The sequence below is a fragment of the Oncorhynchus tshawytscha genome, linkage group LG30 (assembly GCF_018296145.1).
Source record: "Oncorhynchus tshawytscha isolate Ot180627B linkage group LG30, Otsh_v2.0, whole genome shotgun sequence".
Taxonomy (NCBI): Eukaryota; Metazoa; Chordata; class Actinopteri; order Salmoniformes; family Salmonidae; genus Oncorhynchus; species Oncorhynchus tshawytscha.
Window position 1 is genome coordinate 19,904,311 of NC_056458.1, and position 70,902 is coordinate 19,975,212.

Genomic DNA, 70,902 nt, shown 5'->3' on the forward strand with positions numbered 1-70,902 from the left:
CTTGTCTGTACTGTGTGTATTCCATCAGGGACCATGTTGGAAACGGGTTATCCTCTGAGTTGTACTCAGTGCATATTTTTTTCCCAATCAATCATGAATCATAGCCTCTTTCTGACGTCTAAACCACAGCTTCTCTCTTCTGACAGCCAACTCTGCATATAGTGCCTTCAGAAAGTATTCATACCCCTTGACTTATTCCTTTTTGTTTTATTACAGCCTAAATTCAAAATGGATTAAACATGTTTTTTTCTCACCCATATACACACAATCCCCCATAATGACAAAGTGAAAACATTCTTTTTTTCTTTTTTTTTTGCAGATTTATTGAAAATTAAATACAGAAATATCTAATTTACATAAGTATTCACAGCACTTTGCTATGACACTCCAAATTGAGCTCTGATGCATCCAATTTCCTTTGATCATCACTTGAGATGTTCACAACAACTTGATAGGAGTCTACCAGTGGCCAATTCCATTATTTGGACATGATTTAGAAAGAAACTCACCTGTCTATACAATGTCCCACAGTTCACAGTGCATGTCAGAGCAGAAACTATACCATGATGTCCAAGGAACTGTCCGTAGATCACCATGATATAATTGTGATTAGGCATATATCTGGGGAAGGGTATAAAACAATTTTGAGAGAGTTGAAAGGTTCCAAGAGCACTGTGGTCTCCATAATTGGGAAATTGAAAAAATATGTAACTACCCAGACTCTGCCTAGAGCTGGCCATCTGACCAAACTGAGCAACCGGGTAAGAAGGACCTTGCTCCGGGTGGTGACCAAGAAACCAATGACGCCTCTGAAAGAACTACAGAGTTCCTTGGCTGAGATTGGAGAACCTGCCAGAAGTACAACAGTCTCTACAGCACTTCACCAGTCTGGGTTTTATAGGAGTGGCCAGATGGAAGCCACTCCTGAGAAAAAGGCAAATGACAGCAAGCCTGGAGTTTGCGAAAAGTCACGTGAAAGGCTCAGAGCATAAGGCAAAAGATTCTGTGGTCTGTTGAGACAAAAAATGTACTCTTTGGTCTGAATGCAAAGCGCTTTGGATGAATATTCAGCTCATCATCCATCTAACACCATCCCTACCGTGAAGCATGGTGGTGGAAGCATCATGCTATGGAGATGATTTTCAGTGGCAGGGACTGTGAGACTGGTAAGGATAGAGAGAACAATGAATGGAGCCAAATACAGGCAAATCCTTGATGAGAACCTGCTTCAGAGTGCAAACGACCTTAGACTGGGGCAAAGATTTATGTTCCAACCGGACAATGTATTCATGTTCCAACCCCAAGCATTCAGCCAAAGCAACGCTGGAATAGTTTCAGAACAAGAATGTGAAAGTCCTTGAGTGGCCCAGCCAAAGCCCAGTCTTGAATCCCATTGAACATTTGTGGAAAACCTTGAAGATTGCTGTTCACCGCCGCTCCCCATCTAACTTAACAGAGTGAGAAAATCCCCAAATCGATATGTGCAAAGCTTATACAGACATACCCAAGACGACTCAAAGTTGGTTAACTAAAGAGAGAGACCGGTTAACTAAGAGAGAGACCGGTTAACTAAAGAGAGAGATCGGTCAACTAAAGAGAGAGATCAGTTGACTAAAGAAAGAGACCAGTTAACTAAAGAGAGAGATCGGTTAACTAAAGAGAGAGACCAGTTAACTAAAGAGATAGACCGGTGTCAATATGGACATGAGTGCTCATTTCCAGTGCTCTGCTATGCTGCTCTTCATCAGGGAAGGAGGTATTTCAACTCCAATTGGTATTACATCTCTACTGAGACTAAATCCTGGGAGGACAGTAGAAAAAACTAAGGGGAGAGGAGCAAACCCAGTTATCATAAACAGCAAATAAGAGAATGTGAGAGTGAAAGAAGAGAAATAAAGGGGTGGGGTGGGGGAGGAACTGGAATTAGTCTAGTACTGTTGATGGCAGTATGCCGATATTTTTTTCATGCTAATATATTCTTCTGCCAATATGCTAGGAAATTATCAATGGATTCCAAAAGAAGAGATAATGGATTGGTCAGACTGACAAAGATAAGGAATTGGCCACGAAATGGGTGGATGGCACACCATTGACCATATGGTAACACAATTATTTTAGTGTCACATTTGCCTACTGAAGAATACGTACAAAAATCCATGAATGGACATTGACATTCTGAGTGTAGTGTGTGTTTATAGGTTCTGGTGAGACTAGTAATGAGGACTACTGAGATGGAAACTGCTTTCTCTGGTGGTCCGTTAAAGAGATGGAATGATGCATCTGAGTAATCTCCTGGATCTGTGAGAAAGTAGATTGCCTGTAAGCCTAACTCTTACACCAAACCCACAAGAAGTCATTAGTAAAAAATATAAAAAATCGTTATCAATTAACGATATACAGTGCCTTCGGGAAGTATTCAGATCCCTTGACGTTTTCCATGTTTTGTTAGGTTAAAGCCTTATTCTAAAATTTATTAAATTGTTTTTTCCCTCATCAATCTACACACAATAGAAATATTTGCTAATTTATTAAAAATAAAACACAGAAATATCCCTTTGAAAAACCCTTTTTGGTTTCAAGTATAACCATTTTGAGTTCCGTGTAGAACCCTTTCCAAGGGAACACCAACAACCCCCAACCAGATGGAACCCCAACAAGTTCTACCTGGAACCAAAAAGGGTTCTCCTATGGGGACAGCCGAAGAACCCTTTAGGAACCCTTTTCCTACGAGTATACTGAATGCTAACACAGCATATTATGGTCTGACACATTTATTAACAGTATTATATGCTAATAATGATATTTCCCTCTAACTATCATGTATGCATTTCTTACAAATGCCATTTAATGTTGAATGAGCTATTACTATTATCTCTTACTGACAAATAACAGCAGATTCACTTTTCTTTCATGATACTTTCCTGTTGTGCTTTTATCATGAACCATATTTACAGTATATATGGAATTCACTGTCACGCCTCATTATCAAGTAGAACGTCTGAACCATTTGTTGTTTCATGGCTTGCGGAAGACTTTAAATAGATAAAGATATCCTTTTCACTTGAGTTCACTGATTGGTAGTGTTCCTTCACTACCTGTGTGTCTGAAGCCTGGCACGTGGCGATAACAAACTGGTGGTGCATGGGCATACATTTGGACTCAACCGACTTCTTGAAAGGACAGTTCCATGTCTACCAGTGTCCATGTCTAAAACAGAGATGTAGTGATAGAGATCTGCAGGTTGGTGCAGGACAAAGACCAACATACACCTAAAGTATTATTGTAGAGAACACGCATCAGTAAATCATTTTACACAGTATCATATCATATAGAAGCCATACAGAATTTATCTGCTTATATTATTGGAAATTGGCCAATGATCAGAGCCAATTATTAGATTTGAGGTTCTTGTGCATTTTTAAATAAATAATGTGATGTTCATGTAAATGGGTTCCAGTCAAGCTATATACAGTATTAAAAACGACAGTGCCCAGATTAAGGGATGAACAGAGTTTATGAGACAATACCATATTTCAACAGACAGATATTGGCAGATGTTGCTCCAGTCTATTAATAAACAAATCAGAATTAAAATGTACATTCTTAAAAGACATACATTGAGTTGTGCAGACTTTGTGCAATACTGTATACATGTATATTTCTTATAGACCCTGCGTCGCCACTAGCGTTTTACACTGTGCACATCATCAATTATTAGTGTTTCGACCTTGCGTCTCTCTTGAAAACTGCAAGTAGCTCTGATGTGTTTCAGCCTTTCACTGATCTGCTATAAGAGGGCTACAGAATACAGCATAAAAATGTTTTATTGTGTACCAACATACTGTACATAAGCAAAGATTTCAAGCTTACTGATCTGAAGCGTTATTACCTCAAAACAGAAAACACAGTTGTTTTTTAAAAGACCAGCCCTTCATTTGACATCTATGACTGATTTCTTCACTTAGGTTGTCAGAGCTATGTGGTTCAGTTACTATCCCCAGGTGGCGTTATGACACGAACAGTTTTTCTTCTTCTTACAAAAAAATTTAACAAATGACTTGGTTAAATATAGGGAATACTTTAGTTGAAGGCGTATACATAACTGTGTCATTATGCCTACATAACTGTGTCATTATGCCTACATAACTGTGTCATTATGCCTACATAACTGTGTCATTATGCCTACATAAGTGTGTCATCATGACACTTGACATTACCAGTCATGACACTTGACATTTTGCTCCATTTGTTAAATGCACAAAGGCATTAAGAAGTGGAGATTGGAGCATTAAGTACATAGCTGGTCATATGGATTAAGTCCATGAATTCTAATAAATGTTTGGTCATTTGGTGTTATAATGACAGTATGTTTACCCCCTCTAAATCAAGAGAATTTACCTTTGCGTACGCCTGTCTCAAGAACAGTACACTCTGGCAAGGTTTACTAATTTGCCAAATTAAATTTAAAAAATGTTTTATTCTACTTCAGAGTGAAATCTCTAACACAGGAATATGTTAACTTTCTCTACTCAATCAAGCAAATTGACTTTGATTTTTAAACACTGTGAGTGGCCGTAACATCAGGAATTTCTTAATCTCTCCCACTACTATATAGAATGCATTATGTATCTACTGATCTGTGGAGGATGGTTGATGATTACTTTTTCAAAAACTCTTGGCTTGGCTTGTGTCAAGCATACACCAATGTTCACGGAAATTTTGCATCAGCAAATAAAGAGGTTTACATAGAGAAAATGTCATAGCAGCAAGGTATAGGTATCATTAAGGTACACTAACACAGTATCTGAGACAAGAAAAACACAAAATCACAAAAACACCAGCCATGAGGTCAAGAGCTTTACGTTTCCTTGTTTCTGTGTGTTTAGTAGGCATTATAGTATTTCTGTGTTTAGTAGATATTGTAGTATTTATGTGTGTTTAGTAAGTATTATAGTATTAACCTGTTTTGTTTCATCAAGTGATGTTGGGATTTCTCTGATAAGAATGTAGATGGCGTGAACCATAGAATTAGAATGAATAGAATTAGGATGAATAGAATTAGAATGAATAGAATTAGGATGAATAGAATTAGGAGAGCCTCTCACTTCCACAGTGGAAAATAAGAGAAACAGCTACTAGTGTTGAACTAATAAATACGGTTTGTACTGCAATGAAAGGCTCAATTCCAGAGGAAATAGTTACAATGAAAACAATTGGTAATAAGCCTACTAATAAATTATCAGTTTAGGTACCATTTGTTTTTAAAGCCTGTAATCCAGAATGGCATGGTGGTACCTACAATAACCACCTACAATAGTCAGTTTGTTGTTTTACTGTAATTGACAGTTTCTCAACAGTTTCTAGTCGACATTGTAACAGATGACATAACACATATATCATGATATATTCAAGTCTTACCAATAAGATAACTGTGTCCAATCAACAAGCTGCAGTTAGACTGTTGCTTGTGTCATAACACTTTAATACCAATGAGTGCCAGAATTTGCATCCTGGGTCAAATGGAACAGTCTGTATTGAGTATATTGTGAAATCAATTAATTTTCTAAATACTGGTTTTGGGGATAAGGCTTAACAAGGTTTTTATTTATTTTTTATTTTTACAGATTTGGTTATGACTAATAACACACACAGACCACTTTAAGCAATTATGTTTGATTTGGAAGGTCCATGGTATGGGGCATTTAGGAATCAGATAAAAACACATCTGTAAACATAATTAAAAAGTAGCCAATTTGAAACAGAGTTGACCAAATTTCATTCATACTATGCTGGCTATTGAGGTTTCATATTGTAGGTGTACAGTACTAACTAAACCAACATATTTGTGTTCATTCACTTTCTTATCAATATATGTTTATAATTAATCATCCAATATGACTGAAGCAAGCAAAACATTTTGTGGATGTATGGTTGTATTTAGCTTTGAAGTCATAGCTCAAGAGTCACAGCTAAAACGTGTGTAGCCTGGATACCAGTCTGATCAGCTCCAGAGTTGCTAAATAAACTAGCATTCAGGTTAGCAAGTTCTTTGTTATCATCCAAGGTTTGTTAACCAGTTCAAGTAAATGTAGCGAAGGCCTATCATTCGCTACAGGACTGTTCTTATAATAATTCACTTGCCTGACAGGATCTAACTACGAATAGAAAAAACTGTCTGTAGTAAACCCGTATGATCAATTAAATGAAAAACACATTTATAAATACACAACAACTGTACCTAGGTCCAGCACTCTTTTCCCTTGTAAAATGTAAAATGTAACTAGATATTGGTGTATATACACTATCCTTTGTTAGTGACTCCTAATTTGCATTTGTTTTCATTTAAATGAAATAAACAGTAATATCGTAATTGACTGGTATTGTTTCCCCATTTCATTTGTGTAGATTAACGTAAATGTTTTCATCTTAACCCACTTCATTCCATAGAATGAGCATAGGATTTATTGGTGGACTGTACTTAAAGATATCTACAATTTAATGATCTCCTCTGACTGACAATAATTTTCTATTGGTTTATCTCAGAAAGACAGAAAACAGGGAGGGAGAAGTAGTTTATGATACAGTTGAAGTCGGAAGATTACATACACCTTAGCCAAATACATTTAAACTCCGTTTTTTACCATTCCTGACATTTAATCCTAGTAAAAATTCAGTCTTAGGTCAGTTAGGTTCACCACTTTATTTTAAGAATGTGAAATGTCAGAATAATAGTAGAGAGAATGATTTATTTCAGCTTTTATTTCTTTCATCACATTCCCAGTGGGTCAGAAGTTTACATACACTCAATTAGTATTTGGTAGCATTGCCTTTAAATTGTTTAACTTGGGTCAAACGTTTCGGGTAGCCTTCCAAAAGCTTCCCACAATAAGTTTGGTGAATTTTGGCCCATTCCTCCTGACAGAGTTGGCGTAACTGAGTCAGTTTTGTAGGCCTCCTTGCTCGCACACACTTTTTCAGTTCTGCCCACAAATTTTCCATGGGATTGAGGTCAGGGCTTTATGATGGCCACTCCAATACCTTGACTTTGTTGTCCTTAAGCCATTTTGCCACAACTTTGGAAGTATGCTTGGAGTCATTGTCCATTTGGAAGACACAATATCCCATATTGAGATGTTGCTTAATATATCCACATAATTTTTCTTCCTCATGATGCCATCTATTATGTGAAGTGCACCAGTCCCTCCTGCAGCAAAGCACCCCCACAACATGATTCTGCCACCCCCGTGCTTCACGGTTGGGATGGTATTCTTCGGCTTGCAAGCCTCCCTCTTTTTCCTCCAAACATAACGATGGTCATTATGGCCAAACAGTTCTATTTTTGTTTCATCAGACCATAGGACATTTCTCCAAAAAGTATGATCTTCGTCCCCATGTGCAGTTGCAAACCGTAGACTGGCTTTTTTATGTCAGTTTTGGAGCAGTGGCTTCTCCCGTGCTGAGCGGCCTTACGGGTTATGTCGATATAGGACCCATTTTACTGTGGATATAGATACTTTTGTACCTGTTTCCTCCAGCATCTTCAAAAGGTCATTTTCTGTTGTTCTGGGATTGATTTGCACTTTTCACACCAAAGTACGTTCTTCTCTAGGAGACAGAACGCTTCTCCCTCCTGAGCGGTATGTCGGCTTCATAGTCCCATGTTGTTTATACTTGCATGCTATTGTTTGTACAGATTAACATGATACCTTCAGGCATTTGGAAATTGCTCCCAAGGATAAACCAGACTTGTGGAGGTCTACAATTTATTTTAGACTGATTTATTTTATTTTCCCATGACATCAAGCAAAGAGGCACTGAGTTTGAAGGTAGGCCTTGAAGTACATCCACAGGTACACCTCCAATTGACTAATTATGTCAATTAGCCTATCAGACACTTCTAAAGCTATGATATCATTTTCTGTTATTTTCCAAGCTGTTTAAAGGCACAGTCAACTTAGTGTATGTAAACATCTGACTGACTGGAATTGTGATACAGTGAATTATAAGTGAAATAATCTGTCTGTAAACATCATGCACAAAGTAGATGTCCTAACCGACTTGCCAAAACTATAGTTTGTTAACAATACATTTGTGGAATGTTTGAAAAACAAGTTTTAATTACTCCAAACTAAGTGTATGTAAACTTATGACTTCAACTGTATATTTTGGGGTTCACCTAATGTTGATGTTACTACTGTATTTTCACAAGTGAAACCATTACAGTCCCTGTCGAATATATTCTAATAATATGATAAAAACAGCAATGGGGTTCTAATGCTTCTTAATTTGTCTCAGATCAAATAGCAGTCAAAAGAAGCATGAATTATTTCTGGCTTGGGCTTTTCTCTGCTATGTCATTAAAACATATCTTCTTATCACCATACTTTATGTGGGGATAGTTTAAGATCTACCATGATATTAGCATTTTACACAGACCTTCCCTTCAGATGGAATTATTGCACTGCCAAATTCATTTAAAAACTGGTGAACCTCTCAAGACCACGAAGAACGTGAAGGCATTCAAATAGAAGGTGCACTATACTGTCATGCCATGACACAGGTCTGGCACCACAAGGAGGTTAAGTTGGGCATTGCCTCCTTGAATAGACTCTTGGATGTGATGGAGTTTTAATCAGTTGGCAACCCTATTTCACCTTTATTCCTGGCATGGCATGAGCCTGTACATGATTCATCCAAAAGTTCAGAAGAGAATCATGTGTTGATCAATTCAATTATTAACACAAGTAGGTAATACCAGCATTCCATCATGACAACATGACTCAGAGATAGCGATGAGGTGGGTTTGAAATGTCAATATGCTGAGTATACACAGACGTGTTGGAAGTGTTTAAGGTGCTGCTGACCTGACAGAAATAAGCTGATGATGAATGTGAACAATCATAGAATTAATAAGCAACCGTTTCTTTTCTCCTTTCACTCTCTCTCAAACAAAGAGAATAAATAAAAAAGTATATTGCTTCAGAAAAAAGCTTTTTCAAAATATTGTGAGACATTTCATTCACCACTGCTTGGGTTGTTTTAGACAGAGCATTACATAGTCAGTCATAGGTATATTATATATATACTGAGAGATGCTGTGAATCCAAGAAATAAATGATCAATGAGTCGTGACTGTGACAAATGCCTGTGACCACACAGTGGCGCTGGTTAATCTCCCCTATCCTCCAACCTACCAGCAAGGGCCACAATGCAATGCAAGTATTGATGTATTTTGCCTGGGGGAGGGGGAGGGGCTGAAAGATCAGACAGTCACAGTTAACATTAGGACCCAAGCCTCAGGATGTCACAGAGAGAGACAGAGAGATATAGAGAGAGAAAAAGAGAGAAGATATGCACAGAAATGTACACATCTCCCTCCGTCTCCCTTGTTCAGCACTGTCTGGTGTCGTAGGGTAAAGTTAGGGGATGGGGGGGCTTTAGATGGTTGGATGCCAGTCCACTCCTCCACTCAGCGGGGATCATTTGCTCTTCCCTGACGTGCTGGAGCCCCCTGCCCCCCCCTCTGCCCTCTCACCCCTCTCCGACGTGTCTGCTTTCTCTGAGCCTTCTCCCGTCTTCTTGGACCCCTCTCCCTTCTCAGACCTCTCTTTCTCTGACCTCTCCTCCTCCTCCACCTCTCCTCCCATCTCAGACCTCTCTGACCTGGCGTCTGCGTCGCCCTCTGACTTCTCCTTCCTCTCCGAGCGGTCGGGATCTGTGGACGAGGTGGTGGGCTTGTCCCACTTGGCGATCTCCTCATGTTCAGTTATACTGGTGGTGATGTTAGTGACCCAAGCCTTCAGGTCCTCCTGCAAAAGTGCACCCAGATACATGATATTGTCAGGGTTTCCACAAAACCAAGAAGCAGGACCAGTGAGTTAACCAATCAAATGGGTTTTTTAAAGCCCTTTTTTACATCAGCAGTTGTCACAAAGTGCTTTACGGTTACCTGGCCTAGACCCCAAAGAATAAGCAAAGCCAAGCGAAAGTACAGTGGTCAGGAAAAACTCCCTAGAAGGAAAGAACCTACTGTAGGAAGAAACCTAGAGAGGAACTCTGCTCTGAGGGGTGGCCTATCTAGCTCTCTAATGGGAACAAAACATTGATGTTAAGACATGAAATGAAACGGTCAATTTCATCACAGGCATTCTTACCTCATCCTTTGCATGGAAAATATAGTCATTGCCATCATTTTTCCTGTTGGAGAAGAAAGGAGAGAGACATTGTTACTGGAAGTACCAAGAGTATCCTCTGGTCACTCAAATGTTTTAAGGTGAAGAAAATTATTATATGCTAAAATAAGGAATAAGGTGGAGTAAAAAAATATCCTCTTCATCAAGCCATACTTGATAACGAAGACATTTTTCTTCTTCTTGTATCCTATGGTGCTATCACATATACAGACGCTCAGGTCGAGTGGGGTTTCTTCATTGTAAGGTGTGGTGGTGCTCTTGGCGTCCTTGTAGAAAGTGATCCCTCCCTTTGTCAACACGCAATACAAATTCACCCAGGACTTACTGCAAAACAAGAACAGCTTGTTGGGCAACAGCTTATGCACGTTTCTACTTTCTTCCAAAGTGAACTCATAGTGTGTCAATATGTGTGTCATAGTGTGTCAATGAAGTACTGTATATACACATATTCTGTAGTGATCTAGCTACATTAACCTTTTAACTTTTGTCTGCGTGGTGTGTGGTGTGTGTAACTGTGAGTAGGTGGACGCCCACCTGCTGGGACTCTTCTGGTGCCCCTCAAAGTCGTGTTTGCGGTACAGGAAGCCTTCATTATGGGCAGTGTGTGAGGGTGGCAGAAGTTGTGCCGGGCTCTGGGCCGGAGCCGAGCGAGAGCGTCGCTTCTCCTCAGGCTCTTTGGGGCGGGGTCTCCTGCGGGGTTTGGGGCGGTCTCGGGCTCGCGGGCGCTCGTAGGTCACGGGTGCTGAGAGGCTGCTGGTGGGGCGGTACATCTCCCCTCGAGCCTGGAACAGACAGGAGAGAGGTATGTCATTCAGAAATCCAAAAATCAGGCCTGTGTGGCCTAACAAACGATCTTCATTATACAAAAACAAAATACGAAATACTGTTAAATACTGTACATGTGAAATAACTTACTTGTGCTGCCTCTCTCTCCTGGGCCTGCTCCACAATCTCAGCCATGGTGGTGGCTCTCTTCTCTCTGCAATGACACAGTTTCTGCCATGAGTCACCCAAATGGGGAATATAATCAATACTCTACCTTCCAAATCAATGGTTTTGGATCATGGTGGACAGTGCTGACCAGACAAATTGTAATAACTGTTTTTGTAATGACCTTGTTAAATTTCCACAAACAAACAGCACTGTGAAGAACTGCTGAGGTTATGACCAGGCAGTCCTGGACTCACATTGAGCGCTTGTCGGAGCCTTCCTTGGCTGACTCCATGTCGCTGGAGTCGTCCTGCCTCGGTGTCCTCGCCTTCCCACTGCCCTCCTGCTCGCTGGACGACTGCCTCTCCAGACGCCGCCTATAGCGCTCCTGGCGCACAATCATTGGCAGCTCGTTGAGCCGCGCCTGAATCTCCTGTTCGCTGGAGGTCTGCCGTCCCAGCTTGTACTCCCTCTCCCGCCGCAGGTGGTCCATCTGGGGGTCGGAGCGGCTGCCGCGAGGGTCTCTCTGGAGCCTGCCGTGGAGGAGATCCAGGCCAGACTCTGGCCCGATCATGTCCACCATGGGGATGTCCCCAAACTGTTCCCTCTGCGCCCTGCTGGCCTCCAGGAGGGGGTTGACAGCTTTGTGCATGTGGTTGATCCTGGGCTGCATGCAGTCAGCTTTCAGATGCTGCCACGCATATGCCATTTTGGGGTCCATGACCCCACCACTTTGAGGCAGATAGCTAGAACTACCCATACCCCCAACACTTTGCGCAAGGTAGCCTGAACTACCCATACTCCCACTACCTTGGTGTTGTGCAAGGTAGCCAGTACTTCCCATACCCCCACTACTTTGATTTTTCCCAAGGTAGCCTGAGCTACCAATCCCAACACTGTTTTGATTTTGTGCAAGGTAGCCTGAGCTACCCATACCACCACTACTTTGATTTTGCGGCAAGTAGCCTGAACTACCTATACCCCCACTACTTTGATTTTGCGGCAGGTAGCCTGAACTACACATACCCCCACTACTTTGATTTTGCGGCAGGTAGCCTGGACTACCCATACCCCCACTACTTTGATTTTGTGGCAGGTAGCCTGGACTACCCATACTCCCACTACTTAGATTTTGCGGCAAGTAGCCTGGACTACCCATACTCCCACTGCTTTGATTTTGAGGTAGGTAGCCTGGACCACACATACCCCCACTACTTTGGTTTTGAGGTAGGTAGCCTGGACTAACCATACCCCCACTGTTTTGATGGTTCAGTCCAAGGTAGCCAGAACTATCCACTGGCGGGGAGCCAGTCTGATGGTTCCCTCCAAGGTAACTAGAGCTGCTGTCCACTCCTCCACTGCCCGGATGGTTCAGTCCAGGGTAGTTGGAACTCTCCAATCCCCCGCTGCTGCTCTGATTGTCCAGTCCATGGTAACCAGAGCCATTTATGACTGGAGCGTAGCTGGCTATGGTAGAACCCAGCCTTTGGGCTGCAGAGGAGGCAGAGGCAGACGCAGACATCTCCAGACTGGTCTGCTTGGGCCTGGGCTCAATATGCACCTGGACCGTCTGTCTCAGCAGAGTTGAGGTAGCAAGAGGAATGGTCGGAGTGAGACAGGATGATGGGAACATCCTCCGACTGGAGAGTGGCATTGGGGAAGGCTTGCTGCTCTGTTCTTCTCTCAGCTTCTCTGCCTGAGAGGAGAGATTTAAGTGAACTGCAACCTCAAATGTAATAGTAAAACAACTAGCAAGTTTACTGCACATATACTGCAAAGACTTGTCTTATAAATTATTGAATCAAATATCTAATTAAACCCTTGTTTAACAAAATCCTAATGGATATGTTAGACAACAGACATAAGTAAATACTTAAGTAGACTGTCTGTATCTATCTAAAGAAAGGCTTACATTGGAGAGCTGTCTCAGTGAGCTGAAGCGCTCCTTCCAGGTGGCTGCAGCATTGCGGAAGGCCTCGTGGCGGAGGATGAGTTGCTCCACCTCATCAGTCTGGACCTGGGCGTCTCCTCCAGCCCCCCCAGCCACCCTAGAAGAGGAGCTGGGGCTAATCAGGGGCTCCTTGGCCTTCAGCCAGGCCTCCGCCTTCACCGTCTCCTGGGCATACTGGAACTGATCCTTCTCTGAAGGAAAGAAGACGAGATAGGCATGCCTCACCCCATATTCCTTATTATAACAAAGTCTTTGAACATTCACGAACCTCATATACTGTACACATTTATGCTGCATGGGCATGAATGGGTCTTCCATTGACATAAATTAATGATTTACATGAAAGTCTGAGTTTGGCGTGGTTATCTCAACTCTGAATCGGCTAGGTCTTGTGTTGATGTTGTATCAGATGTATTTGATGGCTGTACTGTTCTGTAAAGTGTAACCTACACACTTATAAAATATGTTTCTTCAGGTCCCCTGTGGGACAGTTGAGCTAATGTAGGCTAATGCAATTAGCTGAGGTTGTAAGTAACAAGAACATTTCCCAGGACATAGACATATCTGATATAACTCCACTGTCCAATTTACAGTAGCTATTATAGTGAAATAATACCATGCTATTGTTTGAGGAGAGTGCACAGTTTTGAACATGAAAAGTTATTAATAAACACATTAGGCACATTTGGGCAGTCTTGATACAACATTTTGAACAGAAATGCAATGGTTCATTGAATCAGTCTAAAACTTTGCACATACACTGCTAAATTGCACCTGGGCTGGAATAATACATTATGGCCTTTGGCTTGTATTTCAAAGATAATGGTACAAAAAAATACAAAAATATTGTTGGTTTTTTCTTTGGATTATCTTTTACAATATCTATTGTGTTATATTCTCCTACATTCCTGTCACATTTTCACAACCTTCAAAGTGTTTCTTTTCAAATGGTACCAAGAAAATGCATATCCTTGCTTCAGGGCCTGAGCTTACAGGCAGTTAGATTTGGGCTTGTTATTTTAGGCGAAATTTTAAATAATAAAAAAAAGGGCCGGATCTATTTTGATGGTTCTATTTTGAACCATAATGACTCATCTTTTAGGGATAATTAAAATGTAGGGGCGGTGGCTCATTTGAATATTTTGGTGCTTTGTTTGCGCTAAGCTCTTTCTGTGCAACCATGAGTGAGAACGTCATTCCAGTTTATCTAATCTGTTGTGTTATGTCATGTTTTACGTCAATGCTTGTTAAATATGACTATGGCCAGTTATGGTGTCTTGTGACTAAATCAGTGGTTCCTAATTCTTTCCTTAGGGTCCCCCAGCTGTTCTATAGCTAGCAAATGTGATTCAACTTGTTAATTAACTCAATAATAAACACCAAGGGAATAGCACTGCTATTTGCAGAGTTAGCTCCAGGTAAATGCACTGGTTATTTGTAGAACCTTAGGAAATGACCTTATGAGCATGGTTCTTTATAGAAACTTCAAAAAATGGTTCTATATAGCACCAAAAAGGGTCCATTATGGTAACAAGCCAAATAACCCTTATTTGGTACTATATATAACTATTTATTTTAGTGTGTAGTCTAGTCACGTTTAAACTATTGTTGAAGCCCACACACACAAACATAAATATTCATAGTGAAAGCCATATTGTTCACAAAAACTGTGTAGTGTGAAGATGCCTGCTCTGAGGCACAATCTAAAACCAGTACTCTCAAGCACAAGCCCTTCCATCCTTCCATATAAAGAATTCTGCAGTGCTGCCTGAAAGCTGTTTGTGCTCCCTCCACGGCACCTGCCAGTGTAGTGAGTCACTCACTGCGCTGTAGCTTCTCCTGCTGTTTGTCCCATCTCTCAGAGAGATCCTTCTGCTTAGCCAGGAGAGCATCCAACTTCTCCTTTATCTGTGTCAAGAGGGAGAGAGAGACGGTTGGGGAGCGTTCAAGATCACAACAAATGGAATGCAACGACAATATATTAAAACATTTGAAGTCAGTCTTGACAGGGAATTATATTCATCATCATGTGAGGTTTGAGTGATACACCTCCATTGAAGACAAACCTACACAATATTCATTGCTCTTTTTAGTTATTCATTTTTTGCAGTTTTGCAGCAGGTTTTAACTAACACAGCATGAGTGAATTGTGGTTTTGCTGCACAAAGTGTGATGTGAAGTGTGGTTTTGCTGCCTAACCAGCTTGCACATTCGGTTCCTTGGAAGTTGTGGGAACGTATGATTTTAGTTTCACATTAGTTGTGGGAACGAAGCCATAAGTTTCCAGACCGGTAAAACAGAATGCTTTTTAAACATTCTGAGAACAGAAGTGAACGTTTTGCCTGTTCTGGGAACATTTATGTTTAGGTTGCAGGGAGGTTCTGAAAATGTTTTACTTTGGTTCCTTAAGTTTTCCTGGGAGGTTATATTAACGCTTTGAGAACGTTATTCGGAGTGTTTTTAATAACTTCCTTAAAACGTTCACTGAATGTTTCAAGAAGACTTTTAATAACACTGCTAGCTTATTTTGGGTTAACATTTTTGAACTCCAAGCACAGATAAGACACATGGAAATTAATTTACTTATCCTTTAACCATGCGAACACATTTATTTTTTATTGTTCCACGGCATCAAGTGAGATTCAAACCAATAATCTTCTGTTCTCTATCCATGGAATTAGTTCATTGCGCCACCAGGATAGAGCTAGCATAACATGTTTTTTGTTGTTGTTATTGTTGTTGTGTTTTACACCTTTTTTTCTCACAACTTTCATGATACACATTTGCGATCCAATTACTCCCCTAACCCGGACAACGCTGGGCCAAGTGTGCGCCGCCCTATTTGACTCCCGGTCATGGCCGGTTGTGACACAGCCTGGGATGCACAGCGATGTAGTGCCTTAGGCTACTGCGCCACTTGGAAGGCTGTGCAATGTTTGTTTTTTTACGTCTACTCAAACAGGGTGCAGCCAACACACCTGAACACACTTAATAAAGATGCACTATGGGAGAAATCCGAAAAGTTACACATTACAGCTTTAACATGACATGAGTTTTATCGATGCTTAAAACAGAATGTATATGTTTTTATCTAACATTCTTAGAACTTCATCTGAGCATTACTAACATTTTCTTGTGGTTTTTATGTCAAGTTTTCTTAACGTTCTTGGGACAATTTGAGAACATGACTTTAATTAAAATCATGAGGAAACCGGTAGGAAACGTTATGCTGAAGTACTGAAATTCCCACAAAAGAAAGTTGTTCTCTGAACTATTTGAGAACATTCCCAATGTCAAACCAGTTGGAGAACGTTCCATTCCCAAACTGTAAATTAAATGTAACCATGTTTGAACTTTTAGGAAATATTCTGTTAAAATAATGAAATACCAAGAAAAAAATGTTTTTGTGAAGTTCCTTAAATGTGCTGAGAATGTTCCAAAGCCAAGCAACTATCCTGCACCATTCCCTGAAAGTTGTGGGATGGTTGTATGCAACAAAAAAACAGGACAACCACGCTGTCACCAAGCTCTAGGAAACATATGGTTCTTAGAACATTTTGTGCTAGGTGGGTACAGTGCGTAATGAGGTTTTGATACATAAAGTGTGATGTGAAGTGTGGTTTGGATCCATACAGTGTGATGTGTGGTTTTGCTGCATACAGATTCAGTGTAATGTGGTTTTGCTGTATACTTATGTAGGTGAGGTTATATGTGATGCTGACCTCCTCGGAGGCTGGGTTGCCTGCGGCCAGCAGGATCTTTCCTAGCTCCACACATTGCTGTATTGTCTTCCTACGGCCATCCATCTTGGCTTTCAGCTCACCATGCTGTTTCATCATCACCTCTGCAGAAGACGAGTCCCTGGCGGAAGCCACCCCATAGGACAGCGTCAGACAGGAGGAAAGCACAAAATGCAAATGTCAGAAAAGAAGAGTGAAGAGAGGGACCTATTACCATTTTCCCTATATTATACTTTCCAGTATGGTTCTAGCAACTGTATTGTAGATACATACTGTAACCAGGCCTGCAAAGTACAGGTCGGCTCAGCTCAACTAGTGTGAAAAGAGTATGTGTGAAATGTTAGCCAGGTGCTTGACTAGTGAGTTCTGACAAACCAGCTAAAGAAAGTAGAGTTAAGTACGTGATGCATCCTTAAATATAAATGAGGACTACTTAAATACTGTAAACAAAAACAACATCTATTTCCCTCATTTCCCACAACCAAATTAAACTGAATGGCAGATATTAAAAGAAATTAGGTCAAGGTGACAAAGCATTTTATTTTTAAACAAAGTACAGCTTTATTGCATAACATGAATGGGTCTATCTACAGTATGTGCAAGCCAAGAAGGTATTAGCTCAACTAAGGGTGCCTGAAAAGGTTACTAAAATAGAAGATAACATACATATACTGAACAAAATATATAAAAAGAAACATGTAAAGTGTTTCATGAGCTGAAATAAAAGATGCCAGAAATGTACCATATGAACAAAAAGCTTATTTTTGTGCACAAATGTGTTTATGTCCCTGTTAGTGAGCATTTCTCCTTTGCCAAGATAATCCATCCACCTGACAGCTGTGGCATATCAAGAAGCTGATTAAACAGCATGATCATTACAGAAGTGCACCATGTGCTGGGGACAATAAAAGTCCACTCTAAAATGTACAGTTTTATCACACAACACAATGCCAGAGATGTCTCAAGTTTTGAGGGAGCGTGCAATTGGCATCTGACTGCAGGAATGTCCACCAGAGCTGTGCCAGATAATTTCACGTCCATTTCTCTACTATAAGCCGCCTCAAATGTAATTTTTGAGAATTTGGCAGTACGTCCAACTGGCCTCCCTAACACAGTCCATGTGTAACCACACCAGCCCAGGACCTCCACATCCGGCTTCCTCACCTGCGGGATGGTCTGAGACCAGCCACCCGGAGAGCTGAGGAGTATACCTGTCTGTAATAAAGCCCTTTGCGGGGAAAAACTAATTCTGATTGGCTGGGCCTAGCTCCCCAGTAGTTGGGCCTGGCTCCAAAGTGGGTGGGCCTATGCCCTCCTAGGCACAACCATGGCTGCGCCCAAGCCTATTCATGTGAAATCCATAGATTAGTGCCTAATTATTTTTTTTCAATTGACTGATTTCCTTATATGAACTGTAACTCGCTGAAATTGTTGCATGTTGCTTTTATATTTTTGTTTAGTATATACATTACAGATGCATTTCCTTTTTATCCTTAAACTAAGAAGAGCCGATTTATCAAGTCAAGTATCAGAGTTATGAGATTATCAAAATGGCTGACAATTAGCATTTAGTTCAGGTTAGGAGACTTTCCATTACTTACCTGGGGTCGTCCCCTCCAATCTGTCCCATGATGCCCTCCATCCACATGAGCTGCTCGCGCACCACCGAGAAGAACTGCACCTTGTCTGTCACCGAGGTGACCTGCACACGACTGGCCTCACAGGAAACCAGTAACTCCTTCCATGCTGACATCACTTCCTGCTCTTTGCTCATGATGGCCTCAGCCTTCTCTCCGGCATAGATGGTCCTCAGCTGGGCCGCATTTTCCTGCAGCTGCCTTACCTGGAATACAACATAGGACATGCCTCTGTCATTTCAAATCATCAACTAATCATGGTTGGTCTTCAGTTTAGAATACAACCAGGTTAATCAGGTGTGCTAGCTAGGGTTGTGGCAAAAGTATGACTCCAGTCATACGGTACACAATATCTTTCATCTTTGCCACTGTGTCCATATTGGTATTCTATTTACTGCGCTATGTATCTTGGGGTTAACATCTTTAACATCCTCATGCCCTCCAGGAGCATTACTTATTTGAGTGAATGGTGTTAGAGGAGAGCCAAAGTGCATTGACGGTCCTCTAAGGTCAGAGGGGGACATTTCACCAAATCACCTCGTCTACACTCACTTGTGGACCCCAGGAAGAGTAGCTGCTGCTATCACAACAGCTAATAGTGATCCTAATCAAATACCAATACCTGTGAGACGAGCAGCTGGAGGGCGTGCTCGAAGGAGAGCATGAGCCTCTGCAGGGTGGCAGGGTTGGCGATGCTGGCTTGGCACGCCCTCACCTCTGGCAACTGCCTCATCTTCCCCGCAGTCTGAGCCAAGACCTGCAGCACAGCACAACACAGGACAGACACAAATACAACACCCGGGATATTCACAAATCTTCACAAGTGTCTACACTGTCTACCAGCACCTCCAACCACTATGATGTTTGATGTAATCTAATATAAATCCAGCCGAACCGTACTAGTGTTTCTCCCACCAATGTGCAGGAAGGTCAGGTCTCCCAGCCTAGCTATGTTTCCCTCTGCTTATTTAAAATAATCTTGGGGAACCTAGAAAATAATCTTGGAGAAACACTGAGCTGTACCTCTTTGCAGTCGGTGAAGAACTTGTGCAGCTGGTGTGATGCTGCCAGCATCTGTCTTCGGGTCTCCATGAGCTCCAGTAGGTCAGCCCATGACTCGTTCAGTCCATCCTTCCACTCAGCTATGGTGGCCGCGTCCGTGTGGCCACAGTCTATCATCTCATTCACCATCTTATTCACCTGCTCCATCCTCTGCTGGCCTGTGCTGTTGGTCTCTGAGCAGAACTTGGTGAATTTTTCCTGTAGCATCTGTGAGAGAGAGAGGCCAGAATAAGCTTGGGACCAGAGTTATAGAGGTCAGGTATCGTATTTCACATTTCCATTTCATTTGTCATTTCTATTGCACTTTATTTTGTATCATTCAGTTGTGTTTTCATGGTGCATTTTGCTGAAACACTCAAATACTCACAACAATTATGTTTACTGAATAAACACATGACAATGTAATTCGCCAGGGACTGATTGTGACCATCCATCGTCAATTGATTGATTGATTAATTGCCTGATTGATTGATAGACTGACCGTGACATGCTCCAGGTCTTGACCCAGCTCAGTGGAGCTGGCAACGGCCTCCCTCTCAGTGATCCACTTCTCTAACTCCTCCACCTCTCTGTTGAGCTGGTACATCCAGTACTGCTGCTCCAGCTTGGTTTTCCTGTGCTCCACCATGTCCTTCAGAGACACATACAGACGGTCTATGTGGGACTGCTGCTTGGTGATCCCCTCACTGTCAAAGAGAGAGAGGGGGGATATTGAGAGGGAAACTGACACAGTAGACAGTAAAATAACGGATCATTCACTGAAATGTAGTAGCCGATACAAACTGAGGCCGTTTTATTTTCTGTGTGGTCTATGGTAAAATTCCACCAGTGAATTAGCTGTTGTTTGTGGGTATGAGTTGGAGTATCATTGAAGGATGTGTTTAGATGTAGTTTGAGCCTGGGTGTGACTGTCAGTGTGTCTGCCCGTGCCTATCTGGGTGCCCCAGCTCCAGCTGTCGCTGACACTGCTGGGAGAGCATGCCCACTGTCTCAGCGTAGTTCTCCACTGTCGCCTCCAAGGCCAGGTGCTCCTTCAGCAGCTGCAGGGTGCTCTCCTCGTCCTACACAACAGTGACCTCATATTAGGGACAAAATCCAAACATTCAACCAGACATGTACATTTTTTGTAAAAAAAAAAAACAGGCACATTAGGCAAATCATGGTAAAGTTCCTCCGGGAGCACTGTGGACTACTAACCAACGGGCCAGTCTCATACCCACCCTGCCAGTTCAATCTCATGATACCATGCCTCCCATGCGTACCGTGCCCTTCTCCTCATTGATGAGGTGCAGTTTCTGGCCTGCCAGCCAGGACTCCACCTTGGCTGCCTCGCTGTAGTACTGCTGGGCCAGCAGCACCACATCCAGCATCACAGACCTCCTCTCCGCCTCCAGCCTCAGCACCTCCCACACCTGACGCACATGCCCCGCTCCCTCACGCACAAAGTCAACCTCAGGGGTCCGCAGAGAGGCGATGATCCCCGCCCGGTCCAACACCTCTTCCACCCGTGCTTGGCGCCCCTGCAGATCCCTCTGCAGTGTCTGACGGGCCAATAAGAACCAGGGGTCATGTTTAGCTGGGTAAAAATGCCTCAAAACAGAGTGAAATTGGGAGGCATTATCTGAATTTGTCCAATAAGAGCTCACATTTTCGCTTTCCTTTCTAAAAATGTGTGGCGGTGTGTCCTGTTGTGTGGGGACTGTAGTTAGGTCTGAGATGAGCAGGGATAGTCATTGAGTTTATACTGTGCTATGAAGAGATAGTGTTGTGTGCTCATATAGAGGTCATCTGTCTCTCACCTGGTTGATCTTGACATGCTGCTGAACACTCTGCAGGTTGTTGCCGTAATCCTTAGAGGAGGCCAGAGGAAGCCGCTCCTGGATCCACAGCTATAACAAATCAGCAAATTGTGGTCAGAGACCGTCTGTACATACCTATCTCAGTGAGAGGAGACCCTGATGGTTTTATGCGAGACATCGTCAACCTTTGACCACAGAATCATAATAACTATTTTGAAAAGCATATTAGAGACCTTAAGAGGCTATAGGACAGAAAATAACAGAATAGATGGAGAGAGGGAGCGAGGGAAAGATGCCACGGAGAGAGGGAAGTATATTTTGCATGTGGTGGCGTCACCGGCTGGAGCGCCCTTATGTACAGTACCAGTCAAACGTTTAGACACACCTACTCATTCAAGGGTTTTTCTTTATTTTTTACATTGTAGAATAATAGTGAAGACATCAAAACTATGAAATAACACATATGGAATCATGTAGTAACCAAAAAAGTGTTGAACAAATCAAAATATATTTTATATTTGAGATTCTTCAAAGTAGCCATCCTTTGCCTTGATGACAGCTTTGCACACTCTTGGCATTCTCTCAACCAGCTTCACCTGGAAGGCTTTTCCAACAGTCTTGAAGGAGTTCCCACATATGCTGGGCACTTGTTGGCTGCTTTTCCTTCACTCTTTGGTCAAACTCATCCCAAACCATCTCAATTGGGTTGAGATGAGCTGTTCTTGCCATAATATGGACTGGATCTTTTACCACATTGGGCTATCTTCTGTATACCACCCCTGCCTTGTCACAACACAACTGATTGGCTCAAACACATTTAGAAGGAAATCAATTCCACAAATGAACTTTTAACAAGACACACCTGTTAATTGAAATGTATTCCAGGTGACTACCTCATGAAGATGGTTGAGAGAATGCCAAGAGTGTGCAAAGCTGTCATCAAGGCAAAGGGTGGCTATTTTGAAGAATCTCAAACAGAAAATATGTTATGATTTTTTTAACACATTTTTGGTTACTACATGATTCCATATGTGTTATTTCATAGTTTTGATGTCTTCACTATTATTCTACAATGTAGAAAATAGTTTTTAAAAAATAAAGAAAAACCCTTGAATGAGTAGGTGTGTCCAAACTTTTGACTCGTACGGAATGCATTTAAAAAATAGTCAAATAACTTAAATCAAATCAATCAACATAGGGAAAGAAAGGCTAGAGGCACCAGGGAGTAATGAAGTGTGTCAGTCACTCACTATCTCTTCCTCCAGGTCCTGAGCGACCTGGTGCATCTCTTTGGAGGCCAGCAGGATGCGTCGTCTCTCCTTCAGGGGCTCGATGAGACGCACGATGCGGGTCTCCACTACGGCTGGCTGCTCGCCCCCTTCTCCCTCGCCACCCTTCACCAGGCTGCCTCGCTGGGGGAGGCACACCCCCTGGAGGGACCCTAGTTCCCCTACATCCTTGTACAAGTTCCCCATCTGAGACTGAGGGAGGCCAGCCAGGGGGAAAGAGGAGGTCACGTTAGGAATAGATGATGAGTGTGCCCAAACACACAGCACATGTGCTTGAACAGCACTTTGAGCTATTTTCTTGTGTGTGTTGTGCTTCAATGTAATGCATTCTAATGGATTAGCTGGCTTTAAGAACAAACTATGCCGTGCATTCTTTCATGTCGACAACCAGCCTAGTGTCTGATGGCAGGGAACTTGGCATGTAAAAGTCAACAACAACGGCTTCTATAGCATTAACAGACATTTGGATTGGAAATATTACATGAATTAATATAAAATGAGTTCAAATGTGTTGTCACAAAAAAACTGCCATAGCAAAAATCCTGAAAAGCAACCTATAACAGTAAATAGACACCTGAAATTTCTGCAGCTGCTCGTTGAAGGTGGGTAGGTGATGAGCCTGCTCCAGCTGGGGGGGCTGTTTCTCCAGGCCAGAGAGCTGGTGGTCCAGGTCTGAGTAGCTCTTCACCACCGGCTCTGGCTTGTTGTTCTCAAACAGAGCCCGGGCCTTGGCCTTGGTGGTGCTCTCCAGGTCCGTCCAGCACTCCCTGATCTCCTCCAGCTTCTGCTGCACCACCGAACGCAGCTCCGGCTTCTCATCGATCAGCTCCTGGCCCTCCTGAAGGCACATAGAGGGGAAGAGGAGAGAGAACAGTGGTTACATATATACCCTACCAAAGTTATTTTCTTAGTTTAGCTTATCCAAAGTATGGCCACTTACATGGCCAACAATTCATTTAATTTGTATATAGTTAAATATAAGTTGAGGAAGTTCAGGTGACATGCTGTATTATCATATACCATTGTCGTAACTGTAAAGCTGCTCTGCTGCTGATACTGTGATAAACTCAAACTCTTACATTAAATCAAGCAATGAACAGTTATATTTCTCAACTGAGAGATGTAATGCTTCCCTCCAACATGTACACTAGTATAATGTCAGCTTTCCCTTGGAGGGATGTTACTCACTAGCTGTGCTGATTGTTTCCTCATTCAGTACAGTGTGCTGAAAAAGCTCTCAAATACAGGCTACACAATCTCCATACAATATTACTATTTTGTGCATAATGCCAGAAATGATTAAACCCAGGCCAAATAAGATCAGTTCTTACTAACAAAGCAAAGTGTGCAATGTGCAAGATGACTGCAGCAGATTGAAGCATAGACAATGTTTCATGTCTCTCTGCCTATGCATAAGTGACTTGACCGTCCGTCATATCAAACTAATGTTTGTCATGGCCATTTCATTTGTTTTACTTAACCTTCATTTAACTAGGCTTGTCAGTTAAGAACAAATTCTTATTTTACAATGACGGCCTACCCCGGCCAAACCCTCCCCTAACCCGGACGACACTGGGCCAATTGTGCGTCGCCCTATGGGACTCCCGATCATGGCCGGTTGTGATTCAGCCAGGGCTTGAACCAGGGTCTGTAGTGAAACCTTTAGCACTGAGATGAAGTGCCTTAGACCGCTGCGTCACTCGGGAGCAGAGGTTGCACAAAGCTAGGACAATTTTTGCAATCAGGCTGATTTCAGGTTGCTTTCACATGAATTCCATGGAAATCATCTGTGTCTACACACAAGTCTACAGTGCCTCAATAAATGGCTAGGGGTCCCAGAGATCCAAAGCATCATCTTTTGAAGACACCACAGAAAACCTCAGCACTGTCTCTGTTTAAAGGTCATGACTCCTAACTAAAAGGTTGTTTCGGGAAAGGAAGACAAACACCCTTTAATTGACCACCAATGTTGTGTCCCCAAATGTCCCATAATCTTTTGTTCAAACTCTGGGCTATAACAAGTGTGTGGTTCATTTCTGATCTTCGTCTCTGAATCCATGTTAACTCATGAGCAAAGCCACAATAGCCCTGGCAATGCCAAAAGGCTGGTGCCTTGAATGGCTTTAACGCGCACAGAGACAGGTGTATAACAAAACCTAGCCCCGGGCTGACCTAAAAAAAAGAATGCATGGAAAGCCCTAATACACCCCTGGTCTGTCTGTCTAAGCACAACAGTTCCCTGCATTCACTCGAGGGTTTCTTCTTCTAAATCTTGGGCTTTGTGCATGATGTGAGCTGTACGAGGAGATAGATGTGGAGAGAGATCAAAGCTTTTCCTGTGTGTGTGTGTGTGTGTGTGTGTGTGTGTGTGTGTGTGTGTGTGTGTGTGTGTGTGTGTGTGTGTGTCTGTGTCTGTCTGTCTGTCTGTGTCTGTCTGTCTGTCTGTCTGTCTGTCTGTCTGTCTGTCTGTCTGTCTGTCTGTCTGTCTGTCTGTCTGTCTGTCTGTCTGTCTGTCTGTCTGTCTGTCTGTCTGTCTGTCTGTCTGTCTGTCTGTCTGTCTGTCTGTCTGTCTGTCTGTCTGTCTGTCTGTCTGTCTGTCTGTCTGTCTGTCTGTCTGTCTGTCTGTCTGTCTGTCTGTCTGTCTGTCTGTCTGTCTGTCTGTCTGTCTGTCTGTCTGTCTGTCTGTCTGTCTGTCTGTCTGTCTGTCTGTCTGTCTGTCTGTCTGTCTGTCTGTGTGTGTATATATATATATATATATATATATATATATATACACACACACACACACATCATATATATATGAGGCTCTCTGTGGCTCCACTCCAGCTCTCCTGAAATAGATTCTGCATTGCACAGTCTCCTCCCATGCTCCGACTGAGAGGAACAGGAGGTGTTTCCTATGACAAGCGTTCATATCAGACGTTTCCTCATCATCTATAGTATCAAGGACCACTGAATGTCAGTCAGCCGTATGGAGCCAGAGGAAATTGTGCAGTAAAAATGACATACAGTCCTGTACTGTATACACACGTAGTAGATCTTCATAACCATAAGTGCAGTAGAGACCTGCTTAGTGCAATGTTAGTTTTCAAGAAGAGAAGCCTGAATAGAATTGGTCCTTTATTCTAAATACCCTGCTAAATTAGAATAACGGGTGTGGCTATCAACTATACCTTGCAGGGACATACATAATAACCCAGAATATAACATATTTCATTCTGTAAATATTGCTGTATGTTTCTCTCCTATATCTTTCTCAGAGATAGCTGGACCTATCCTTTGGCTTTCATAATGCAGTGCTGCATTCCTCCTCTTGGCACCGTCTCTATGCTTAACTGCTGCCAGCGCTCTATCCCTCGCTCTCTCTCTCCCTCTCCCTCCCTCTCTCTCTCTTTTTCTCTGCCACTCTCTCCTCCTCGCATAATGCAGAGCCAGCAGAAAGCAGGCTAGATCTCTCTCCTCTCCCTTGGCTTCACTGACACACAGGGAGAGAGAAGGAAGAAGAGAAATCAGTGTGGGCGGAGGAGAGGAGATGGAGAGGAGAAAGGAGAAAGGAGGACAGAGAGAAAGAAGAAAAGAGGAGAGGGAGGTATGAGTGAGAGGAGAAAGAGGAAGAGAAAAGGAGAGGGGGGATGTGCAGGGCACACACACCTATGTAAATACATTGTATACTGAGAAGCACAATAACAAACGCATACGCACACATATTCATAAAATACACAGACATAAAATACTGTACAAACATTCATGCACTATACAGTGCATTCGGAAAGTATTCAGACCACTGGACTTTTTCAACATTTTGTTACGTAACAGCCTTATTCTAAAATGGATTAAATTTTTTCTTTCCCCTCATCAATCTACACACAATACCCCACAATGACAAAGCAAAAACAGGTTTTTAGAAATTTTTGCAAATGTACACAATCTCCCCCCCTGAAAAATTGCATTTACATAAGTATTCAGACCCTTTACTCAGTACTTTGTTGAAGCACCTTTGGAAGCGATTACAGCCTCGAGTCTTCTTGGGTATGATGCTACAAGCTTGGCAAATCTGTATTTGGGGAATTTCTCCCATTCTTCTCTGCAGATCCTCTCAAGCTCTGTCAGGTTGGATGGGGAGCGTAGCTGCACAGCTATTTTCAGGTCTCTTCAGAGATGTTCGATCGGATTCAAGTCCGGGCTCTGGCTTGGCCACTCAAGGACATTCACAGACTTGTCCCGAAGCCACTCCTATGTTGTCTTGGCTGTGTGCTTAGGGTCGTTGTCCTGTTGGAAGGTGAACCTTTGCCCCAGTCTGAGGTCCTGAGTGCTCTGGAGCAGGTTTTCATCAAGGATCTCTTTGTACTTAACTCTGTTCATCTTTCCCTCGATCCCGACTAGTAGCCCAGTCCCTGAAAAACATCCACACAGCATAATGCTGCCGCCACCATGCTTCACCGTAGGAATGGTGTCAGGTTTCATCCAGAAGTGATGCTTGGCATTCAAGCCAAAAATTTCAATCTTGGTTTCATCAGACCAGTGAATCTTGCTTCTCGCGGTCTGAGAGTCCTTTAGGTGCCTTTTGGCAAACTCCAAGCGGTCTGTAATTTGCCTTTTACTGAGGAGTAGCATCTGTCTGGCCACTCTACCATAAAGGCCTGATTGGTGGAGTGCTGCAGAGATGGCTGTCCTTCTGGAAGGTTCTCCGATCTCTACAGAGGAACTCTGGAGCTCTGTCAGAGTGGCCATCAGGTTTTTGGTCACGTTCCTGACCAAGGCTCTTCTCCCCCGATTGCTCTGTATAGCCATGCGGCCACCTCAAGGAAGAGTCTTGGCAGTTCCAAACTACTTCAATTTAAGAATGATGGAGGCCACTATGTTCTTGGGGACCTTAAATGCTGCAGAAATGTTTTAGTACCCTTCCCCAGATCTATGGAGTATTGTGTGTAGACTGCTGAGGACTTTTTGTTGTTTAATCCATTTTAAAGTAAGACAGTAACGTAACAAAATGTGGAAAAAGTCAAGGGGTCTGAATACTTTCATAATGCACCGTACGTGTAGCCTATGAAAATCAATAGGCACTCACACTCTCTCAAACATGGCATTCACATGGATACACACACTCGTGCGTGCACACACATACAGACACACACCCACAATGCCATCAGAGGCCTGGTTTGAATCATTTGCTGTTAATTACTCTATTGGCAGGTATATTGTGATGCTAAACTAATCCATGACATCACCATAACAATACTTTACATACAGCTAGCTAGGTGCAGCTACATGGTTTCTCAAGTGGGTGTGCAGATAGATTCTAGCTACTACTCTGGGCAACCAAAACAACGTGTAACTGACGCAGTTCTAGATTCTGACTAAAAGGCTAGTGCATGGTTCATTTTTTGCTCGCAAAACCAACACCTTAAAAACAGCAAAAACAGACCTCAACTATTATATGTTCACCAGACCGAATCCAAGGACCAACTGGATGTGATGTGATCCTGTCGTATGCTTTTGTTTGACAGTATCAAGTGTTCCAGAGGGATAGGTGTTTTTGTGTTTACACAGTGTTTTTCTATGTTTACAGAGCATTTGACATTGGCAAAGCATTGTCACAAGGTCAGCCTTAAGTAAACCCCAGAGTCCTCTCTTTGTTACAGACAAGCATCCCCACGGGACTGAAGAGGCCTCTACTGAGACAGCCCCAATTCAGAGCTCTGAGCTCAGGCCCAGTCCCAGCTCAGAGCTCCAAACTGGGACTCAGGCCCATCTGCTGAGTAAGTACTGAGGGAGAGCAGAGGAATTGGCCCGGGGCGGGAATCCTTCCAAAAGGACAGAGAGTTCTCAAATCGCAGCAGAACGCAGCATAATCTTTTCTCCCCGGTCTCTCAGGTAACGAGAGAGGGAGAGGAGGAAGGATAGGTGGGGGCCGATTAAGTGATGTTCTCGAGAGTAGCAAGACACGAGGGTCTCTGAAACACATCTTGCGTGGGGCTAGCATAGACATAGAGCCCTTGAGAAACCTAGTCAGCCTTGTGGAGACAGTCACCACAGACAGAACAGACATCTTCTGTGTCCATTCTTTTAATATACTTTTTTACTGTATCTATCTGGTATCTGGTATGAAAGGTTATATAAATACGCTGATGATTCTGAAGCAGAGCAGGTATCCTTTTTCATTCCGTTTTCACTTTGAGCTAGCTGTCATTCTAGCTCAAGAGAGGGCCTCTCTGTGACACCAGTAGACATTTCACAGCCATTTGTAGATGTACTGCATGTACATAATGAACAATGCATACTTAATTGTAAGATGCTTTTATCCAAGATACTATATCTATCACAGGTATTAAATGTATGTCACTAACATCGAATACTGATTATGACTGAGCTATTTTATGCATGTACATATTATACTGTATCTACTCTACCAACAGACACAACAGCACCATGTACATCCTCACTCCTAAAAATCAACCATTTGAGAACCAGCTCCAATCCTTACTCTACAAGGCAAATAGGTTTGTCTGTTCTCCAAATATATGTATATCTAAACGTTCCATGACCTTGTGTCCTACTGAACATGGCCCTGGTCTTTCCAAAGATTTCTCAGTGTTGGAGAGATCGCGATTTACCAATGTTTGGTACTGCTGCTCTCTGACTACTTTTATTATTAGTTGGATTGATCAGTTATTTCATGCACTTATTATAATATAATCCAATTTCATTTTACAGCCACATCAAGAATAAACAAAGACATATGCTTATAAAAAGGCCTACTACCTGGACCCTCTAGAAAACCCATTTGCCTTTGACTGCAGGGCAGAACATTGAGCATCATTGAGCAGCATCAGGCTCATGAAGGGGGGCATACTATTGCATCATACACTGCATGACACATTTCATGCATGGACAAGCAAGATGGCCATGTGAGCATTCAGATACGTATGGTATGGTGAGAGGCTCTCAAATCCTCAATAAGACATTCATTCATCACCTCACGTTTAATCTCTGCTATAACATATAACCTCTCAGTAATAATATATATTTAATATATATATAATATATATATATAATTATATATAATATATATAATATATCATTTTGATTTACACTACCGGTCAAAAGTTTTAGAACACCTACTCATTCAATCTTATAATAATAGTGAAGACATCAAAACTATGAAATAACACATGGAATCATCTAGTAACCAAAAAAGTGTTAAACAAATTAAAATATATTTTATATTTGAGATTCTTCAAATAGCCACCCTTTGCCTTGATGACAGCTTTGCACACTCTTGGCATCCTCTCAACCAAGCTTCACCTGGAATGCTTTTCCAACAGTCTTGAATGAGTTCCCACATATGCTGAGCACTTGTTGGCTGCTTTTCCTTCACTCTGTGGTCCGACTCATCCCAAACCATTGGGGGATTGTGGAGGCCAGGTCATCTGATGCAGCACTCCATCAGTCTCCTTCTTGGTAAAATAGCCCTTACACAGTCTGGAGGTGTGTGTTGGGTCATTGTCCTGTTGAAAAACAAATCAGAGTCGCACTAAGCCCAAACCAGATGGGATGGCGTATTGCTGCAGAATGCTGTGGTAGCCATGCTGGTTAAGTGTGCCTTGAATTCTAAAAATATCACAGACAGTGTCACCAGCAAAGCACCCCCACACCATAACACCTCCTCCTCCATGCTTCACGGTGGGAAATACACATGCGGAGATCATCAGTTCACCCACACCGCATCTCACAAAGACGCAGTGGTTGGAACCAAAAACTGGACTCCAGACCAAAGGACAAATTTCCACCCGTCTAATGTCCATTGCTCATGTTTCTTGGCCCAAGCAAGCTCCTCTTATTATTGGTGTCCTTTAGTGGCGGTTTCTTTACAGCAATTCGACCATGAAGGCCTGATTCACACAGTCTCCTCTGAACAGTTGTTGAGATGTGTCTGTTACTTGAACTCTGTGAAGCATTTATTTGGGCTGCAATCTGAGGAGCAGTTAACTCTAATGAACTTTTCCTCTGCAGCAGAGGTAACTCTGGGTCTTCCTTTCCTGTGGCGGTCCTCATGAGAGCCAGTTTCATCATAGTGCTTGATGGTTTTTGCGACTGCACTTGAAGAAATGTTCAAAGTTCTTGACATTTTCTGTATTGACTGACCTTCATGTCTTAAAGTAATGATGGACTGTCGTTTCTCTTAGCACATTTGAGCTGTTCTTGCCATAATATGGACTTGGTCTTTTACCAAATAGGGCTATGTTCTGTATACCAGCTCTACCTTGTCACAACACAACAGATTGGCTCAAACGCATTAAGAAGTAAAGAAATTCCACAAATTAACTTCTAAGAAGGCACACCTGTTTATTGAAATGCATTCCAGGTGACTCCCTCATGAAACTGGTTGAGAGAATGCCAAGCATGTGCAAAGCTGTCATCAAGGCAAATTGTGGCTGTTTGAAGAATCTCAAATATAAAATATATTTTTATTTGTTTAACACTTTTTTGGTTATTACATGATTCTATATCTGTTATTTCATAGTTTTGATGTCTTCAACATTATTCTACAATGTAGAAAATAGTCAAAATAAAGACAAACCCTTGAATGAGTCGGTATTCTAAAACTTTTGACTGGTAGTGTATATAACATTTGTTATCAATATTCCCTTTTGATATAAAACTTCTGCATTGGGATATATATCAACAAAGCCATTTTCATAAATTAGAGGTGTTTCAGTTTATCATGCCATAATACTCTATGAAATGTGAGAGCAAAAAGATCAATTGAAATGAAATCCATTGAAATGACAATCGTGAAGGTATTCCAACTGAGGTTAAAGTCACGTTCTTGCAGGAAAGCACAGGACATTGCAAAAAAAGGTAAGAGTGCTCGGAAATGCATGAAAATAGCATTCACTTTGATACAATTTTAAGGCTAAGACATCCAGCAGACATTTAAGGCTTTCAAAATGGTGTTATCCACAATAATTAGTTTGCTAGTTAGCTAGGTCCTATGTTGATTTCACATCCAATCTATTTTTATTTCGTTTTTTTATTTTACCTTTATTTTAGCAAGGAGTCACCATTGAGACAAGCGTCTCTTTTTAAAGGGAGCCCTGAATATACAATTTCATGGAACAAAAAAATTGAATACAATATAAAACAAGTAAAATACAGCACGACACAAATTGCATTGACAAACATTGGAATCTCCAGAGTTAACCAACCCTATGAACGAGTTTGATAACTTGTCATTTTAAATCTTAATAGTGAAGTTAGATAAGTCGGAAGCTTGTGGAGCAGGGCTTTGTAAACAAAAAGAGCGTAATGATGTGCTCTACGTGACTTCAAAGAGGTCCAACCAACCTTTTGGTAAAGAATACAGTGATGAGTAATAAAACTGTCTCCTGTGATAAAACAAAGGGCACTATGAGAAACGGCATCCAGGGGTTTAAGAGTAGAGGCAGTTGCATTTGATAAATAGTATCACCCTCATCAAGAACAGGTAGATAGGTTCACTGCACAATCTGCTTCCTGCTGACTAGAGAGAGACTGTTTTGTAAAAAAAAAAGGCCCACTTTAAATCTTAGTTTCTTAACAAGCTCATCCGTATGTTTTTTTAAACAATAAGTCATTGTCAATCCAAATACCAAGTTATTTTGTATGCAGTGACTTGTTCGATTACATTTATCTCTTGATTTGCCTAAATAAACAATAGTGGTCAAGAGAGCATTCAAAAGGGCATGTGGGCTAGATAAGCTAATTCTCACAGTATAGCCTGGCCCTAAATGTAATTACTTGGGGTGAAGACTTTTACAAAATAAATGTTTCTACATACAGTACACCTTTTCCTGGAATGGGTAGACTTATTCTAAATCGAGCCTAGTCCCTGTAGATCTGAAAGGATTGTGTATGGCAATATTATGTCAATTGCCTCACCTGGCCTTCTGATTGGCTGAGTGCCTTAGGTTTATGGGCTAGGGGTTGATGTGGAATTCCGAGTCAAATCAACTAATTAAAACGTGGAGCACCCACATGAGCCTCCCACCAGGCTTCTCTGCAGCAGTGTGGTTGAAGAACACTTGGATCGGGGTCAGTAGGGCACACAGTAACACCAAGGCTGGTTCTTATTGGACAAGTTCAAGCAGTACCTCCCACTTTTGAAAATATTCTCTCTATTGAACCCAACCCAGGTATGGGTTGTCTTCACTGATAAAACAGCACCAGAGAACTGGGATGTCAGCATTTACTGTAGGCCTCTCTAGTTACCATACAAACAATTGCATGTTGGACAGTACTACGCTATTAATACAGGCTTGTTGGGATATTCATAAAATAAGGCCATGAATGGATTGTATGTTGACAATAGCACACAGGTTTGATAGATTGCCCACTAACTGTCATGATGTTCACGTTTCTTACAATTATTGATAATACATGTTTTGAGGAAGAAGCACACTGGTAAAATATAATCCAATGTTAGTATGTAGCTATAGCATGGGCAGATGAAAAGGCAATGGGAAAAATACATTGCCCAGGGTTTACTGCTTCAGTTATGCAGAAAGCATAACAACAATGCTTCCACATGTATAACCTTGAACTTGAAATTCAGGATGTCCTTAAGAGAAGCATATAACAATATTTGCCTACAGTTTACTCATGGCTGCGTAATCAAAACGGAGTAATGACAACCCCCCCCAATATTCCTAGTGTGTCTTGCCGCCGTGACCATCCCTTTTACACACACACATACACACACACACACTATCCTCCCCAAGCACAAACCCTCTCTCAATCATGTGCTCACACTACCCTCCCCCTGCACCTTCCACTCACCTGATCTGGCTGACCTTCCCCCACCTCCCTTTCCCCTCTCCATTCACCTGTTCTCTCTGACTTCCCCCTGCCACCCTCTCCATTCACCTGTTCTCTCTGACTTACACCACCACCCTCTCCATTCACCTGGTCTCTCTGACCTCCCCCACCAGCCTCTCCACTCACCTGCTCTCACTGACTTCCCCCACCACCCTCTCCAATCACCTGCTCTCTCTGACCTCCCCCACCAGCCTCTCCACTCACCTGCTCTCACTGACTTCCCCCACCAGCCTCTCCACTCACCTGCTCTCTCTGACCTCCTCCCCCACCACCCTCTCCCCTGCACTCTCCAATCACCTGCTCTCTCTGACCTCCCCCACCACCCTCTCCCCTCCCCTCTCCATCCACCTGCTCTCTCTGACCTCCCCCACCACCCTCTCCCCTCCCCTTTCCACTCACCTGCTCTATCTTGGCCAGCCATTCTTTGTTGCGGGCCAGCTCGGCCATGAAGGCCTGGTGCTTCAGCCACTTCCTGTGAAGCTTCTGGGCCTCATCCCGCGCCGTGTCTCGTCCCGCACCCATAAGCATCTTTTCCTTTACCTGCTGTCCCCAATCACTCAGCTAGGGGAGACAAAAATAGCCACCATCAGGGGCCCGAGCCTGAGCCAGCCCCTCTTCCTCTCTTCTCTCCTCCTTTCCCACAGGACGTCCTGCCTATCTGCGTGGCTCCTCTACGCCAGAGACACCCACTCCACTCTGTAGGGTCCCGGGTACCTTCACTGTCACAACCCACCCCAATCCAGCCCCTCCAGACGCCCTTTCTGGAGAAAAAAAATAAAGATAAGCACCTCAGCAGCAGCAGTAATGGTAGCTCAAGCCCTTCTGATTTGCTCGCCCCTGGGTCCTCATGCCATACTACTTCACGGCTCCTGCAGTCCTTCCTGGTGCTGCAGTGCCTGCTAGCCGGTCTCAGTGAAGGCAAAAACAACCAAGCAAATACAGGAAAAGAGCCAACAACCCAACAGAGCCGACAAAGAGCGTCACAAACATCCAACACTCCTTTTTCGTTTTTTGGGGGATGTTTTTTCGTTCCTTGTCTCCTGAGCTCGATTAGAATCCAGTCGTTAATGAAGGTGATGATGATCTAGCATAACCAGCACGACTCCATCAGACAGGACAAACCTGAGGGTCCTGTGATCAGCGTTGGCAATCTCGTACGGTCCGTGGTCCTGCCTAATGTTGCCGTAGTTGGGAGGAGGAAGAGGAGGATGAAGATGTGGAATGGGAGGAGCAGAGTGAATGGAGATGGATGCAGAGGCAGTGCAGTCAGAGGGGGGCAGATAACATAAGCTGTCCACTCTTGAAATGCACCGTTGCCACTGCTGCAGAGTAGAGATGTAGCTACTGTACGTACGGGGGTTGGGTTGTGTAAGACACTGCTACATTATATCCTCTTCCTAGTTCTCCTTCCTCAAGTCTCCACACAGATCAGACGTGGCTGGTGCATACTGCTGCAGTCCCTGCCTCTCAGCTACGCTCCGCTGTGTGAGAACGTGTGTGTGTGTGTGTGTGTGTGTGTGTGGTGTGTGTGTGTGCACGTATGTGTGCAATCACAACCAGCACTGCAGTGCCGGGGAAGAGGGAGGGAGGGAGGGAGGGAGGGGGAGGGAGGGAGGGAGGGAGGGAGGGAGGGAGGGAGGGAGGGAGGGAGGGAGGGAGGGAGGGAGGGAGGGAGGGAGGAGGGAGGGAGGGAGGGAGCGAGGGAGGGAGGGAGGGAGGGAGGGAGGGAGGGAGGGAAAGCAAGGAGAAATGGAGAGGTAGAGAGATATAGCGGGAGAGGGAGAGATAGAACAAAGCAAGATATATTGAGCTATTGGAAAAGAGAAAGAGAGAGAGAGAGAGGAGAAGGAAAGAGAGAAAACGAGAGAGAGCCTGCGTCATCCTTTAGTGTCACCAGGGACATTTTTCTGCACTAGAAATGACTGCACTCAGAGCAAAGCAGAGCGGGAGCAGGAGGTTTAAGAGGGAGGGGGAGGTGTTGTCATTTGGAAACAGCTGAATGAGAGGGGAGGAGGATGCAGGAACACATGGCCCACAGTGCAGCTGGCTGCTTCGGATGCCGTTCACTCTCACCCATTTAAAGGGACCAGCATGTATTTGGTTCACCAGCAGCAAATAGGGCTACCTCATTGGGTAGCTACAGTAACACAATTTCAGGGGTTAGAAGTGGAAGACTTTATAGCACAGACATAACCTGTAAGCAATTCTAGACCTCTGAAATAAATGTTTTAATCCATGAATATTTGTTCCACATAAATCAGAAACAGTGATATTGACAATGAACATTCAATGACAGTTTATGTCATGTATATGGATTAGGTATGAGTAAATATACTTGAATAACAATTGAACATGCTGCTGAACGTATAGTAAGATAAAGACTATACACAAGGAATGATCAAATGTTACTCTTGTAGAGAGTACATAAGAAACAGATAAGCAATTCAGGGTAACACTTTCCCCCGGGTACTTTAGGGTAGAATGGTTTCATATTGCCATATAAACATATTTATAGCACCTATGAATTAAGATGCAGTCTATAGAACATTATGGAGCTGTATAGTAAAGTAACAAGGCACAAGATGCTATGATATATTATGAATAAATCACAGATCACCTTCCTGCTTTATTATAAAGTTCCCTAATGCTGACAGCATCTACAATATCATGTGCTATGAATCTATGTTAACGATTTACATTGAATGTGTACCATTAAGCATACATTACACATCTATACACACATCATAAACATTGCATTATAGCTACATAGAGCATTATGAAAATGTAATTAATATTTTTATAGTAGTATAAAAATGTTGTGTTCCAAAAACACTGTGAATGTTCTGATTGGAGAGTGAGCAGAGTGGAGGAGTTAGCTGGGCTTGATAAGGTGATGCCATAATATCAACAAAGACATTTTAAATAAGACGGTCTATGTAGCTATGATGCAATGTTGCCATGTTTTTTATGTTTATAGATATGCAATGTAACCTACAGGGCCTTCAGAAAGTATTCAGACCCCTTGACTTTTTCCACATTTTGTTACATTACAGCCTTATTCAAAAATGTATTAAAATATATATTTTTCCTCAACAATCTACACACAATACCCCATAATGACAAAGCAAAAACAGTTTTTTTTGGTGCTAATTTATAAAAAATAAAAAAACGTAAATATTATATTTACATAAGTATACAGACCCTTTACTCAGTACTTTGCTGAAGCACCTTTGGCAGCGATTACCACCTTGACTCTTCTTGGGTATGATGATACAAGTTTGGCATACCTGTATTTGGGAAGTTTCTCCCATTCTTCTCTACAGATACTCTCAAGCTCTGTCAGATTGAATTGGGAGCGTTGCTACACAGCTATTTTCAGGTGTCTCCAGAGATGTTTGATCGGGTTAAAGTCCGGGGTCTGGCTGGGCCACTCAAGGACATTCAGAGCCTTGTCCCGAAGCCACTCCTGTGTCTTGGCTGTGTACTTAGGGTCGTTGTCCTGTTGGAAGGTGAACCTTCGCCCCAGTCTGAGGTCCTGAGCAGGTTTTCTTCAAGGATCTCTCTGAACTTTGCTCCGTTCATCTTTCCCCCGATCCTGACTAGTCTCCCAGTCCCTGCCTCTGAAAAACATCCCCATAAGGCTCTAATGTAACAAAATGTGGAAAAAGTCAAGGGGTCAATACTTTCCGAAGGCACTGTATGATTTGTAATATAGCCTAGAATGAATGTACATATTTTTTTATTCAAGGCATACAATACAGTAAGTTTTATATTATTCAATTCTCAGAAACAGGCCTTCAGCACCATTGCATTTTGCAATCCTAGTGCATCCTTTCTACGAGTTTCAGTAATGTTTTCAAATGACTCGTACATGATACACATATTATATGAAAAATAATAACAATTTGTCCATTGTCAATTTCTTTAGGTTAAATAAAAAGTTGAAGGTGAACTCTAAACAAAGACTCAAGCTGAGTAGATCATTAGGTTCACTAAATCATATAACCTTGGCTTCTACTTACTGTATTTACCAATGGACCAAAGCCATGTTTAGTCTTGTTTTTTCCTTTTAACTGAAAAACAGAAATAAAGAGTCACTTTCTTATGTCATAATCATAATAGTTTTCGCTGGAATGGGAACTTCAACAATTCTAAGTCATGTTTCCCTGACAGTAACAGCCAAAGGCAACATGGCCTACACAGGAGTGACCTGGAAAGTAAAGCTGCAATTATCAATAACTGTCAATAATGGCCTTGGTTAGTCGGCTAAATACTTGATTTGTTTTGCTAAAGATATACAAACATGTTCCTAATCCTTCTTCTGTTGAGTGTGACAAGTATTGAGCGATTTCAGTGCCAACAGAAATGTTTTGGAATTCCATAATTTTGAATTTGTATTAGGATGTAGAATTAGAATTTAATATTTTAGAATTTGTAATGCACAAATTGAATACTTGAATTCAGAAATTGAACTTGTATTTCATGATTTGAAACTGAATTGAATAAATATTGCATTCATTTTTACAATTTTATTTCCAATTGAATTGAATATTCAAATTCAATATTTATATATTCAGTTTCAATATGGTAGATATTGCATTCGTTGTCTGAGTATCAAGTTACAAACTATAATTTCATAAGTTTCTCAAAGTTTCATATATTCAACTTCTCAGATTCAGTATCTAAATTAAGATTGAAAACCAGAGACAACATCCTGATAGAATCAAACACTGTCTGTGGTCAACAGCAGCTTCTGGCGGTTTCTGAAGCCAATGTGGCATGTTTGAATACATTTTCTATACATGAATTTGGCTCTAGCATTTGAACCGTTTCAGATAGAAGTTATTATGACTGTTTATGACCCATTCCTAAAAGCTAAGACTGTAACATGGATGTCCCTTCAATTCCCCTCTATGATGATTACAGGCTGCACAGGACACGTTAAAAGGGAGTGTGATAAAAACCTCAATTTGGCCCCCGTAAGAACATAGTTGAATAGCCCTGTCATTGCACTTCTAAGGATAGCCTTTCCACTCCCTATTTAATCTTGCTCTTGTGATCTACTGGGTTCGAACTGGGTCTCCTGCCTGTCACAAGACTGTGTTAGCCCTTTTTTTATTCACCTTCTCCTCCTCATATGCTGCCCTAGCTTTCAGGTCTCAACTTTTCTCTCAAAATTTTCATGTGGTTTTGGCACAGAGGAAAAAATAGACAGTGACTTTGTTCATATTGTTATTCATTCATATCCTGGAAAAGTGGTTGTCTCTCCATTGACGTCACACTTTGTTGGTCCCATTAGTTCCCAGCATGAGAATTATTAAAGTGTCAATAAGCCCGTCATTCAAAGTATTATAGTAATGGGAATGGAAAAATTATGTAGGTCTACTAGTGTTAAATTGTATGAAATCCATGAGTGATGATTCCTTGGAACATTTTATTTACAAAACAAAAACCTTTAGGCCTACATCAATAGTTGTCACGAGTGCTTCACCCAAGGGTCTAGGGTTTCATTCTAAAACAGGGGTGGGCAAACTTTTTGGCTTGAGGGCTACATCGGGATTTTGAAATTCAACGGAGGGATACATTTTTGGGGGGACCAATTGTTTGTTAAATTTGCGGGGGCCTCCCGAGTGGTACAGCGGTCAAAGGCACCATTGAGGCATCACTACAGACCCGGGTTCGATTCCAGGCTGTGTCACAGCTGGCAGTGACTGGGAGACCCATGAGGCAGTGCACAATTGACCCAGTGTCATCCGGGGTAGGAGAGGGCTTGGCAGGCCGAGATTTCCTTGTCCCATCGCGCCTCTAGCGACTCCTGTGGCGGGCCAGGCGCATGCACGCTGACACGGTTGCCAGGTGTATGGTGTTTCTTCTGACACTTGGTGCGGCTGGCTTTCGGGTTAAGCGGGCATTGTCAAGAAGCAGGGTGGCTTGGCTGGGTCGTGTTTCAGAGGACGCACAGCACTCAACCTTCACCTCTCCCGAGTCCGTACGGGCATTGCAGCAATGGGACAAGACTATAACTACCAATTGGATACCATGAAACTGGGGAGACATTTTTTGTAAATGTCTTGCGGACCGGATTGAAGTGTCCCCCGGTCTAGAATCATGGTTTAGACTGCTCCTACAGTTTTGCTTCGGTACTACAGTTCAACTGACTCCCGGCCCAGAAAGAAATTCCCATAGATGGCCACAAATCAGATTTGAAAATTCCTAATAAGACACCTTTATGTACAGAATATCCATTGAATTATTCCAATAATTGTTGCTGAGGACATTTTTTTCCATCCCTCACAGCCGAAGATAGTCACTGCTCGCGCTGCTCCCTGTTGGCCCGTATAAACTGATGCAAACCGGATATAGACAGTCCATGAATCGGCGAACATGAGTAGATTACCTTGAAAACAACGGACGGACAAATGAACAGTCTCCAGTTAATATTATACCTCAGTGGCTTCACCTGGCCTAAATCCCAAAAGTGCAAGCATAACAATGATTTATATACACTAGATGACTGATAGGGGTGCTGTGTTGAAGCCACCATGACACCACCATCGTAAAAAATATTTTGGAAGCTATAAAAATTCAAATGTATTTAATGTCTACGTTAATTTTTACCACATTTATTATATTACAGATACCTTAATGCATACTTTTAAATTATATTATGTGAGCTAAACATAAATTCCTTAAAGTCAAATTTTTTGAGATTACTAATGTTACTGTCCCCACTACAACAATGTCCATGAAACATTTAATTGAAATACTGTAGAATTCCATTCTGCTCCTAATGGGGAGTGTCAATATGGCCAGCAGGAGGCAAAGCCTCTAATTGACCAATACATCAGCAATCCAGGGTTTATATACCTTATTGAAGCAGAAGCACTGTGGCAGGGCAAGGAAGAGACCTAAACGGGGACTAATAATCAACAATATAACCATGATTATTGCCTTCATATCGTGTGAGTGAAGGGAAGGAAGTCACTCTGATGAAGTTCAACTTCAGTGGACACAACTTTTAGCCATCATTCCACACCACACTACACCTCCCACAATCCCCTTGGTTGGAGGTTGCCCAATACACAAATTACGGGCCAGGGGTTGGTTTGTTGTTGCAGAAGAAAGAGCTAAAGAAACAGTAATAAAATAAAAAGTGAAGATAATATTTCAGGGAAAGTGTCGCATGAGGTAGGTCATGGTAACTAAATGATCGATTATCTGACCTGTCTTTAATGTCTGCTTGATTCAAGTAAATCATTTTCGTTGTTAGCTTAGCTAACGAGCCAATGAGACAAGTTAGCTTGCGTGCTAACTAGCTTGCACTGTTTGAATTTGATAGATTTAACGTTTGCTAAATCAGCTTGCACCGTTTTAGTTTGGACGATGTAATGTTTACTAGCTAACTTATTTTTTTAGCTAGCTAAGTTTGTTTCACACCTAAAATATGGACTATTCTTAAAACTGAACGTATGTACTGTATACTAGCTAAATAACGATCTACCGTTAGATAGCTAACGTGAGTTATTCTAAGTAACGTTAACGATGTGGTTACTATACCATGTTTGGTTTTGTATGTGTTAGCTAGCGTTACCGTTTCAGTATTGTCTGCACAAGAAGGTCACAAGTCTTGAGGCAAAGCGACGTTTCAACCATGACTGGCTAACAACAGATGGCTGGTTAGCTGGCGAGAAATTGAATTCAGAAATGTTTATTTGATAACATTACCTGATAAGGTAGCTAACTGGTTATTCAATATAATGTCACCAATAAAGCCAGTGAACAATCAGTTTACAGACCCGCTGAGCAAAGTGAACCTGTTGCTCTAAACGTTTTCCTGTGTGACTCGTGTTGTGACTGATGTCGACACAGCCAGGTCGCTTGGATGGGTGTGGAACGTTCCAACAGGAATCTGTTCCATAAACTAAGTAAATAACAAGGTTGCCAACAAACAACACATACAAAGTTGTATAGCGGCAGAATAAGATACCGGGTAGGAGTGGGCTATTTATTTAAGTTTTTCACTCACCGTCCACGTTTATTCTGAAAAATGTCTGTCCTCACTCTGGTAGCCCATGGACAAACATTAAGAATAAGCTACGTGGTGAGTTGATGCTTATTCGGCAGCTAATTAGCTAGGTGAATTGATCATGCTACTGTGTATGCGTTGTTTGTTGGCATCCTTGTACTTCACAACGTTTTTGGAAGAGATTCCTGTTGGAACTTTCCACAAATTATACCCATCCCGCTTGGTTTGCCTCCCTGATGTGAATAAATATAGGCTGTATAACATGACATGCGCCTTTTAATATAATGAGACATGGAGCAAAGTGACCCTGCTGCTCTCTCTAACAGCTTTCCTGTGTGGTGTTGCTGGGTGTTACCCTCCCTGCCATGAGAGCTGACCAGGTCCCCAGCCACCCCTCCTTCTGCAGTTGATGGATCTGCAGCTGGTCTGGAGATGACAGACAGCATCAGGGCCTTCCTCCGCAATGTTGCGACGGTCAGACAACAACACAACACACCCTGTCAATCCACAAACAAGTGATAGGCCAACACATAGGGTTAAAGGACTTTACAGCTATGACATTGAATCATGAGGATGTGTACCAACTACCAAGTTCTGTATAGATCCATTGGGAACTATGTTTTTAGTTCAATTGAAGCCATCCAGTGCCCCATTTAGCATTTTTCCTGGTTAATTAGTGCGTTTTTACACAAGACAAGTGAAATGTTTTGAGAAAATGTAAGCTTTTTATTTTTGTCTTGTTTTCTCTAGTCTAAAGGAAGTAGAGCAAACGTTGCTTTGGGGCAAAATCATAGTAGCCTACATTTAGAGGCTTAACCAAATGTTTACCTTTGTGTTGTTTACCTTGAACCTTATCATCTTGCTTCCAGATGGCTAGTGATCCCCTCCACAAAAGCAGAACAAAGATTAGCCTTGTTTTTAAAATTAATTTATGTTTTTATTTCAACTGTGCTACTATGTAACCAAGTGTGTTAAAGCACATGCTACATGACTTAAATTATATAAAAATACATTTTGTATTTAAAACACTACTATTGAACTTTTCAACCCACCAAGTCTAAGTGTGATGTGTTAATTTCCTTTAAGTAATTTACCCCAGTCATATTTTCTGTGTGTCCTAACAGGGGATTAAGGACTCCATTTTGGGGATTGGAACTATCTCCAAGCTGGATGCCCGCATCCAGCAGAAAAGGGAGGAGCAGCGGAGGAGGAGAGCCAGCGGGGCCCTGGCTCAGAGACGGGCCCAGAGTGAGGAACGCAAACAGGAGAGGTAGGCACTGGCACGTAGGGCTGCAATACCCTATTCACACTGCCAAGCTGGGCTGTCCTGGTCATGTATCCACCACTGTTTCTGTAACTGTGAAAGGGTGATGGGAAAAGAGAATGTCAGAGGCAGCACACTTCTGTTCAGGTTGGCACAATATTGTGGGTATAAAAAAGGGTATACATGTTACATATCATAAAAGTCTACTGCTTGAAAGACACTGATATTTTGCTATTTTATTTACATTTCTCCCTCTCTAACCTGATACGCTATTTCTAGTTGTGAAAGGTTCATATTAGGGGCTCAATTAAATCCCTAACGCAGAAGTTCAGCGCTATTGCGCGATTGATATCCAATTGAGCCGACATATGCAGTGTTTTCTGTGAATGCAGTCTCCGCTAATGTGTGAATATGGCCTTTAAATTGCTCTATAGCACTGAACTTTCGCGATACAGATTGAGTTGTGCACTAAGAGTTATGAGTAAAGCCCTATAATATGGATCCTTGTATGCTGTCCAGTGTCCACGATAGGCCAAGGCCTATACCTTTTTGTGCCTATTATTGACAATGGTGGGTGACAATGTGTTGTCATATTCTTTCTTTCAGTGAACCCAAATTAGCCAGTAGGATTTTTCAGTGCTGTGCCTGGAATGGGGGAGTGTTCTGGGTAAATAATAACACTTTTCAATATTTTTAAACCATTTGATAAATGTATATCATGCAAATACTGTATTTTTATGATGGGCAAATACTGTATGTAATACTACGTAGACATTGTTTGTGTTAGTAATCCCCCCTCCGATTCCCTTTGCAGCTCAGTCTGTTCCTCTTCTACCGGGTGTTTATTCCACTGCTGCAGACTCTGACAGCAATAATCATTGGTATGTGTGCCTGCCAGGAACAGTGGGGCGGGTTTACTCCATTATCACATGCTTCATAGTGATTTGTTAAGAACAGTGGTCAAATCTGTCACTCAAAGAGCCATTTCCTGCCAGGTGACCCCTCTCTCCATGGCAACGTCTGGTCCTGGCTGGAGTTCATATTGACCTCCGTGTTCAGTGCTCTCTGGGTGCTCCCTCTGTTTGTGCTCAGCAAGATAGTCAACGCCATCTGGTTCCAGGTGAGGCCTCTGTTAGTTAGGACACAGACGATGATAGATATGTTTTGTGGTTGTTGTAACAAGGGTGCTGGTCAGGGAGAACTGATGCACAGTTGGCACAGGAGAGCACTAGTTGTGTATACTTTTAGTCTAAACGACACCCCCCAGCTGTGCTCTGGATATGTGAACTGCCCCCCATCTATCTTCAGAGCTCGTGCTGCTAGGTGACCTAAACTGTGACATGCTTAACACCCCGGCCATTCTACAATCTAAGATTGATGCCCTCAATCTCACACAAATTATCAATGAACCTACCAGGTACAGCCCCAACGCCATGAACACGGGCACCCTCATAGATATCAACCAACTTGCCCTCTAAATACACCTCTGCTGTTTTCAACCACGATCACTGCCTCATTGCCTGCATCCGTAATGGGTCAGCGGTCAAGCGACCTCCACTCATCACTGTCAAACGCTCCCTGAAACACTTCATCGAGCAGGCCTTTCTAATCGACCTGGCCCGGGTATCCTGGAAGGATATCGACCTCATCCCATCAGTAGAGGATGCCTGGTTATTAAAAAAACAGCTCCCGTGAAATGCAACTTTTTAGGGAGGTTAGAAACCAATACACACAGGCAGTTAGAAAAGCCAAGGCTAGCTTTTTCAAGCAGAAATTTGCTTCCTGCAACACAAACTCAAAAAAGTTCTGGGACATTGTAAAGTCCATGGAGAATAAGAGCACCTCCTCCCAGCTGCCCACTGCACTGAGGATAGGAAACTCTGTCACCACCGATAAATCCACTATAATTGAGAATTTCAACAAGCATTTTTCTACGGCTGGCCATGCTTTCCACTTGGCCACCCCTACCCAGTCAACAGCACTGCACCCCCCACAGCAACTTGCCCAAGCCTTCCCCATTTCTCCTTCTCCCAAATCCAGTCAGCTGATGTTCTGAAAGAGCTGTAAAATCTGGACCCCCACAAATCAGCCGGGCTAGACAATCTTGACCCTTTCTTTCTAAAAATGATCTGCCGAAATTGTTGCAACCCCTATTACTAGCCTGTTCAACCTCTCTTTCGTGTCGTCTGAGATTCCCAAAGATTGGAAAGCAGCTGCGGTCATCCCCCTCTTCAAAGGGGGGGGACTCTCTTGACCCAAACTGCTACAGACCTATATCTATCCTACCCTGCCTTTTCTAAGGTCTTTGAAAGCCAAGTCAACAAACAGATCACCGACCATTTCGAATCCCACCGTACCTTCTCCGCTATATGCAATCTGGTTTCAGAGCTGGTCATGGGTGCACCTCAGCCACGCTCACGGCTCTAACCAATATCTTAACCGCCATCGATAAGAAACAATACTGTGCAGCCGTATTCATTGACCTGGCCAAGGCTTTCGACTCTGTCAATCACCACATCCTCATCGGCAGACTCAACAGCCTTGGTTTCTCAAATGATTGCCTCGCCTGGTTCACCAAATACTTCTCCGACAGAGTTCAGTGTGTCAAACCTGAGGGCCTGTTGTCCGGGCCTCTGGCAGTCTCTATGGGGGTGCCACAGGGTTCAATTCTTGGGCCGACTCTCTTCTCTGTATATATCAATGATGTCGCTCTTGCTCCTTGTGAGTCTCTGATCCACCTCTACGCAGACGACACCATTCTGTGTACTTCTGGCCCTTTGGACACTGTTAACAACCCTCCAGACGAGCTTCAATGCCATACAACTCTCCTTCCGTGGCCTCCAACTGCTCTTAAATACAAGTAAAACTAAATGCATGCTCTTCAACCGATCGCTGCCTGCACCTGCCCGCCCGTCCAGCATCACTACTCTAGATGGTTCTGACTTAGAATATGTGGACAACTACAAATACCTAGGTGTCTGGTTAGACTGTAAACTCTCCTTCCAGACTCACATAAAACATCTCCAATCCAAAGTTAAATCTAGAATTGGCTTCCTATTTCGCAACAAAGCATCCTCCACTCATGCTGCCAAACATACCCTCGTAAAACTGACCATCTTACCGCTCCTCGGCGATGTCATTTACAAAATAGCCTCCAACACCCTACTCAACAAATTGTATGCAGTCTATCACAGTGCCATCCGTTTTGTCACCAAAGCCCCATATACTACCCACCACTGCAACCTGTATGCTTTCGTTGGCTGGCCCTCGCTTCATACTCGTCGCCAAACCCACTGGCTCCATGTCATCTACAAGACCCTGCTAGGTAAAGTCCTGCCTTATTTCTTCTCACTGGTCACCATAGCTGCACCCACCTGTAGCACGCGTTCCAGCAGGTATATCTCAGTTGTCACCCCCAAAGCCAATTCCTCCTTTGGTCGCCTCTCATTCTAGTTCTCTGCTGCCAATCACTGGAACGAACTACAAAAATCTCTGTAACTGGAAACACTTATGTCCCTCACTAGCTTTAAGCACCAGCTGTCAGAGTAGCTCACAGATCGCTGCACCTGTAAATAGCCCAAACAACTTCCTCTTCCCCTACTGTATTTATTTATTTATTTTGCTCCTTTGCATCCCAGTATTTCTACTTTGCACACTCATCTACTGTCAAATCTACCATTCCAGTGTTTTAATTGCTATATTGCTATACTTCGCCACCATGGCCTATTTATTGCCTTTACCTCCCTTATCTCACCTCATTTGCTCACATTGCATATAGACTTATTTTTCTACTGTATTATTTACTGTATGTTTGTTTTACTCTAGGTGTAACTCTGTGTCGAACTGCTTTGCTTTATCTTGGCCAGGTCGCAGTTGTAACTGAGAACTTGTTCTCAACTTGCCAACCTGGCTAAATAAAGGTGAAATAAAATAAATAAAAATTAAATCCTTGGGATGTCCCAACTCTGTCACCCGATATGAAATTGAATACTGTTAGGTAAGGGTTAGGTAAGAGTAAGGTTAGGGTTAGGTAAGAGTTAGGGTTAGGTTTAGTTTTAGGGTAGGGACATCCCAAGGATCCCGGATAGTAGGGCTCCACGATATGGGCATTTTTTTAATATATATTTTTTTTTTTACAATTATTGCAATTTTACAAAACACTTTGGTGAATCATTGAAATCAAACTATTATTTGAATTCTATGGTTGGTGTTGTTTGGAATGACAACTAATGAAAAGGCCTGGTACAGTCGAAGTTGTTGTGACGGGGTAGAAACCTAAGTGTTGGTCAGAGTTTCCCAGGGTACCTTTATTACATTTAAATTGATGGTGTTTTAAAAAAAGATTGGAGCCTCTTGCGATATGGATATTGTACATGTCGATATTGCAATTTGATTAAGTGTGCACCCCTACAGGATAGCACTAACCATACCTGTTATCATAATCCAATTTAATGAATAATGGGAAAGGGGGATACCTAGTCAGTTGCAGAACTGAATGCATTCAACCGAATTATGGTCTCTGTTGACAATATAGTTTCCAGCAATGCTCGGGATAGAGTAGTGGCTTTGATCCAGTTGAATGTCTCACAGTAGTTAAGAATTTCCCTTGTGTTATTGCTATCTATATTCTCTTCCAGTCTTGAATATTATTGCCTGAGGATCTTGTGAGACGTTAACATGTGTTACACAGTAAAACAGGAGGTTAACGCGTCCTCTGGTTGTCTGCTGTAGGACATAGCTGACCTGGCCTTCGAGGTGTCTGGTCGGAAAGCCCAGCCCTTCCCCAGCGTCAGTAAGATCATCGCTGACATGATCTTCAACCTCCTCCTCCAGGCTCTCTTCCTCATTCAGGTAGTACAGCAGTTGACATTCCCATGTGTCAAGTTCATGAAGACTCACTATCAATCATGATCTCACTATCTGTCAAGAGGGTTCTCTAAGGTTATGTTGTAATTAAAACCTACAGGGGTCTTCGGGTTCAACACTGAGAGCTGGGATCCATTACCTTCAATGGTTTCTAGTTAGTAATCAACATATTATCTCATCTCGTCTTTGTTGTGGTCCTCTAGGGTATGGTTGTGAGTCTCTTCCCCATCGACGCTATTGGACAGATGGTCAGCCTTCTCCACATGTCTCTGCTCTACTCCCTCTACTGCTTTGAGTATCGCTGGTTCAACCATGGTGAGCCTCCTTTCTACTCAAAGATGTATTTCTTGTCAAAGTATTATACTCATTTTAGGTAATAGGAACTGATTAAAATCTCAACCCATTTGTGACCTTTTCATCCAAGGCATTGAGATGCACCAACGGCTGTCCAACATTGAGAGGAACTGGCCCTACTACTTTGGCTTTGGTCTCCCCATGGCTCTGTTGACTGCCCTCCCCTCTTCATATATAATCAGGTAATGCCACGAATGTCTTCTCTCTGTCTCTCTTTCAAGCCATGCAGACAATATGCAGACTTTCAGTCCTACTAATATCCCAAATCATTTTAATGATCGATTAAAATCATACTATTTTTTTTCTGCAATAGTGGCTGTCTGTTCTCCATCCTCTTCCCTCTGTTCATTATCAGCGCTAACGAGGCCAAAACCCCAACAAAGCTATAGTGAGTATGGTGCACTGCACGCCCTAATAATGACCTGTGATCAAACTGATTCACTTGTGTGAAAAGAGCCAGTGAAATCTTCCCTGCTCGCTCACTCTTTTCTTCCCCCCGTATCTTCCATACACAGCCACTTCCAGCTGCGCCTCTTCTCTCTGGTTGTGCTGATTAGCAACAAGTTGTTCCACAAGACGGTCCACCTGCAGTCCTCCCTGAACTCGTCCATCTCCGCTGAGAAGCTGCCTACCTCTCCCCAAGCCTCTCCTGCCCGCCAGAGACCCTGTCCACCCAGTGATGGCCACTGGGGGAGGGGGACGACGACAAGGGAGCAGCTCTGCTCAGTAAACCAATGGAGCAGTTGATTCTGTCTGTGGAAGGATCTCTCTTATCAGGACAGGAGGAGGAGGTTTGGTTTAAAGCTAGGTTTTATTGTGATTTTAACGATTTTACTATGGCCAATTTCATATTATTTTGGAGCACAGGTCAGGTGTGTTTTTAATGTGAATGACATGTAAGGAGATTTAACTGCTGTGTGCCTCACTCAAACACACAGGATTCTTATATCTTATTCTCATTAAAATGTTTGTTTTAATAGTTTTTTTATGTATGATGTGCCATTTTAGTGCTTTAAATTCAGCAAAAGCAATCATATACATTGTTTTTCTTCATTTGTTTTTGTTCTGCTCTTTTTGATTGCTACTCCAATGTTGTCCATGTTTTGCTTGTTTATTCTGTTTATCACCCCGTGGCTGATCCCAGACTGCTTTGTATAAAACTCTTGATATGGAAGAGAAAAAGGAAAAGGGTTACATTTTTGCCAAGACTCATGTTATGTTACTCTACATTTTGAATGACAGACAGAGCTTTAGACACTGGTCACACGATCCTTGGTATTCCTTTGTTTGAGGAATCAGCACAGGGATGCAGCCAGTGACTAGATGTTCATCAAAGCGTGTGTGACTAAAATAAGCCCCTTCTCCATTGAAGGGGGTGACATGTTTGCGATGTTCAAAAGTGGAGCACAAGAGTTGTGACATGTACATTTTTCTGTGTTGCAAGTGACATTCCTTTCACACTGATGGGACGTTGTCTTGTTAATAAATAGCTGTTTCTCTGTAAAGCCGGGGCGTCACTGATACTCCTCTGGCCAGAAACCCAGGAATAATCTTGTGTGGTGAAAACAAAGGGATACTTTTTTTTTTATTCATATAAGTGCTTTCTTTAGACTAATTGTAATTTGTACACTTTCAGCATGGGAGCTGGTCTAAACATCCCACAAAAAAGAGCATCCTTAATTAATCCAAATATATCACTGGTTGTTGTGTGTAAAGTAAGGCTAGCTGTTTTGAAGAAGCTGTTTTCTATAGTTGTGTATTAGACAGACAGGTGAAGCTGTATGACTCTGCTGCTTGGTCAGATCAGATGACACTGCCAAACTGCTTTATCTACTACTTTGTTCGACTCACTTCTGCTTCGATCAATTGTACACAGAACACTGCAGTGTAGGTACTTGGAAGATGTCACTGAGCTCTGTTCTGACTGATTTTCTCTTGAAGGAAGAAAGGAAGGTGTATAGTGCATACCTTAACAGATGGGAGAAGCCCTCTGTGTTTATGTTCCCCTTTGAGCAGTGGCAAATCCAAACGGGCTGTGAGGGATTTTTGACATGATACCTCTTGGCTCTGAATGTTCAACCAAAACCTTAACATGGGGGTTACCATCAAGCTTTTACCTAATCTTATCTAATAGGTTGGGGGGGGCAGTATGTAATAATTGTAAGTGCATAGTATTTATGTATCCAGATTGATATATGTGAGTGAGATTTTGTAAAAGTATTATGCCTAATTTCAATAAAATTGGTCAGTATACACTACATCTAATTGGAAGTCATCTTGATTGACAATTATTTAAGTCTAAAATATTCTATTGTAAGCTGCTAAATGTTTCCAACGTGGATATTTTATTTAAAACATCTCAACATTTGTAAAATAATTCACAAAATGTTGGTGTTATATTAATGTCCAAATGTAGGTGATACTTTACTGCATAACTGGTTGGAAACTAAGAGATATTTAACAATGTTAAAAACAAAAACAAATATGGGTGTCGCTTTTTATACTGCCAGACCAATTTAATCAAGAAGGGGATTCGCAGATTAATGTTCGATTTTGAGAAAGCGGTCCTCCCTCACTGCTTTTTCCCGTTCACGTCACTGGCCATAGCCCGGTACATCGCAGTTCAGCTTAATCGAACTCCCTCAATATATTTCCTCAGCATTAAGGACACGTCACTGGAAGGAACAGCGATTTATCCGGCCTGTTTGAATGATAGCTCATTAACGAATCAGGAATGAGATAGTTTCCTGAGGGCCGACGCAAGACCAATAAACACGTTGCATAGCTTAGTTGGGTGGGATTCAGCGGCACACAAGGTTGTGTGTGAGAAAAGTGTATGTAACAGGAACGGAGTGGGTAAGTGCCGCTCAAAATAGCTGGCAAATCAACATATTCAACGAGATAGATAATTGAAATGCTACGTGGTTCTGTTTGTATGCATATTCTGAAATTGTGTAATTTTGAGAGTAAGTGGAAGACGAGTTTATGTTCGTTCATACAGCTAAAGTTAGCTAGCATGTAAAAATAAGGCACAGCCCAGATTCCATTCAACTCGAGCCGTCTTTTTTATAGGAACGTAAAACTCACCAGATGGCTAACCATTTATTACGTTTAGGACAATGCATGCATGCAGATTATTTGCTAGAAAATTAGCTACATTAACGACATTCGCTAGCTACTTGCAATGAACTTGACAATTCCTTAATGTCAGCTATTTAGCAGAATTTCTCCATTACCGATGTTGCCATGTCTATACCATTAATAGCCTGGGTTAATTAATTTGGTTGGTCAAGGCAGAGAAATAACTATGAATGTCAATACAAGGAAAGTTTGCAGCCTAGACGGAGTTGCATCCATTTCCTGGTTTGATTCCTCTCGCCACATCCAACCTGGCGGTGCGCGTGTCCTTATCTGGTTGGAACAGAGTTGGGCACGTCTTTAAACCCAGTCAGTGATTTCATTTGGCAAATAGTGTTAGTATTGTGTGTCAGGGGAGAAGCTCCAGGTGGTATCAGATTTTAAGTACCTCGGCAGCATACTTGATTCCAACCTCTTTTAAAAAGCATGTGAAAAAAGGTAATTCAAATAACCAAATTCAACCTAGCTATTTTCTGATTTATACGAAATTGTTTGACTACATTGGTAGCAAAACTGTACTTCAAATCTATGATACTCCCCCACTTAACATACTGCTTGACTAGTTGGGCCCAAGCTTGCTGTACAACATTAAGACCTATTCAGTCTGTCTACAAACAGGCTCTCAAAGTGCTTGATAGGAAGCCCAATAGCCATCATCACTGTTACATCCTGAGAAAGCATGAGCTCCTGAGTTGGGAAAATCTTGTGCAATACACCGACGCATGTCTTTTATTCAAGTTCCTAAATGGCCTGGCTCCCCCTCAACTCAGTATTTTTGTTAAACAGAAAACCCAAACAAATGGCAGCAGATCCACAAGGTCTCCCATGAGAGGTGACTGTGTAGTTCCCTTAAGGAAAATCACCTTTAGTAAATCTGCTTTCTCTGTGAGGGCTTCCCATGTCTGGAATACACTGCCATCAGAGACTCATAACTGCACCACATATCACACTTTCACAAAATGCTTGAAGACATGGCTTAAGGTCAATCAGATTTGTGAACATGGTCCCTAGCTGTATGTTGCCGCTTTCCATGTCTGTAGCTTGTGAGGTGTGGAAACACTTTGTTGCTTTTATGAAATTTGTCTTGCTACTTTTTGTTCTATGTTGCTATTGTCTATATTGTAATTGTTTTTAATAACCTGCCCAGGGACTGTGGTTGAAAATTAGCCGGCTGGCTAAAACTGGCACTTTTGATTAATGTGCACTGTCCCTGTAAAAAATAAAATCAACTCAATAAACTCAAATATAGACATGGGTTAATATATCATGTGATGTATTTAACATACGTCAAGTGAGTTTTTCAGCAAACACAGTAGTAGAACTTACCTGCCCTGAGTTTGTAGACTGAAGCACCATGTTTACAAAACCCAGAAATGTAACAAAGAATAATTTTTATTGAACAGATTTGCCTCATGACCGAGTTACTGATCAAGCTACTAAAAAACTGAATGACTGCTGCTCTGACTCATGTACAAGCAAGGCAATTGTGGAAAGGTGCTTGCTGCCTCACACCTACACGGTTCATTTAGATTTTCTTCCCAACAGGTACTAAGGGATAAGCTAAGTTATCCCTCCCTGCTTGAAGATGACGAAGTTGGGCTTCTTGCGGCTATCCTATGAAAAACAGGATACGCTGCTGAAGCTGCTCATCCTGTCTATGGCTGCAATCCTCTGTAAGAACACACACTTTACATCCTTTTCTGTTACTCTACACTTATAGTATTTATTATTATTATTGAAGGCTGTTGTCACCTGACTCTGACATGAGTAGAGATGATTTAGACTTGCTCTTTATTTCCCCCTTATCCCCAGCCTTTTCCACCAGGCTTTTCTCTGTGTTGAGGTTTGAGAGTGTCATCCATGAGTTTGATCCGTAAGTCCACTACCTTATTTTATGATTCAAATTGATGCCAGTTTACTCTTAAAATTCAAATGGTGTTCAAATCCCTTGCATGCTTTGTTTCTTCATCGTCAGGTACTTCAACTACCGGACAACACGTTTCTTGGTAGAGGAGGGATTCTACAACTTTCATAACTGGTTTGATGACCGGGCATGGTACCCTCTGGGGAGGATCATCGGTGGCACCATTTACCCAGGTAGGTGGGACGACCTGTTCAACACAAGACTGTACTTGAAGTTATTGGGTGACTATCTAAACATTAGAATGTTCCACTAAAAGAGACTGTCCTGTGTTAAGGTGGCTTTGGGTCATCAACTCTTGTCACCTTTTTCCCCCCTCTGTCATAAAGATCCTTTCTGTGGTTGTGTTGGCCTTGTCCACACATTCTTCGGCAACGGCAAGCTTACACTGATAGAAGCTACTTGCCCTTTGTTAACTCTTTCTATTCTGTCCGGGTTCCCCCAGGCCATTTTGTGTACTTCATTGAGGTAGGCAGCTTCGTCGTGTGGACTTGTCCTGTGGTAACTCTTTGTCCTGCCCTGTCCCCCAGGCCTGATGATCACATCTGCTGCCCTGTACCACGTCTTGAACTTCTTCCACATCACCATCGACATCCGTAACGTCTGTGTTTTCCTGGCTCCCCTTTTCTCCTCCTTCACTGCCATTGTCACCTACCACTTTACCAAGGAGCTCAAGGTAGGTTGCAGCACATCAGGTAGAAAGTGTAAAGAAACAAAGGTAACCTACAAACTGAAAATGCTCAAGTGCTCTGAGATGTACTTGTTTCCATGGTTTTCAAATCAACGGTCTACTTCTTGTAGGATGCAGGTGCTGGGCTCTTGGCTGCCGCCATGATAGCAGTGGTACCTGGCTACATTTCCCGTTCTGTTGCTGGCTCCTATGACAATGAAGGTACAGAACATGCCTCTTCCCCACAGACATGCCCCTCTAAAAGACTTGGCCCTTGTTGTGATCTTTAATATATCTTCTTGTTTTTCTGTCCAGGTATTGCTATATTTTGCATGCTGCTGACATACTACATGTGGATCAAGGCAGTCAATACAGGCTCCATCTACTGGTCCTCCATGTGTGCCCTGGCTTACTTTTATATGGTGAGACTAATGCCTCTAAAATAAAGGAAAATATAAGGAACTTAGAAACTGAAAATTACAGTAACTTGGTCCCTGCTAAAGGTTGACACTGCTCTTATGAGGCTTATCTGAAGGAGACTTACCATGGCTGCGTTTAAGATTAAGGAAAAATAGCAAACAACATTGTTACACTATATAGCAAAAAAACGTTAAACCAAATGAACACAACCCTTATGTCTTTGTCTGCAGGTGTCCTCCTGGGGTGGCTATGTGTTCCTGATCAACCTCATCCCCCTCCACGTGCTTGTCCTCATGCTCACCGGCCGCTTCTCCCACCGTATTTACGTGGCCTACTGCACTGTCTACTGCCTGGGAACCATCCTCTCCATGCAGATCTCTTTCGTCGGCTTTCAGGTAAACACTTACCTGTATTCTCTCCCTTCCAACGCATACACAGCTGCTGTCCAGATGTTGCTCTGGACATGCAGTTAGACTGCATGTTATCTTGTGACTACAACATGGGTCCATAAATATTATGGCCCAGTATGATTTTTCAAAATAATGATTATATATCCTATTATCACAAGTGTTTGCCATTGGAGGGATTTTGGGATATTACACTCACTCCGTTCACCTCCTTGTCTCCATTGAAGCCTGTGCAGTCGTCTGAGCACATGGCAGCATTCGGGGTCTTTGGCCTGTGTCAGATCCATGCCTTTGTGGACTACCTGCGCAGCAAGCTGAACACTCAACAGTTTGAGGTCCTCTTCAAGAGCGTAATCTCCCTGGTGGGCTTTGTCCTGCTTTCTGTGGGCACCGTGCTCATGCTGACCGGTAAGAAACTCGCCAAGGATCCGCACAGGAAAATGCACTCAATCGAGTACAGCTTAAGTATTTGAACTCTGGGCCAGAGCAATGTCTCTACTCGGTAATGTAGGCTTCTATTTACAGACCTGTATAGTTGTTCAAAGCCTGTTTGTTCTTGATGATTAACATATACACTGAACAAAAATATAAATGCAACAATTGAAAAGATTTTACTGAGTTACAGTTCATATAAGAAAATCAGTCAACTGAAATAAATAAATTAGGCCTGAACATGGATTTCACATGACTGGGAATACAGAATATCCATCTGTTGGTCAGACGCCTTAACAAAAAAGGTAGGGGCGTGGATCAGAACTAGTATCTGGTGTGACTTCCATTTACCTCATGCAGCGAGACACGTCTCCTTTGCATAGAGTAAATCAGGCTGTTGGTTGTGGCCTGTGAAATGTTGTCCACTTCTCTTCAATGCCTGTGCGAAGTTGCTGGAAATGTCGGCCCAGAGCATCCCAAACATGCTTCACGGGTGGCATATCTGAGTATGCGGGGACATTTTCAGCTTCCAGGAATTGTGTACAGATCCTTGCGACATGGGGCTGTGCATCATCATGCTGAAACATGAGGGGATGGCGGTGGATGACTGGCACAATGTGCCTCAGGATCTTGTCACAGTATCTCTGTGCATTCAAATTGACATAGATAAAATGCAATTGTGTTCATTGTCTGTCGCTTATGCCTGCCCATACCATAACCCAACCGCCACCATGCAGCACTCTGTTTACAACGTTGACATCAGTGAACTGCTCACCCACACAACGCCATACAAGCTGTCTGCGATCTGCCCAGTACAGTTGAAATCGCTCTTCATCCGTGAAGAGCACACTTCTCCAGCATGCCATTGAAGGTGAGCATTAGCCCACTGAAGTCGATTTACGACGCCAAACCGCAGTTAGGCCAAGACCCTGGTGAGGATGACGAGCAAACAGATGAGCTTCCCTGAGACTGTTTCTGATAGTTTGTGCAGAAATTCTTTGGTTGTGCAAACCCACAATTTTATCAGCTGTCTGGGTAGCTGGTCGCAAAATATCCCGCAGTTGAAGCAGCTGGCTGTGGAGGTCCTGGTGTGGTTACACATGGTTGTGAGGCCTACTGCCCATTTCTTTAAAATGCGGCGGTGGCTTATGGTAGAGAAATTAACATTTACTTCTCTGGCAACAGCTCTGGTGGACATTCCTGCAGTCAGCATACCAGTTGCATGCTCCCTCAACTTGAGACATCTGTGGCATTGAATTGTGTGGCACAACTGCACCTTTTTAGTGGCCTTTTATTGTCCCCAAGACAAGGTGCACCTGTGTAATGATCATGCTGTTAAGTCAGCTTGTTGATATGCCACAGCTGTCAGGTGGATGGATTATCTTGGCAAAGGAGAAATGCTCCCTAACAGGGATGTAAATACATTTGGTGCTTATGGAAAATGTCTGGGATCATTTATTTCAGCTCATGAAACATGGGACCAAGACTTGGTTATTCCTAGATCAAAACATTCTCTAAATGTGAGGTCCTGCAGATTAAAAAGTATTTTAGGAACATAGATGTGGTTAAAGATAAAACGCATAACCCTATACCTAATAAATATCAGAACCAAGTCATTTGGTAGTGCCTTGTTCATTTGTCTCGACTTGATTGTGGTGTTTCTCAGGGAAGATCTCCCCCTGGACGGGTCGTTTTTACTCGCTGCTGGACCCGTCCTATGCCAAGAACAACATCCCCATCATCGCCTCTGTGTCTGAGCACCAGCCCACCACCTGGTCCTCCTACTACTTTGACCTGCAGCTGCTTGTCTTCATGTTCCCAGGTAAACCCACTCAACCAGTCTGAAATGGTTTTTGCTGGTGAAATGACACAGCAGAGTGATGTTTAGGTAACTGGATTGATCAGAATACTGTTGAGACAAAGGTACAAATCACACGTAAAGAAAAACATTGCGACGATTTAATGAACCTGCTTTTCTTCCTACTGACAGTGGGTCTGTATTACTGCTTCAACAACTTGTCTGATGCCAGGATCTTCATCATTATGTACGGAGTCACCAGCATGTACTTCTCAGCTGTCATGGTAAGTCGGCCTGCAGAGTAGCTCTTGGATGAGAGGAATATTTGAAATGTGTAGTGTCTAATATGCCAATATTTACTTTTGTAGTAGGAATTGCACATAGTACCTGTTAGTGCTCCCCTAGGCTCCATCCATCCATAATATTTATGCAGTCTGGCAACGCTTGATTAGTTTTCCCCTATTGTATGTTGTGCAAGCAGATGAGCTCCCAGAAAGAGACTATGTAGCAAGTTCTGTTCAACTGATTTGGCTGCTTCTCTCCTCAGGTGCGTCTGATGCTGGTCCTGGCCCCAGTCATGTGCATCCTGTCAGGCATTGGTGTGTCCCAGGTCCTCACCACCTATATGAAGAACCTGGATATCAGTCGGCCAGACAAGAAGAGCAAGAAGCAGCAGGACTCCACCTACCCCATCAAGAACGAGGTAAGCGAGGAAGGATACATCAAGGCATCATGATGCAATATTGGCCCCCAGATATCACTGTTCAATAAATGGTTGTTAATGTCACCTAAATGCAGCTTTGGCATGTAGCCATTTGATACTGGATATCATTCCAACTGATGAAGTCAGGGCATGCATTTGATAAGGGTGATCTTGGCCTGGTCCAGTTACAACCCTTAAGCACTATAGATCTGAAAGTAGTATTAGGTCCCTGATATCCTGTACCATTTTGTCCACCAGGTGGCCAGCGGGATGATTCTGGTCATGACCTTCTTCCTCATCACCTACACCTTCCACTCCACCTGGGTGACCAGCGAGGCCTACTCCTCCCCCTCCATCGTCCTGTCAGCCCGCGGCGGAGACGGCAGCCGCATCATCTTTGATGACTTCAGAGAGGCCTACTACTGGCTCCGCCACAACACCCCAGAGGATGCTAAAGTGATGTCATGGTGGGATTACGGCTATCAGATAACAGCCATGGCTAATCGAACAATTCTAGTGGACAACAACACATGGAACAACACGCACATCTCCAGAGTTGGCCAGGTGAAGTGTTTATTTTTTTCTTCTCTGTATTGATTCCTTTACATGGGACTGACATGTGGCAATCCTATCATCTTAATGTGTGGTTGATACCCGTGACTTCTGAACTATATATGAACTGTGTGTGTCTGTTGACCGGTAGGCTATGGCGTCCACCGAGGAGAAGGCCTATGAGATCATGCGAGAGCTGGATGTCAGCTACGTCCTGGTCATTTTTGGTGGACTGACGGGATACTCCTCAGACGGTAAGTCTACAATGCCAGTGGAAACTCTCAATGCCAATCACTCTTGGATTATTACAGCTTCTTATTATTACACCTTCTTAACATATCTGTTTCAGATTAAGTTGTCATTGCCACATTCATGAATCAGATCAGTGGTAAATGCATTTATTGGTTTCATTTTTGATAAGATGAAAATGCATTGAATTTAAGCTTTTGTTTTCAATTTAAATGCATCTTATTTTTAAGGTTAATTCGATTTTGGGGGTGGGGTCGCAATAAATAATTGCGGAAAACATGGGGTCCCCAGAAATTCTGGTGGTAAAACTTTGAATACAACTGCATTAGATAGTCTTTAACTTAAAAATATAACTCATGCTTTGGGTCTGCCAACACATCTCTCTCTGTGCAGACATTAACAAGTTTCTGTGGATGGTGCGCATTGGGGGCAGTACAGACACAGGGAAGCACATCAAAGAGCACGACTACTACACCCCCACTGGAGAGTTTCGTGTGGACCGTGAGGGCTCCCCTGTCCTGCTCAACTGCCTTATGTACAAGATGTGCTACTACCGCTTCGGCCAGGTCTACACAGAGGCCAGTGAGTAACCCTGCCTTATTATGACACTGTGGGTGTCAAGCTTCTATTCATCTTGGCCCTAGTCCTGATGTTCTAATCTTTGTTCCAGAGCGTCCCCCTGGCTATGATCGAGTGAGAAATGCTGAGATCGGCAACAAGGACTTTGAGCTGGATGTGCTGGAGGAGGCCTACACTACAGAGCACTGGCTGGTCAGGATATACAAGGTATATATCCTCCTTGCTATGGTCTTCTACTCCTCTGTATTTATTCAGTCACCTGTAGAGTACCAGACCAATCCAGACTGAATCACTACCGGCCGTGATTGGGAGTCCTATAGGGCGGCACACAATTAGCCCAGCGTCATCCGGGTTTGGCCGGTGTAGGCCGTCATTGTAAATAAGAATGTTCTTAACTGGCTTGCCTAGTTAAATAAAAAATAATTCCAGAGGTTTATTTTTTTAAACATTACATGTAGACTCTACATGAAAAAGTTGCGATGTGGGAGTATAAATTCTATTTCCTTATTTGATACCAAGGAGTCAAAATATTTTATTTTTTATGATTTATTAACAGTCTTTTTTTTTTTCTTTTTTACCTTCAGGTGAAAGACCTGGATAACCGAGGGCTGTCACGGACGTAAAGCCCGCTGACCCATCAGCGTTCATAAACCCCTTTTAGCACTGAGAAAGCCTTCCCCTGTGGTCTGCAGATGAGTGTGAAATTAGACTTTTTATTTTTTTCATTTTTTTTATTTTAATTTTTTATATTGTACTTTTGTTGGGAATTGCAGTTTTTTTTTTTTTTTTTTTACCAATGTGGCGTTTCTCATCTGGGAATGGCAGGAGGTGGTGTTTAATAATGTCCAATCAAATGTCAAATTATTTCTGCAATCAATGGCCAAAATAACAATATTGTCAGTCGGTGAGCTTTGATTTTAATAATGTGGTCAATAAAAGCGGGATAAATGTGACTGGCATGTTGTCCGTCTAGTTTTGAATTTGCGTTGTATTTACATTACCATGCAATCTTTGGCAGATAAGTTTTTCCCAAGAGCTTTGAGTCAAGATTTGGCAACCATGCAACTCTTAAAAAATATATATATGATTTTGCTTGCTGAATACCAAATGCATACAATAAGCAATCATGGGAGATGGTATGATTTGAACTGGGGGAAAAAGTGGGTGGGTACTACTGTGTATGTACATACACCTTAGCCAAATACATTTAAACTCAGTTTTTCACAATTCCTGACACTTAAATCCTAGTAAAAATGCACTGTTTTAAGTCAGTTAGGATCACGCCTTTTAAGAATGTGAAATGTCAGAATAATAGTACAATGATTTATTATTTCTTTCATCACATTCCCATGGGTCAGAAGTTTACATACACTCAGTATTTTGGTATCATTGCCTTTAAATTGTTTAACTTGGGTCAAATGTTTTGGGTAGCCTTCCACAAGCTTCCCACAATAAGTTGGGTGAATTTTGGCCCATTCCTCCTGACTTGGCTGGTGTAACTGAGTCAGGTTTGTAGGCCTCCTTGCTCGCACACACTTTTTAGTTCTGCCCACATTTTCTATGGGATTGAGGTCAGGGCTTTGTGATGGCCACTCCAATAGCTTAGCCACAACTTTGGAGCCTTGGGGTCATTGTCCATTTGGAAGACCCATTTGCGACCAAGCTTTAACTTCCTGACATGTCTTGATGTTGCTTCAATATATCCACATCATTTTCGTTCCTCATGATGCCATCTATTGTATGAAGTGCACCAGTCCCTCCTGCAGCAAGGCACCCCCACATGATGCTGCCACCCCCGTGCTTCACGTTTGGGATGGTATTCTTAGTCAGTTTCTTCCTTGCTGAGCGGCCTTCCAGGTTATGTCGATTTATAGAACTCGTTTTACTGTGGATATAGATACTTTTGTACCATTCTTTTCCCAGCATCTTCACAAGGTCCTTTGCTGCTCTTCTGGGATTGATTTGCACTTCTCGCACCAAAGTACGTTCATCTCTAGGAGACAGAACGCGTCTCCTTCCTGAGCGGTATGACTGCTGCGTGGTCCCATGGTGTTTATACTTGCATACTATTGTTTGTACAGATGAATGTGGTACCTTCAGGCATTTGGAAATTGCTCCCAAGGATGAACCAGACTTGGGGGCAATAATTTTCTTTCTGAGGTCTTGGCTGATTTCTTTTGATTTTTTTTTTCCCATGATGCAAAGCAAAGAGGCACTGAGTTTGAAGGTAGGCCTTGAAATACATCCACAGGTACACCTCCAATTGACTCAAATGATGTCAATTAGCCTAAGGCCATGACATTTTCTGGAATTTTCCAAGCTGTTTCAAGGCACAATCAACTTAGTGTATGTAAACCTCTGACCCACTGGGATTGTGATAGTGAAATAATCTCTGCATACAATTGTTGGGGAAAAGTACTTGTGTCATACACAAAGTAGATGTCCTATCCGACTTGCCAAAACTATAGTTTGTTAACAAGAAATTTGTGGAGTGGTTGAAAAAGTTGTAATGACTCCAACCTAAGTGTATGTAAACTTCTGACTTCAACTATAGGTAGGTAGTGGTACTTGTGGTCACGTTTCACAGAAAAGGAACAAGTTTTTATAAATGGGTCACCAGGTTCCTCAAGATCCAAGACTTGTCAGAACTTTTCACTAAACACAATTTCTGGATATTAGACATTTCTTGTTAGAATTCCATCGTGACGATGTCGAAGAAACGTGTGGTAAAAATGGATATATTAAAAATAAATTAGCATGTATAACTGAAAGTTTAACATGATCTTCCAATAATGACCCTTTTTTTCCCTCCCCAAAACAGAGTACGGTTCTTTTGTTTGCTCATTTCTCTGAAACAAAGTGAAGCCTGGCCTAGTTATGGCTCGTGCTCTGTCAATCAAATGTGGTGGGTAGGATGCCTTGGTTTAAAGGTTGGCTGTATTAAGCATTCATCTTTTTAGAGCCTGAGGTACGTCAAACACCCATGTAACTGACATGCCATCCCAAAATAATGTTGCGTCCCAAAGGCAAAAAGGGGCTTCCTTTTTTTTTTAAATTTTTTTTTATGTCAACTGAAGAGTCATAGGTGCTGGACTTACTGCTGGTCCATCCTGAGATATTTTGCTGCTTGCTGTTTTGGAGTAGGAGGGTTCAATCAGTTCAGCAAGGTTTGTCTCAACAAATCCTTAATGGTTTTTCTTTTTAAATAGCCTTTAGAATGTATCTTTCATTATGTATGATACACCTTAATTGCGTTGTAATTTCAGGTGAAGAAATTGTCTGAACGGGCAAGGTGGGCATCTTACAGTAATTTGGTTTTCAATGTTTTGGTTGGGCATTTGGATATACTGTCAGATCCAAAATGATTGTCACCCTTGATAAAAAAAAAATTAGCAAAAGACATTTTTTATATATTTTTTTAAAGGGGAAATATTTAACAAGTAATACAAAAACAATTATTGTCACCCCAATTATTGTCACCTGTTTTCAATACGCACAATTTGTTCCTGTGCAAACAAGATATTGGTGTGCTCCGCTCGCCTTGGGCTGCAACGTGCCCAGGTAGCCTTAGCATCTCCCCGGCTGTGGAAGAGTACCACGAAGAGCCTGTGTCGCAGGCTAGCACACGCCAAACTAGCCTTAGTCGACAGGACACTAACATGGGGGCCGGCGTCCCCGATGGCTCACCAGAGGCGATGGATATCCCCACCGGGAATCATTGAGTGACGGCTAGTGTGGGCGTCATCCCCACCAGTTCTCAGTGTAGACCTACAGGGCGTGTGCAAACGTGCTGTGAATAAGCTGGTGATTACCTGGCCCAATGCAGTAGCAGAGACCACCAAAGCTAAATGGGCAGCCAGGCAATTATTACCAGTCTTCCCAGAATTGCCCGGAGGAGATTACTCGTACCTGGAGTACATCTTTCTCATCCAAGAACCCTGTCCAAGGTGGGTCGGTGTTGACATGGTGGGGATTGGGTTTGCCCACATGCCCTCCATCGAACCCCTGGTGGCTTCCTACTACGCCCCAGCCAGAAGTCCTCCATGACCTTGACTGGCCCCACCTTACCAACCAAGTATGAACGCTTCCAGTCCTCTGTGACAGAGGTGGTCTACAGGTCGGTCGCCACAGCGGTGAGGGTTCTCAGCACTGCCTCCATGCTCTCGGCATACCAAGCTGAGCTACAGGAAGAGCTAGCGGTCACACTGGAGCCAGGTCTATGGGATGAGATCTTTATTGCCACAGACCTCAACCTGCATCTGCTTAAAGCCGCTGTCCAGGCGTCAGGAAGAGCGATGGGGCTCATAATATCCCAGGAGAGGGCTCAATGACTCAACCTTTCCTCTGTGTATGATAGTGAGAAGCTGTAGATCCTGGAAGCTCCAGTAGACCCTAAAGGCCTTTTCGGTCCCACCGTCAAGATGATACAGAAACAGTGTGAGGAGAAAAAGAGTGAGGGTGAAGCCCACGAAGATACAGCCCTGTGCCTCACCACACCTTCGCCCAGGCTGCAGCAGGTCGACCCCCCCTCGACCTTTAAAATCCCAGCAGCAGAGAACCTTGGACCCTAAGGGACCCTGGTCTAAGAAGCCTCCCTTCCCACCCAGAGAACTGGCTGGCATGCAGTGTCAAACTGGGTACAGGGCACGATAGACAGGGGATGTAGACTGCAATTCGATGTCACCCTGCCTCGATTCAAGGAAATCATATACACTAAGGCTCAGGGGGAATCACCGCGTGTACTCCGGGAGGAAATCACATCGCTAATAGGGAAAAGGGCAATAAGAAATGTTCCTCCCGAGCAAAGACACTGCGGCTTTTACTCAATATTTCCTGGTTCCAAAAAAGGGGGGTGGCATACACCTGATCCTAGATTAACGTGCTCTGAACAGGCACATGAGAAAGTACACATTCAGAATGTTGACACACTGCTCTGCTACGTTCTGTGTGCCCAGGTGATTGGTTTGTATCCGTCAACCTGAAGGAAGCTTACTTTCGCATCTCAATATACCCTCCTCACAGGAAATTTCTCAGATCCGCTTTTCAAGGCGTAATCTACAAATTTCTGGTGCTCCCTTTCGGCCCCTCATGTTTTTATGAAGTGTACGAGGCAGCCATAGCCCCACTCAGAGAGGGGCATTCAGCCGATGACGTACATGGATGTTTGGTTGCTGTGTGCGCAATCGAGATAAGAGGTCTTACAACATAGTCAGCTTCTCTTGGAACACCTGACATTTCTAGGTTTCAGAATAAACACAGTAAAAAGTGTTCTGATTCCCATGCCGACAATCTCTTTCCTAGGTTTAATCCTAGATTCTGTATCATTCAAAGCTTTCCTTTCAGTGGAACATGTAACTTTACAAGATTGCCTAGCAGAAGGAACCTGGTCTCTTTGAAAACATGCCTGAGTCTACTAGGTTTGATGGCATCGGCTTTAGTAGTTATTTGGATGTTTGAATATGAGAGGGTTTCAATGATGGGTCTGTGTTTGAGGAATGGTGCACTAAATCACAGACAGTGCAATTCCAGTGCTCTGTCCCGGTAATCCTGTCGTTTCTACAGGAATTATTAGAAAAAGGAAATGCCTTTTCTACTATTTGGGTATATCTAGCAGTTATTTCGGCTTGTCGTGTGGGTTTTGGGAGCACGACAGTGGGGCAACACCCCCTTGTCGCCTGTTTTATGAAGGGTGCATGTCGTTTGAGTCCGGTGTCCAAACAGCTTGCCCCGTCATGGGATTTATCAATTGTTTTGGATGCTCTATGCCAACAGCCTTTTGAGCCCCTGAATCAGGTAGAGCTAAAGATGCTTTCATTTAAGACTGCTCTATTACTAGCATTGGCCTCCGCCAAGCGTGTAAGTGACATTCATGCACAATTTGCACCCAGTAACAAATCAAATTGTATTGGTCACATACACGTAATTAGGTATCATTACGGCCTAACTCCGCCTTTATCCCGAAGATTATTAACCCATATGTCTTCCCCTTGAGCTGGTAGCTTTTTATCCCCCGTTGTTTTTCTCTCTGGAACATCAACGGTTTTATATGTTGTGCTCTGCGCATCTACATGGACAGGACTAAGGGATTTAGAAACTGTGATCAGTTGTTTGTTTCCTGGGTGAAACCTCACACAGGTAAAGCGCTCACTTAACAATGCCTCTCTCACTGGATAGTGGAGGCTATCGCCTTGGCCTACACAAGTAAGGGTCTTCAGTCTCCTGCTGGCCAACGGGCTCATTCCACTAGAGGAATGGCTACGTCCTGGACTTTATTTAAGGGCATATTTATCCAAGATATTTCTCTCAGCAGCGAGTTGGGCTTCGCCTCATACATTTGCGAAGTTTTATAGGCTCGATGTCACTGCACTGACCCTGGTGCATACTGTTATACGTGTAGGATCTTGGGGCAAAACCCATTTGTGTGATACATTGCACAGGGCAGTTGGTTGTCAGGATAAGCTTGTCTGGCAATACGGTTGTCAGTATATCCCATAAGTGAAATAACTAAATTAATACTTGTAAGAGAACTTTAGGTTACGACTGTAACCCAGGTTCTCTGATAATGAGTGAGGTATTTCACTTATGGGTTATACTGACTCCTGTATTATTTTTAAAAGACTCAGAGACGCTGTGTTGGACTTTTTTTATAGGGTAGGAGGGACACCCTTCCCCGACACACACGTCTCGATGTCCAGCCAATTATGGCTGGCGTAGTGTAATAAAGGCTTCTGACAAATACGCTGGGGGCGTATCCCATAAGTGAAATCCCTCACTCATACTATCAGAGAACTGGGGTTACGGTCGTAACCTAACGTTTTTCAAAGCCAAACCCACCACTGGTGTGCATGGCCAAAGAGCTCTATTTTAATGTTATCTGACCAAAGCACTGGTTCCAATCCAAGTGCCAATGCCATTTAGCAAACTCCAGAGGGGGCTGTGATCAGATGACATACAAATAGAGCTCTCTCTCGCTCTCTCATTCAAGGGGATTTATTGGCATGGGAAACAGAAGTTCCAAAAGAATAGTCATTACAAATGTCATTGTGTGTTGTAACGATGTACAAATGGTTAAAGTACAAAAGAGAAAATAAATATGGGTTATTTATAATGGTGGTTGTTCTTCACTGGTTGACCTTTTCCTGTGGCAACAGGTCACAAATCTTGCTGCTGTGATGGCACACTGGTATTTCACCCAGTAGATGTTGGAGTTTGTCAATCAGGTTTGTTTTCGAATTCTCTCTCTCAAAAATGCAGGAACTTATTTAGAATAGTGAATTTGGTGATTTGCTAACACAAATAACCATACAGTAGCATTTAAGTGATTTTATAAATTATATAAAATGCCTCCCTATCCCATCTGGGGTGTTGCAGGCAGCCAGTAGTTTAGGAATTCTATTATGGTTCAAACATTCAAAAGTGCAGATGGATGCCTTCTCAGATGAAACCGCCCAGACCCTCCAAAATGTCCCATGACCTCATCTCGAGACATTCGATTGGCTAAAATGAGTTTTCCCTGACAACATCCGGACCAATCTTATTTGCCGTTATACAGCGCGAAAGTTGAATGGGTTTGTTTTGTGAGAGACGTTTTAGCTTTTGTCTGTGCCGGTCGGTTTTCTTCTGTCTACAATACATTCAATAACAAGGTACGCGCTAGTTATACCTTCTGGATTGAAATGTACACCCGACTTGCTAGTTTTCCAGCCACCTCTTACGCTCTGTTTCCTACGGGTTGCAAGCCGTCGAAAACGTTCATAATATATAACATATATAACATATATAACATAGTATTTACAAGTAGGTAAACTGCTAGTTAGGTAGGCAACGCGGTCGAGAGTGAACGCCGTCTCACCGGTGTTCACTCTGTTGTAAAAAAAAATCCCACAAATATTCTAGATCTGTTACTGATCATTTATATTTTTTAGGAAAATCGAGGATCTGCCTTTTGTGCCCGAAGAAAATGGCCACAGTTACAAGAAAGAACACCAACTTAAAAACGGTAAGGTAAATATGGTTGCGTTCGTAAATTCTCTCTGGCAATCTAATCCGATTTCAGAGCAGAATTACTGATGAATTTAGGAATACTCAACACCCGTTGAATATGGCGGGTGTCAGTAAACGTCGGGGGAAAAAACGGAATTAAATTGTTTCCAGCAGCACAGCACAGTCACCAACGGTCTGTATAACATGAAAACAGCCTAACCAGCTCTGCTAGGGCGAGTAAAATGGTCAGTGTGGTGTTCTCTCATTTTGTGTCTAGAAGTAGCTACCAAGTTAGCTTGGGTGCTTGACTGCCGTTGTGAGGTCAGAACACTTGGATCAACTTGCCATAGCGTTCGGTGTGCGCTCTGATCGTTCCGGGCCCAGAGCACACTCTGGCACTCCAGGTTGAATTTACACCCCCCCCCCTCTATGTATTATGTCTAATTTATCTATCTTGTTTCTTTGTCCTGTCTGCTATTATTAGTGCAACAAAGAGAATGCCAAACCAACAAGTGGATCCACTAAGTGTTTAATTACCCGAGCTGCTCCTACTAAAACAGTGGCCGCTCAATCTGCCCCTCTGCATTCCAAGAGCAATAAAAAGGAGGACTTGGGAAAGGGAGAGGATGCTCTAAAGAAGGTCAAGACGGAGCAGAAAGATGTGATGGCAACAACCACTGGTGATACGAAGAGACGCAACACCTTCAGCCAAGCCTTCCTCACCAAACAGGCTGTCAGACAGAGAAAGCTGGTTGCAGACGCCCCAAAGCCTCCAGCTACCGTCCCTGTCAAACCTGGCACATACAAAGGCAAGGTTGTCCAATCTAAAATAAGATCCTTCAGGAAGCCTAGTGGCCTGGGGGGAGGGCTAGAAAGCAAAGCAGCTGCAAAGACCACTGTGCCCAAAGCTAAGAGCCAAAAGCCTGGAAATTTGACAAAGTCCAAATCCGTTGCTGATTTGCCTGGGCGTGGCACGTTTAAGCCCCCCCAATCATGTCAACCCTCAAGCTCCAAGTCTGTGTCCAATGGGCCTCCTCCAGTCTCCAAGTGTCCAGTCCCAGCTATACGCCGTCCCACGGGCGTTCACTCTGTAGTCCCTCCTTTCAGAACTGCTCCATTTACCACAGCTTGCCCAAGCTCCACTAGGTCTGCCATGACATCTAAGGGGAAAGAGCTACCGCAGGGCACCAAGCCTAAGATGACAGTGGCAACTGACAAGAAGGTTCACAAGATTCCAGTTGCCAGCACCCGAAGCCAGTACAGGGCTAATACAGAGACTGCTGAAGAGAGACGGTTTGCGATTTTTTTTTATTTTTAAATTACATTCTTGGAAATGGTCAAATAACTGGGTCAAGTGCTCAAAATTGTTTTAACTGATATTTTTGATTCCCAGGACAAAGCTGGCAGAGTGGCTGGCATCCAATGGAAAGACTCTGAAGAGGCCTCCCATATCAGCAGTGGCACCCCCAAAGTCTAAACTATTTGTGCAGCCAGAGCCTGAAGTGTACCTAGAATCCACAGCTGTCTCTCAACTAAAGACCAATGTTGCGCCTCAGCCCGTTGACCAGGAGTCACAGCAACCTGTTGATGAGCCTGAACCGACTGTTCGGCTTAAAAACGACCAGGTGGTCATTGAACAGGAGGCAGCCTGTGCCTCAACTCCACTGACAATGAACATAACATTGGACCTGCTTGACAACTCTGATACAGATTTTCTTCCTGTTGATCCAGAGGTCAGAATGAATGAATGATGTAAGAAACCTATATACTGTTTTATTCATCAAAACTCTTAAATATAACCTAATTGCCTCTGTCGTATGTCTCATCACAGATTGTGGTCAACCTTCGTGATGCATTGGAGAAGCCCTCAGCATGTGTGGATGGTACATTTTGTGGTTAATGCATTTACATTCACAGCGAACACAAATGCAGACAAATTTACTTGCTCATTTGATGTCTGCCTTTTTGAAATTATGCAACACATGCTCAAATAGTGTAAGAGATGAACTTGTTAACTGTAGTAACGTGTTATATTCATTGGTGTTTCTGTTTTAGAAGACCCGACTGAGAAAGGGGATGAATCTAAAGAGAAAATGGTGGAGAGACTGACAAATAAGGAATTTGAAGAAAGGAATGAGTCTCCTGTGAATAAGGATGTTGAAGTGAAATGTGAAGTGGGTGAGGGAGCTTCAGGGCAGAAAGTAAGGAAGGGTTATATTGATGAAGTTCATGATGACGGCGACTGTTTGATGGAGACGACACCAGAGGCAGACGGTACATCGGTGGTGAAATACAGTGTGAAGACAACTCCATACCTGCAAAGGTGAGATTTCTTGTCTTTAAAAATACCTGCTGTGATCATCACTTCCATTTATAGCAACTTCTGGAGGTCATGGAGAACAGCACTACTTTACATCTCTATATTGAAATGTATATTCAACTGACATGGCTTTCAACTAATCACAGAATGCTGTCCATCTCTTTCCCCTTTCTAGTGTTAAGAGAAAAATCGACGGTGAGGCATGTGCAAGTGGTTCCAGGCGAAAGAGCACCATCAAGGATCTGAAGTTTCTGACACCAGTCCGTCGTTCCTGTCGCATCCAGCGAACGGCATCCCGCCTGCCTGGGATGCTAACAGACCATGACACCTGTGTGTCCTCGCTGGCTGAGCTGGTGAAGCTGGACGACGATGCCAATGCCTACATCTACAGGAGGAACCCTGCCCTTCTGGCAGACCTGCCTGACCATCCCAAAGACCTGGAGAGGTTCTGAGTCTTTGGATGAGTGTGAAGAAGAGGCCTGAAAAGGAAGATAAAACATGTGGAGTTGATCGGCACTTTACAGAAGGGGTATTAAAATAATGAAAATAGATTTGCTATTTTACATAATGTTTGTTAATCCAAATTGTGATAATATGGACTGTGTGGCAGACTAATATTACTGATCCACTAAGACTTGGTGCCTCAATTAGACGTGCCTTTTTGTTCTTCTGTTTCTTATTTCTCTTTGTGTTGTCACTTCTCATAAGGAAGACTGGTTTGCTATACCTTGATCTGCTACACCTCCTATTCTATTTGTTATTGTATACTGTTTTTATGACTATTGTTTGTTCTTTTATTGGCAGAGTTGATACATTAATATCTACCACAAAGTTTTACCATAGATTTAATAATGTACACCACCTTTTATCTGCAAATCTGTGTTACTCATCAAGGAAAAGTGACATTATTTTTTAAACAAAAAAAAGCTAAATACATGTCTGGTAGAATTATTGCTGTTGCAATTTTAAATGGGAAATTCTGATAAATTGACAACTCACTGGCTGCAACTTGTCTCTTAATAAATAGTAATGCTACCCAACAACCTTTAGAGGGCCAAACATAAGCAATGTCAGAACTCTTCAAAAATGTTGTGTAGATTGAGCAGGAATATCTTTAACCAAACAACAGGTGTAAGCAGAGTTTTTACACCAAATCAATGAGAAGTGAAAAATTATTCCTTAGATAATTGTCATGATTAACGCTGTCTTAAATAAAATTGTATTTGGCAAATGTTTCCGAATACAACCGGTGTAGTAGACCTTACAGTGAAATGCTTACTTTACAAGCCCTTAACCAACACTGCAGTTAAGAAAAATAAGTGTTTACTATATTAACTGAAGAGCAACAAAATAACAATAACGAGGCTCTATAAAGGGGGTACTGGTATAGTGTAAAAGTGCGGGGGCACAGGTTAGTTGAGGTAATATGTATGTAGGTAAATTGACTGCATAGGTAATAAACAGTGAGGGGGGATCAATGCAAATAGTCCAGGTAGACATTTGGTTAGCTTTTCAGGAGTCTTATGGCTTGGGGATAGAAGCTGTTAAGAAACCTTTTGGACCTAGACTTGGCCCTCCGGTACCGCTTGCCGTGCAGATGGAGAGAGAACAGTCTATGATTAGGGTGCCTGGAGTTTTTGGCAATTTTTAAGGCCTTCCTCTGACACTGGTATAGAGGTCCTGAATGGCAGGAATCTTGGCTCCGGTGATGTATTGGGCCATACGTACTACTCTTTGTCGTGCCTTGCGGTCTGAGGCCGAG

The 70,902-nt window shown here is 42.7% G+C and overlaps 4 protein-coding genes across 5 annotated transcripts; 3 read left to right on the forward strand and 1 right to left on the reverse strand.

Moving 5' to 3' along the window:
• Positions 1-8,092: 8,092 nt before the first annotated feature.
• LOC112245086 (spectrin beta chain, non-erythrocytic 4) lies at positions 8,093-34,977 on the reverse strand. Its single transcript, XM_024413031.2, has 19 exons — positions 33,858-34,977; positions 23,176-23,439; positions 22,563-22,793; positions 21,313-21,402; positions 20,776-21,054; positions 20,444-20,574; positions 19,995-20,199; positions 19,475-19,720; positions 19,074-19,208; positions 18,416-18,657; positions 16,797-16,935; positions 14,898-14,982; positions 13,036-13,265; positions 11,381-12,819; positions 11,109-11,172; positions 10,728-10,975; positions 10,347-10,517; positions 10,155-10,197; positions 8,093-9,809 (listed from the first exon to the last, which is right to left on the reverse strand). The coding sequence occupies exons 1-19, from the start codon at positions 33,984-33,986 to the stop codon at positions 9,480-9,482; spliced, it is 4,701 nt and encodes a 1,566-aa protein (XP_024268799.2). The 5' UTR covers positions 33,987-34,977; the 3' UTR covers positions 8,093-9,479.
• Positions 34,978-40,501: 5,524 nt separating this feature from the next.
• Positions 40,502-50,228, forward strand: LOC112233372 (etoposide-induced protein 2.4 homolog). Its single transcript, XM_024400949.2, has 11 exons — positions 40,502-40,646; positions 41,811-41,958; positions 42,609-42,754; positions 43,355-43,415; positions 43,563-43,629; positions 43,744-43,868; positions 47,480-47,599; positions 47,818-47,929; positions 48,039-48,150; positions 48,282-48,356; positions 48,484-50,228. Exons 2-11 carry the CDS (start codon positions 41,917-41,919, stop codon positions 48,713-48,715), a joined length of 1,092 nt encoding a protein of 363 aa, XP_024256717.2. The 5' UTR covers positions 40,502-40,646; positions 41,811-41,916; the 3' UTR covers positions 48,716-50,228.
• A 493-nt stretch (positions 50,229-50,721) lies between these two features.
• LOC112245091 (dolichyl-diphosphooligosaccharide--protein glycosyltransferase subunit STT3A) lies at positions 50,722-59,790 on the forward strand. The gene is made up of 17 exons (XM_024413036.2): positions 50,722-50,824; positions 52,652-52,779; positions 52,919-52,979; positions 53,082-53,203; positions 53,558-53,703; positions 53,829-53,919; positions 54,013-54,119; positions 54,348-54,512; positions 54,752-54,932; positions 56,623-56,778; positions 56,947-57,038; positions 57,302-57,457; positions 57,716-58,021; positions 58,161-58,263; positions 58,652-58,840; positions 58,929-59,044; positions 59,422-59,790. The coding sequence occupies exons 2-17, from the start codon at positions 52,692-52,694 to the stop codon at positions 59,458-59,460; spliced, it is 2,118 nt and encodes a 705-aa protein (XP_024268804.1). The 5' UTR covers positions 50,722-50,824; positions 52,652-52,691; the 3' UTR covers positions 59,461-59,790.
• Positions 59,791-66,215: 6,425 nt separating this feature from the next.
• LOC112245085 (cytoskeleton-associated protein 2) lies at positions 66,216-70,399 on the forward strand. 2 transcript variants are annotated; one of them, XM_024413030.2, is made up of 7 exons: positions 66,216-66,483; positions 66,763-66,836; positions 67,305-68,113; positions 68,214-68,553; positions 68,652-68,703; positions 68,879-69,143; positions 69,316-70,399. In XM_024413030.2, exons 2-7 carry the CDS (start codon positions 66,798-66,800, stop codon positions 69,590-69,592), a joined length of 1,782 nt encoding a protein of 593 aa, XP_024268798.1. In that variant the 5' UTR covers positions 66,216-66,483; positions 66,763-66,797; the 3' UTR covers positions 69,593-70,399. The 2 variants fall into 2 exon arrangements, with proteins under 2 accessions (XP_024268798.1, XP_024256719.1); XM_024400951.2 differs by having other exon boundaries at positions 66,220-66,483; positions 68,876-69,143.
• Positions 70,400-70,902: the final 503 nt, after the last annotated feature.

What these genes read in the sequence shown, in the direction of transcription:
- LOC112245086 (XM_024413031.2), bottom strand. Translation starts at nt 33,986, where the DNA reads ATGCTTATGGGTGCGGGACGAGACACGGCGCGGGATGAGGCCCAGAAG. An exon ending in GAGCTGGGGCACCCAGATAG is followed by an intron (nt 20,200 to 20,443) that starts GCACGGGCAGAC and finishes TCTCTTTGACAG; the next exon opens with TGAGGGGATCACCAAGCAGC. An exon ending in GCAGGAGAAGCTACAGCGCA is followed by an intron (nt 13,266 to 14,897) that starts GTGAGTGACTCA and finishes TCTTTCCTTCAG; the next exon opens with AGAAGGATCAGTTCCAGTAT.
- LOC112233372 (XM_024400949.2), top strand. Translation starts at nt 41,917, where the DNA reads ATGACAGACAGCATCAGGGCCTTCCTCCGCAATGTTGCGACG. An exon ending in TCTGACAGCAATAATCATTG is followed by an intron (nt 43,630 to 43,743) that starts GTATGTGTGCCT and finishes ATTTCCTGCCAG; the next exon opens with GTGACCCCTCTCTCCATGGC. An exon ending in CCCTCTTCATATATAATCAG is followed by an intron (nt 48,151 to 48,281) that starts GTAATGCCACGA and finishes TTTCTGCAATAG; the next exon opens with TGGCTGTCTGTTCTCCATCC.
- LOC112245091 (XM_024413036.2), top strand. Translation starts at nt 52,692, where the DNA reads ATGACGAAGTTGGGCTTCTTGCGGCTATCCTATGAAAAACAGGATACG. An exon ending in CCCTGGCTTACTTTTATATG is followed by an intron (nt 54,120 to 54,347) that starts GTGAGACTAATG and finishes CTTTGTCTGCAG; the next exon opens with GTGTCCTCCTGGGGTGGCTA. An exon ending in GCTTGTCTTCATGTTCCCAG is followed by an intron (nt 56,779 to 56,946) that starts GTAAACCCACTC and finishes TCCTACTGACAG; the next exon opens with TGGGTCTGTATTACTGCTTC.
- LOC112245085 (XM_024400951.2), top strand. Translation starts at nt 66,798, where the DNA reads ATGGCCACAGTTACAAGAAAGAACACCAACTTAAAAACG. An exon ending in TTCTTCCTGTTGATCCAGAG is followed by an intron (nt 68,554 to 68,651) that starts GTCAGAATGAAT and finishes GTCTCATCACAG; the next exon opens with ATTGTGGTCAACCTTCGTGA. An exon ending in ACAACTCCATACCTGCAAAG is followed by an intron (nt 69,144 to 69,315) that starts GTGAGATTTCTT and finishes TCCCCTTTCTAG; the next exon opens with TGTTAAGAGAAAAATCGACG.